The sequence below is a fragment of the Myodes glareolus genome, chromosome 1, assembly GCF_982192425.1.
Source record: "Myodes glareolus chromosome 1, mMyoGla1.1, whole genome shotgun sequence".
NCBI lineage: Eukaryota > Metazoa > Chordata > Mammalia > Rodentia > Cricetidae > Myodes > Myodes glareolus.
Window position 1 is genome coordinate 50,190,611 of NC_142026.1, and position 72,089 is coordinate 50,262,699.

Sequence of the window (72,089 nt, forward strand, 5' to 3'; positions counted from 1 at the left end):
GTGTGAATCTGTCCTATTGTGTATCTGTAATTCTTTAGTGTTCGTGAGTGCTTCCTAATATGCTAAGGACTTCTTATGAACATAGGCTGTGCCATTGGTAGAGCAAATATGGCCTTCCAGCTTGCTCCACCCACTCCAACATAGCAGGGGCATGTTTGCTTCCTCTGAGAGCCATATACATTGCCCCATTTTCAGGCATATAGAAAGTCTAAGTTGCCATTAGCAATCTGCTCACAGACCCCATACCTGGTCCTCCAGAAAGAATCAGAGTTTATGCTGGCAGCATGGTCCAGAATTCCGGCATTTCAAAATGGCGCAGCTTTTTGATTTTTGATTTTGATTATGATGTCTAACTTTAAATCAGGAAAACCTCTCTTAAAGGAGCCACAGCATGTCATCATTCAGCAAAGCCCATCTGGGGAAAGAAATGCAACTAAACTTCATTTTTCTGTCTAGAATTCCTTTCCAAGCTCTCTAAGATCTTGCCAATCCTATAGCTCTGCTATAGGCCCAAAGTAGTTCCTTTATTAACCCATGATAATCACAGCATACAGAATGGAATCCCACAATATGAGTTTCTATAGCCTCAACCCATTTCCTGTTCTTTGTGCCTACTGTTTTGTGGTTGAATCTAATCAGTCAGCTTTCTTCTTTTGCTGTCATAACTTCCCCACCATCATGAACTCTATCACTAAATCAGATAAGATTCAGTAGAATTAACTGCTATTTGGCGTTAACGTGGTTTGGTAGCATACTGTTTTCAATTTTGTTTGTTTATCTTTGAAGACTAGGTTTTTCTGAGTAGCCCTATCTGTCCTGAAAGTAGGTCTACATACCAGGCTGTCTTCAAACTCAGAGATCCTCTGACTCTGACTTTCAAGTGCTGGGATTAACGGTAGGCCAGCGTTCCTGGCTTTTTTGTTTTTATATTGCTGTATGATGTTTTTGCTCCTATCAAACATATGCTGTTGTACTGAGCTTCACCCATATCTTCAATTTTAAAATTTTACAGAGTGTATGATTATGTTTCCCAGGATGGCATGTATTCATGACATTAACACTTCCTGTGCCTTCTTAGTTATTGGATTGCAGGTGCATAACCTTCTTCCTGCCTGTTTTTCTTTGTTTTGAATTTTTATTTTAAAAGGAGTATTTTACCTGCATGCATGGATATGCACCATGTGAGTACCTGGTTATTATATTGATAAAAAGATGGTACTAGAATCTCTGAACTCGGAATATTGGATATTTATGATCCCCATTAGCCCAGCTATATGCAAGATCAGAAGGACTCTGTATTGTTGAACCAACTTTCTTCTCTTTGTTTATTATTTGTTATTAGCGTATTAATTACTATTGATTTCATTTGTCCATTTATAACTTTTTAAACACACAGTACCTTTTAGTAAAATCTTATTTATGTTGCAGTTTCAATTGGGGCACTTCAGGCATAACTCTTTGTTGAAGTTTCATCCAAAATCTATTAGTTATTTCTATCTGTTATGTTTTTTGATTAATTTTTTCATGTGATACAGGTTTTTAATAGGTATTTCAGGATTTCCTAGAAGTTATTGCATGGACTAGGCTTGTAGTCAACTCAGAGGCAGATAGAGATCTATTTGCCTCTGCCTTCTGAGTTCAAAGATTAGAGGCGTGATTCAATGTATCCAGCTTTTTGCATCTTATTTTTAATTTTTGTAGTTAGGAATTAATCATTCATACAATTTCTATTATCTGTACTCTATACTGTTTTACATATCTTTCATTGTTGGTTAGTAGGCATCTCTCTTGCGAGGTGATATCCCATTGAAAGGGTTCAGAAATGACAGAGGTGAACCTCTATTCAGTTTGCTTCTAAAGTGACTTGGTGACTAAAAAGTGATGCCTATGTCATGCAATAAGTAAAGAGGGCACCAGAATTATATGATTTTATGTCAAACAAGTATATATTTACAGTATTGTCAAACTCATGCTTTCTGTTGTTCACTTGTATGGGATATTTTAGAATGCAGTGACCTATGATGACATGCATGTCAATTTCACTTTGGAAGAATGGGCTTTGCTGGATCCTTCCCAGAAGAATCTCTACACAGATGTGATGGAAGAGACCTACAGGAACCTCACTAGTATAGGTAAGACTGAATTACCTTTCATGTTTCAAATACAGGGACAAATGTTCATTGGTTAATGATAGTCTTTTGTGATATGATTGAGAAAGAAGAATGGGGTAAATAAATCAGGCATGGCTGTAAGGTTTGCTTCGAATGGTAACTAAATTTTTTACAATTTTTAATATATAACATACATTTTTTCTGGCACTATATTTTTAGGATACAGTTGGGAAGACCATAATATTGAAGAAGATTGTCAAAGTTCTAGAAGACATGAAAGGTGATTTTCATGTATAACCTGATAAAATGTACCTCTGAAGAATTTGTAATGTATCCTATATGTTTGAAAGAAAAGCAATAGTGTCAATAATAAAGTGCATCAATGTTTATTAAATTCTCATAAAATCATATACCTTAATTTCAGATAGGTGAACTGCACTTGCAAGTCGTTCTTTTAAGAAAGAAGTCAAGGAAGCAATGTCTTAACCTATATTACCATTTGAATCATAATACAATGAAAGCTATAGTGTAAACTTCCCAATTCATTTATTTCATATTATTCATAGTATAAAAGATTTACATGTTGAAAAGGTGATAAGTATATCTCTAAAACTCTCTATTACACTAAAAGTCTATAGAAAGGGTGGTTTAACCCATATACTGTTAAGTTTAATAAGGGGACAGATAGAAGATATGTAGCAGTCCCCATGCTGAGTATACTTGTTGAAGTTGATGTACAAGTATACAAGTAATTGGTTTTCTACTCTCATTGTTAATATATCAATAAGCTCACATTTCAGAAAAGCACCATGAGGTCTAGGACTGTGTAAATACTTCGGGTTGTCCTAGTTCACTTAGCATATATAGTATCACTCACAATATAGGAAACTTTATGATTGCAAAGAGTGGGAAAGCTCTGAGTCTTTTCAGTTCTCTTCAAATACATGATAATTCTCTTAAAGAAAAAAGATTCTGTAATGTGAACCATGTAATAAAGGCTGGTATCAGTTATCTTCAAATTACAAAAGCAAGCCTTAATGAAGAGTAAAAAAAGGTTGTAAACATGGTGATAAAACCCTAACAGATAATTCCTCTTTAAAATAGGACTAAATTGTAAAGTTAATTTATACAGATAAAAAATTCAACAATGTATTGAACGTAGTAATGCTTTCACATGTACCATTATCATCCTAGGCATGAAACAAGTCACACTAGAGAGAAAACTTCTGCATATACTCAATGTGTTAAAGCCTTTGCATGTGACAGTCATCTTCAGGGGCATGAAAAAACACACACTACATTGAAACCCTCTGAAGAAGAAAATGAGTGTGGTAAAGCCTTTTCACATCACAATCATCTTCAAATGCATAAAAGAGCATACACTGGAGAGAAATCCTATGAATGTAATCAATGTTGTAAAAGCTTTCCATGTCATGACTGTCAAAGACATAAAAGAACACGTACTGGAGAGAAGCCTTATGAATGTAATTACTGTTATAAAGCCTTTGTTTGTCACAGTAGTCTCCAAAAGCATAAAAGAGTCCATACTGGAGAGAAGCCCTATGAATGTAGTCGGTGTGGTAAAGCCTTTGCACAACACAGTCATCTCCAAAGACAAAAAAGAACACATACTGGAGAGAAGCCCTATGAATGTAGTCGGTGTGGTAAAGCCTTTGCACAACACAGTAATCTCCAAAGACATAAACGGACACATACTGGAGAGAAGCCCTATGAACGTAATCAATGTTGTAAAAGCTTTCCATGTCATGACTGTCAAAGGCATAAAAGAACACGTACTGGAGAGAAGTCTTATGAATGTAATAACTGTGGTAAAACCTTTGTATTTCATAGTGGTCTCCAAAGACATAAAAGAAGCCATACTGGAGAGAAACTTTTTGAATGTAGTCAGTGTGGTAAAACCTTTAGATATCAGAGTTATCTTCAAATACATAAAAGAACACATACTGGAGAAAAACCCTATGAATGTAATCAGTGTGGTAAAGCCTTTGCTTCTTCCAGTAATTTCCAAAAACATAAAAGAGCCCATCCTCGAGAGAAACCCTATTAATGTAATCAGTGTGGTAAAGCCTTTGCACAACACAGTTATCTAAAAATTCATGGAAGAACCCATACTGGAGAGAATCTCAATGAGTGTAATCAGTGTGGTAGAGCCTTTGCACAATACAGTCATCTACAAATTCTTGAAAGTACCCACACTGGAGAAAAACTAAGCCTTTTTATGTCATAGGAGTCTCGAAAGGCATAAAAGAACCCATACTGGAAAGTATCCCTATGAATGTAATCAATGTGGTAAAACCTTTGTATGTCACAGTCATCTCTGGAAACATAAAAAACAAACACTAGAGAGAAACATTATGACTGTTATTAGTGTGGTTAATGCTTTGTTTATCAGAGTCATCTTCAAAGACATGAACTAACACATGCTGGAGAGAAACCCTATGAATGTAATGAGTGTGGTAAAGCCTTTGTTTGTCACAGTCATCTACATATTCATGAAATAAGCCATTCCCAGAGAGAAACCCTATGAATGTAATCAGTGTGGTAAGGCCTTTTCACTTCATAGACTCTTCAAATGAATGAAAGATCACACACTGGTGATAAACTCTATGAATGTAATCATAAGTGTGGTAAAGCTTTTGAATGTATGAATAATCAAAATTATGAGATAAACCGTATTGCAGAGAAACCCTCTAAATGTATTCAGTGTGATGAAGTTTTGTACTTTATATAGGAGTAAATCTTCTTGTTTGCAACAATCTGTTAAAATCTTTGCATATTACATTAGACATTGACTTCCTGAAAAAGATACTGAGGACTTCTTATTAGAAAGTATTTGGTAAGATCTTTAACCAAAACACTTATAATCAGCTACACAGTGATTTGGGATTCCCCTCTGTTTGCTGTGAATGTATTTTGTTACCATTGTTTAATAAACCAGATGCTTTGTGTCTATAACCTTGCAGAATTGAGCAAGGCAGGTATTCAAAGCAGAGACAGAGGAGAGAAGAAAGTGGAGTCAGATTCCATGTTGTGCTGAAGGAAAAAAAATGCCCTGGAACCTTACTAGAAAATCACAGGTCTTGTGGTAAAATACAAAATTATAGGAACAGGTTAATTTCTGATGTCAGACATAGTTATTAAGATTTCTGAGCTAGCTGGGCCCTAATGGCGTACAGCTTTAATCCCTGCACTTGGGTGGCACAGGAAGGTGGATGTCTGTGATTTCAAGGCCAGCCTGGTCTAGAAGAGCTAGTTCCAGGACTGGCGCCAAAACCAAAGAGAAACCCTTTCTCAAATCCAACCCCCAAAAAAGAATTCTGAACTAAAAGGCCAAGCAGTGTTTTAATTAATATAGTTTCTGATTGATCATTTCAGGTCTGGGCAGCCAGGAATGAACAAGAATCCTCTGCCTTTAAATTTGGCAGTGTTAACAATCTTTTCAAGAACTATGTTCATTTTATGTGGTTGTAGTTACAAACTCATGGTTAAAATGAATTTGTGAGTTTACAAAGCCCTCTGTATAGGGTAAATGGGCCAGCCAAATAAACATATCCTGTCTCTGAAACTAGCGCCAGTGAAATACATAATTTTGACTCTGAAACTGGGGCCACAGAAATATATCCTGACTCCAAAACCAAGACAGAGGAACACACTTTGTTCCTGAATCCAGAGACAATGAAAGAAACACCTGGCCCTGAAACCAGACTCAAAAGGTTATAAGGGGCTAGTGAAAGAACACACTTTGACTCTGAAACAAGAGCCAAGAAACACATGCTATGCTAGACCAACTGAGCACAACACCTGCTAATCCCTAAGCTCGAGATCTACCAACCCCAGAGCAGGAAATCCATCCATTCTCTGGTTTGTTCTATTTCAGAGATTAATATCTAACCAATTCCCACCCTGAGAATCTTCTCACTGAGAAAACTCTGCCCCTAAGAAATCCTATATAAGTTCTGTACCTTCTCAGGTGGCATCTGTGCATTTCTATCCTAGCAGAGGCAGCCCCTCTCCTGGATTCTTCCCTTCCAAATAAATTTCTTAAATGAGTTTAAGGTAAAGATCTTTCACTGGAGTGATAAGAAACTTTGTAGTGGATTGGAACAGAGAAGCGTTGATCACTTTTGCTGGTAAACTCTCTTAAAGGAGCAGAGCATAAGTAGCAACTCTTCACCAGAGACTGCAACATTTCAGCAGCAGTTTCCTATTACCTCCACTGAAGCAGGGAAGTAATAATTTGGGCTGAAGCTGAGAAAACAATTGACATCTCTATTAGGAAACTCCCTCGTGTGGTGGAACACAGAAGTATTGGAAACCTCTGCTAGGAAAGTCCCTTAGGGAAGTGGAGCAGAACAGCAATGAACACGTCAGCTTTGAAGCTCTCTTAGCAGAATGAAACAGGGCCCATCTGTGATGGCTTTCATGGAGAGGAGCAGAATTGCTGCATCCTGCAGGATGAACCTCTCCCACTGGACCACAGCCTCAGGTGTGGCTGGGCTTTTCAATAGTCAGTATATATCAGGGACCATCTTTAACAAGTATACCACTTACTAGGGTAGGGGCATGGGGAATAGAAAAATAAGTAAAGAGAATGAAGACACATATGAAAATAATAAAACAGAAGCATAGGATAGTACCGGGAGTGAGTTCCAGTAAATATTGAAAGTCTGCCTGCAGTTAATTTTCCATATACTTTTATACCCTGATACAACAGGAGGAAGAAGACAAAAGATGCTTTAACGTGATGCATAGGACAACTAAAACAGTTACTTGCTTCAATTCTTTGAGCCATCAAGTCTGTGATTGTTGAGAAAAACATTCTGTTGTTCAGGCAGGGAATTCACCCTAGACCAAGTATCCTAAAGGCAGTCATTCCCTAGGTGAAACCTCTTAATTCAAAAGAAGAAGTATGTTTGAATTCTCTCACTTTCCCAAGGGCGAGTACATTCACCTGTATGGGCCCTTTTAAAGTCCAAAACACAAAGCAACAACACCTTAGGTGAGGGTGTGTAACCACACCTGTTAACAACTTGGAGAAACCTCAAACTCTGACCTTCAGATGAAGTGGAAATAGACTCCTGGTTTTGGACCTCCACAAGGACAACTTTTCTCCTCATAGCTGTAGGGATCCAGTACACTTTCCCTTCACAGCTGTGGTATGGCCTGACTTCTAACAGTCAGGGAACCTTTTTCTTCAGAGCCCTAGGTATCAGCATACCTTCCCTCTACAGCTTCATTAATAGCCAAACTTCTCAACTGTCAGTTAGGGTTAGGGGTTAGGGTTAGGAGGATTAGAGGTAGGGTTAGGCAATTGAAAGGTTTGAAAGTTTTTCTATGTATGTATAGTAGTCTGGACTGGCATCTGGTCTCTCAGAGTGTTAAGCACATCTGTTCAGGGCCTTTTGAATTTTAGAGTCTTTTTTGAGAAGTCAGATATAATTCTGGTATGTCTGCTTCATATGTTACTCCGTCTTTTTTTTAACATCTTTTAATATTCTTTATTTATTGTGGTTGTTCTGTATTATTATTAGTGTCTAGGATACTTTCTTTTCTGGCACAATTTATTTGGTGTTCCATGTTTCTTGTTCCTTTATAAGCATCTCATTTAAGTTATGGACCTTTTATTTGGTAATTTTGTTAAAAATAATTTCTCAGCCTTTGAGCTGAGATTCTTATCCTTCTTCTATTCCTATTATTCATAGGTTTTATCTTTTCATGGAATCTTATTTCCTGAATTTTTTTTCAGGAAACGTTGAGATTTAATATTTTCTTTAACTTAAATATCCATTTCTTCTTTTGTGTCTTCAACACTTGAGAGTGAGATTCTCTCTTTTATCTCTTGTTTTCTGTTGGTGGAGCTTGAATCTGTATTTCTTACCTGAATTTCTAAATTTTTATTTCTAGTATATCCTTAAATTGGGGCTTCTTTATTGATCCCATTTCCCTTTTCAAGTCCTTAACAGTTTTCTACATTTCCTTTCCACTATCTCTTCACATTTTACTGGATTTCTTTAAGGAATATATTAGTTTCCTCTTTAACGACCTCTATCTTCATATGGGTGGTTTTCTGTCTTTGTCTTGTGCTTGAAGTGTATTGGAATATTCAGGGCCTGCTGCTTTAGAGGATAGATGGACTTTTGTGGAATCATATTGCCTTGAGTGTTACTGTGTATTTACACTGGCATCAAAGAATCAGCGATTAAGATGATTAGCCTTATAGATGCTGATTTATGGGTTTGACATTGTTCGCTGGGTGTTTCTTACCCTTGTTTTTGTTTTCTTTATGGATTTCTGGAATGTATAATGCCTGTATGTTGCCTGTTAGGAAATTTTCATTGGAACTGATAGCAATAGTCACTAGATATTAGGTAAAATCGTTTTCTGCATATTTGTAGCTTACTCTTCGTAATAGAGGGAGACTAGGGTCTGAAGGCATCCACAGGAGGAAGAAGAGCAGAGTCAACAATTGCTTATTTCACCTCCTGTGAATGGGGGGAGGCAGTGAAAAGAAATCAGCCCAGAAGATCTGCTTTAGCAGTGGGTATGGGACTTGAGGGTTAGATATAAGGAACAAAGGAAAGGGAAAATTTACAGACAGCCTTCTTGCTTTCTTGGCAAACATGACCTGTGGCTTATTAAGGGATGCTTACTAGTTGTAGGCTCCTATAAAGCAACAAATGGAGAGAGGCAGTTTAGGGGGGGAAGGTCTATAGGACCTACAGGTGTCAGCAGACAGAAAAGGAAGACACATTATCTGCTGCATAGATAGGGAAGACACTGGGAAACTGGGTTTGGAGGATAGGAAGGAGTCTGAAGGTCTTCAGTTAGCTTATCTGCTTCCCTTGCCTGTTCAGATAGTACTTTTGCAGGGAATGTCTGCTGGTGTTGGGGGGTGGGATGATGGTAAGTGTTGGAGGAGAAGATCATTGTGATCCACTGGAGATGGGGTCAGAGAGGAAAGAGAGACAGCAGCAGGTTCCCTGCTACAGAGCTGGAATAAGAGTTTGGGGGTTGTATCTGGAGAACAGAAGGAGAGGTGTGGACACAATATCTGCCCACTTGTTGCCCTGGCAGGAGCAGTTTTTGGATTAGTAAAGAGTGTCTGCTGGTGTTTGGATCCGGGATAAACAACAAGTTAGGGCAGAGAGGTTAGAAAGGGAAGATATGTGGGATCCACAGGAGATAGGAGCAGGGAGTACAGGAAAGGTAGCCACAGGTGGTATTCTGTAGAACTTGGATGGGACTGGGGGACTGGACCTGGGGAAACAGAGGGAGAAGAGAATAAAAATCTGTATCCTACGTGGTTTGTTGTCAAACATGGTCTGTGCTTGTACTTTTTATGTGAACTTGGGAACAGTGTGGACTTTCTGGATGCTTGTGACACATGGAAGTCAGAAGAAGGCATCAGATCCTTTGGAATTGAAGGTAGACCTGTGTATGGTCTTCCATTGGTTGCTGGCCCTGCTTGGCTGACTATGCCCAGATATTTTCCTTTCTTTCTCCCCCTTCTCTCCTAGGTATTCTCTCTACCCAGGAGGTCCACTTCTCCCTCTCCTGTCTAGCTATTGGCTATTTAGCCTTTTATTAGACAAATCAGGTGCCTTAAACATCTTTTCATAATTAAACAAATGCAGCATAAACAAGGATAAAACATCTTTGCATAGGTAAAGTAATATTTCACAACATAAACAAATGTAACACTTCTTTGCAAAGTTAAAGTAATATTCCACATCAGAATAATGATGTAGGATTTCCCACTGTATGTAGTGATTATCTTTGGTTAATTAAAAAACTGATGCATAGAGCAGAATAGAGGTAGGTGGGAAATCTAAAGTGGATGCTGGGAGAAATAAGGTGGAGTCGTGAGATGTTTGTAGCCACCTGAGGGAAAGATGAGAGCTGTCACCTGGGACCTTGCTGGTTGGCCACTAGCTTCATGGTAAAAATATAAACTAATAAAAATGGGTTAAATTAAGATGTAAGACCTAGCCAATAAGAAGTCGAGATAAAAGGCCAAGTATCGATTTAATTAATACAGTTTCTGTGTGGTTATTTTGGGGCTGAGCAGCATGTAACAAACAAGTGGCCTCCTACAACTATTTGGCACAACTTGTAACTAGCTCCCACTAAACAATCTCAAATATCCATAACCCACTTAGTGACAAAAAACTGCCCATCCAACCTCTTGGGAATGTGGGCATCATATCTTAAAATTATTTCCTTTTGTTTGGGAGTGGCGGTATCTTTAGGAACCCTGAAATATTGGGATATTGTCAAGTTCTGAGAGAAATAATTGTATCATTTGTTGTTCTGTCTCTGTATAATGGAAAGTGCAGAGCTTATCCAAAGTCCTGGTTAGAGAAGTTTCTGAGACTGGAATATCTCAGCTCAACACCTTGAAATTGTGATGAGCAGTTTACTGCCCAAAGCCAATCATTGGGTAGTATTTGTCAGCTTAGTGATATTGCCACAATCCAGGTGGAATTGTCATTGTGGGGCCCCACTTTGAGAACTTCAAAGGTCACTGATAGGCATGGTCATGGGTCACCGCAGAAAATTAAGCATTTTAAATGTGATATGGGGTAGATCTAAGAGGCTAAAGGACCATAATTTGTTACGTACATCCAGAGTACAAAATCTTAATTCCTAGCTACCTGATAGAAACTCAATCCTGAAATCATACAAAGTAAGCTAGAAGAAACCTTTTAACTAAATTACTTAGTAGTCTATATGACCATTAATATTATGACAAAAATCTTTATCCTTCATCCAACAAAAAGGGCTCATATCCTTTTCTACCCCACCTTCTGTTTCTCTCTGTTTCTCTCTCTCTCTCTCTCTCTCTCTCTCTCTCTCTCTCTCTCTCTTTCTTGTTTTTACAGACAGGGTTTCTCTGTAGTTTTGGAGCCTGTCCTGGAACTAGCTTTTGTAGACCAGGCTGGCCTTGAACTTAGAGTGATCTGTCTACCCCTGCCTTGAGTGCTCGGATTAAAGGAGTGCACCACCACCACCAGGACCTACATTGTATTGTAGGCAATGAGTTAGGGATGATGACTTTAAACTGAATACAGAGGGAAGCCTGGTATGGCAATCTACAGAACGAGACCCCAGTTTATTAGTCTGAGTATATAAAGAGAGGACTGGACAACTCCAGAGATATGGAGTACATAGTCTTGTCAAAACTTAATGACTGGGAGCCAGGAATAGGGACATCCATCTTTGACCTCTGCACTCTGGAAGCAGAGGCAAGCAGGTATCTGTGAGTTCGAGGTCAGCTTAGTCTACATAGTAGTTCCAGGAAAGTCATAGAAAAACCTTGCCTCCAAAACCAAAACAAAACAAAAGCTGAATTATTGGGGGCTAGTGGGTGACAATTTGCTACATAAATCTGACAACCTGGGTTTGTTCCTGGAACCCACAAACATGAAGAAGAAGAGAACTAATTATACAATGTCGACCTCTGACATGCACACACATATTTGGACAATAGTAAGGTCTGGGCATAATGGCAGACACCTTTAATCCCAGTATTCAAGAGGCAAAAGTAAGCCAATCTCTATGAGTTTGAGAGTACGTAGGCCTACATAGTGAGTTTTAGGCCAGCTAAGGCTTCATAGTGAGACCCTATCAAAAAAGAAAGAGAGGTAGAAAGGCACAAAGTTAGAATAAATCAAAATTTTTAAAGTTCAATGAACAAGTAAACGAGAGGTTAAGGTACCAAGGCCAGTAGTCAGGTTACTTGCATGTGTTTAGTGGGATACTGTAGACTGAGGGAAAAATAGGATTGTTTTTAAGAACTAAATTTGAAATGATAGCTGTTTTGAGATCTGGTCCTAGCACCTAATGGCAGCTCACAGTCATCCATAACTTTTCATTTCAGGGTATCCAATGCCCTTTCTCACCTCTGCAGGCAGACATACATGTGGTATACAGATATACACACAGGTAAAACACTCATACACTTAAAACAAGTCTAAAAGTAAAGCAAAATAAAATAAATTCAAGGGTATTTGAGCAACACAGTTAAGACTCTGCCCCATAAACAGTCAGTTTCCTAGACATGCTATATATTCAAATACATTAACCCAACAGCTAGATGAGGTCTACAAACCCCTCAAGAAAGAGGACCTGTTCATCATATACCAGGTAATCAGACAAGAGAGGGCTCTGTGAGCACATAAAGAAAGAGATAGGACATGGGACAGAACACTGCTGATCACTGATCTTTAAGGAATGGAAACATGGGTGACAAAGGAAAAGGGAGAGGAGAGGAGAGAACAGTAGAGGAGATGAGAGGAAAGGAGAGGAGAGAGGAAGGCAGAAGTGGCAGTGAAACAGCTGTGACTGAGAGAAGCAGTGGTTACCTCCTTATGTGCTCTGTGACCACAGGTGACATGACAGGAGATGAGTTTACTGTACTATGGGCAGTCTCAACACTGCTGACCTTGATGAGAACAGTATCTGTTGCACAGCAGGGAACACAATCTGCTCAAGTATGCTAAAGGTAGGTGGAGGTAAGTGATGGAGAATTTTGACTCTATAAGGAGTGGATCTATGGAAAGAAAGAGAGTGGTGTTCATGGAGACAGCATTATGCTAACTGAAATGACAGAGAGATTAACCTGGCCTCTGAGAAAGGATAACATGAAGATCTGTATAGCCTGGCATATAATTGATTCCACATGTGTAATCAAGAAACAGAATGCAGTACATAAATTGAGATAAGGAAATAAATCACATAATCACCTTAATATGTTCAGAAAGCCTTCACAAAGTTAAACATCCCTTGATAAAAAGCACTCAAGAACCTAGGAGTTTAAGGAATGTGTGTCCACAAGAAAAAGGTTCAATGCAGCTGATACATTACCAACATTATACTACAGGGAAACTGAGTGCCTTTCCCTGAAAATCTCTATGAAGACAGGGGTACCCAGTCTCTTCACTCATACTCGGTATAGTGCTTGAAGCCTGAGCTACAACAGTAAGACTACGGAAAGAAACAAAAGGAAATAAATGTAAGACAGGAACAGCTACACTCACCCTATTCCTAAGTGACTCCCAAGAACCTCTTAGATCTGATAAGCACTTTCAGTAAAGAACCAAGATAAAAATCAATAAGCAAAACCCAGTAACATACAGGAGCGGAAATTACATTCACAATAGTGTCAAAAAATAAATGAAAAATCGAAAAAAAAAAAAAACTAAGACTATGTCTAACCAAAGACATGAAAAACCTTCAATGAATACATCAGGAAAAAAAACTGAATTAGATAGTAGAAAAAAGAAGAGTCTCCATGCTCATGGATGAGTCGAATTAATTTAGGAAAAATGGCTGTATTGCAGGAAGCTATCTACATGTTCCATTCAATACAGTCCATCAAAATCTGAATAGTATTCTTCCTAGAACAGCAAAACAGGTCCTGAGGTTCATACAGAAGCCAGAGAGATCTTAAATAACAAAAACTATTCTAATCACATAGGCATCACATTACTTGATCTCCAAACTATGCAATGGAATCATAGAAACAAAGAGAACATTGCACTCACACAAAGACAGAAATGCAGAGCCAATAAATACAACAGAAGATCTAGTAATGAGCTGACACAGCCACCACTGCCTTGTTTCTAGCAAAGGTATCAAAACATACATTAGGTAGGGAATGGTAGTGCACACTTTTAATCTTAGCAATCAGGAGCAGAGTCAGGTGGCTTATCTGTGAGTCCAAGGTTAGCCTGTGTTGCAGGGTCCCAAAAAAAAGAGGGCTCAGTACCAAGGACACAAGCACCAGAAACAGGTTGAAACAAGTTTGGTTTATTTTAGGAAGGGGTAAGCCTTGTATATTCCACACTTTGCCCAGGACAGAGAATTTGTTGAAGTGATTTGGCTCCTGTCCATAGGCCCACATCATCTCCTGTCAGACTTAGCTGCTGTGGTCAAGACCCTCTGGCAGACCCAGGCTGACTTTCAGAAGATAGCTACCACAAATGCTCTTTACTATTGGTCTAGACCAGCTGACTCTCAGGCTTATCAGGCTTATTCATTCCACAATCCTGGTCTACACAGGAAGTTCTAGGAAAGAGTTGTACTCCATAGAGATCCTGTCTCAAAACCGTAAAAATAACAACAAGCATACATTAGGAGAGAAACCTCTCCCACAAATGGTGCTCTGGAGAGTCACACAGACAAGAAGGAAACTAGATCCATATCTCTTACATTGCACTAGAACAAATTCAAAGTGAAGCCCAGACTTTGTAAGACCTGAAGCTATGAAACTGTCAGAAAATACAAGCAAAATTCAAAATACAGCCATCTGCGGCTGGTGATTCTCATTTGACAGAGCACTTGTATGGCACCGTTAATAAAAACCCAGAGATAGATATTGGCATTAAAGCTCAAGATCAGAAAAGCAAAACAGTTAACCACCGGCTTTTACCTCTACTTTAGACCAAAATGGGAGATCCTGTCTTCACGAATCCTCAGACTGAGCTTGAGGCCTGTCTCCTCCCACCTTTAATTACTCTCTAGTCCTGGGATTAAAGGCATGTACCACCACCACCTGGCCTCTATGGCAAACTAATATGACTACTGGGATTAAAGGCATGTGCCACCACAGCCTGGCCTTTAAAACTCCAACAGAGATGTGTACATGGTTGATTCTGTCACCACTCTTTTCAATTGTGTGTTCCTTCCCATCATCTCCTCAGCCTTCACTTTCGGCATTAGCAATGGAGCCCAGACCCTTTAACAATCTAGGCAAATGCTTTAACACTGAGCTATATTCCACCTAAGGTATCTTAATGGTTTTCACAAGGGACATGTTGGAAAAATAGATGGGCTGAAAATGACGCTTAGGGCGTAGAGTCCTTACCACCTTGAAGCCCTAAATCTATTCCCAGCATCAAATATGTGTGTTTACTTACATACATCTCTGTGTCTTTCTCTCCCCCCTCTCACCCCCCCACATAGACAAACACACACACTTGCTGTAGACTTTTCTCTGTCCCACCTGGTCTTACTAAATCAATTTTCTTTCCTGTTCACCAGTCCCTGCAGCTTCTTATAAAATAATCACTCAGAGACTTAATATTAAGTATAATTGTTTTGGCTATGGTTCAAGCTTCTTACTGACTAAGTCTGCATATAAATTAACCAATTTCAAATAATCTGTGTATCGTGGCTTTGTGGCATTACCTGTTCTCTAGTACATCTTAGTGTGCCAGCAGCTTCTGGCATCTTCCGGACTACCCCTTCTTTCCTACCTATCTACATTCTGCCCTGCCATAGGCCAAAGAAGCTTCTTTATTAACAAATATAAAAAAACATATTCACAGCATACAGAGGGGCTATTCCATAGCAACATGCAAACACCACAGTTGAGTTCATGTACACACACACATACACACACACACACACACACACAAAGACACCACATATGAGTTCACCTACATAAACACACACACACACACAAAGACAGATACCACAGATTAGTTTACCTACACAAACACACACACACACACACACACACACACACACGAATAAGGTATTCCTTACACCTACCCTTGCTAAAAAAAAATAGCCACTTTGCCCCCTTTCTTTAAAGTTTTTTGTATTTATGTTTCTGTCTTTTGTATCTGTGAGAATTGTGGCATTGGGACAGTTATCTTTTAGATCAAACATCAAGAGTGACAGGTCACATAGGCTCTAAAGCAGCATTCTTTCACTGTGTCATTTACCTAATTTTCAGTTAAAACTTTGTTGTTGTAAATTTAAAAAGTGTCTCAAAAGGAGAACTTACATGATGAACATGCCAGAGGCATTTCTTTACATTATTTTATAATTTGTATGTTTCTACATGACTTTGAAGTGAGAATGTCCCGCTTTTACATTGTCATTATGTTCAGAAATGGATTTGTTAACTGAGCCTGCTTAGGAATAGACAGAACTCTACATAAATGTGTAGAGATCCCCTCAGTAAAATACACATGCTTCCTTTGTTTTGGAAAAGCATTGTCTTGGAAATAATTCCCATGCTTTCCCTACCTCCTGCACATAACAATTTTTCTCATTTCTTCTGTCTTGACAGTTGCGATGGCTAATCGTGGAATTCAAATTGACTACATCTGGAATTAACTATATCTGGTAAACCCAATGGGTATACCAATGAAGGATTTTTCTAAAGGCTTTGAAATTAAAGACCTGTCTTTACTCTGCATCATTTGAAAGAGTGGGCATGGCTTGTCTCTTAAAGAGACAGATCATTATAGTGAGGGGGTCTCTGAGGTTCAGGACCCCTGATTGACTGACATTTGTCTTGGGAGTGTCCTGGTGATGTGCTGGTAGGTGTTTCTATTTACAATGCTTGGAATGCTAGGAATTTCCTTTGAATGGGCTACTCTTGGGTAGGGATTTGGTAATCTCAGCCTGCCAGGCATTGTCTCAGGGTAATCTATGGAGACTCCAGACTCCATTTAAATTTATTGATGTCCAGAGTCCCAGGTGATAATGGGTGAAAGGAAAGAACTTCCTTAGGCTGACCTGCCCAGACTTAGCTTTCATGACTGGTCCCCACAGGGTGAGTGTCTCACAATAACAAATATCTCCTTTTGTATCTTTAAATCTCCCTTTAGCTGTTAATATTCTGGGCATTCTTCCACCTGTGGGACAGGGATATACTATATTGTAGTGTCAAGGAGAAGACTGGGAAGTGTCTGTGGAGAGCAGGAAAATAGCAGGGTCTGCTATTGGAGTCAGGGGAACATGCTATGGAAACATATCTCTGCTAATCTAGAAAAGGTCTTTGGGATGAAAGTCAGAGTTAGGAACCATCGAGCTGTGTCTTTAATTTTTCATTTCTTAAATTTTTAATTAATTAATTAATTAATTTCCTGTTTCTTGAGACAGGATTTCTCTGTAGCTTTGGAACCTTTCCTGGAACGAGCTCTTGCAGATTTCTTTTCTTTCTTTTTTCTTTCCTAATTTTTAAAATTTATTTTTAGTTTTTTGAGACAGGGTTTCACTGCACCTTTGGAGCCTGTCCTGGAACTAGCACTTGTAGATCAAGAGATCTATTTATCTCTATTGTCTTTTGAGACAGGGTTTCTCTATAGCTTTGGAGCCATTCCTGTGAGTAGCTCTTGTAGACTAGGCTGGTCTAAATATCAAAGAGATTCACCTACCTCTGCGTTTCATGTGCTGGTATTAAAGGCATCCACCACCACCATCACCACCCTGCTAAGCTATGCCTTTAAGTACAGTGTAACTCTATGGGAGGTGCTCTTGTCGCTCAGGCCTCACTAGCCAATCAGATCCTCCAGGTGACCTGCCAGTCAGAAGTTGTGCAGGATTCTTCCGGCGGTGTCAGCCATTTTCAAGCTTGACTTTGAAGAGAAGTCAGCAGCAGTGGTCTTGTGTGCTCTGCTGTGAGTGCAGGAAGCTGAGCAAGGAGCATGGGCAAGTTGGAAAACCACGATGTGGTGAGTTTGGGGCTATTCTCAGACCGGGAGAAGCGGTTAGTTGAACCATGGGAGACAGTGTGCTGCATCCTCCTCTGGCCAGGTGGGAGCTGGTGACCAGATGCAGAGTTCATTCTGTTTCTGCCTGGTCCTGCTGGTCCTGCCTGCCCCAGTAGGGTCTGCGTGAACATGCATGAATCTGCATGCTCTTTGAAATTCCCGAGCTGGCTGGCAGCGGCTGAGCAACTTGACTATGCTTACTGGGCCTGTTCAGAGATTTGGGAATGGGACTGTGCTTTGAAATACCATTGCTGGCTCCTGAGGGAGGCTCGCTTCCCGCTCCTGGGCCGTGGTTCTTGGTGCCCACCGGTAGAACCAGGTCATTGGCCGGTTCCCATGAAAACAAAAGCAATTGGCGGCACTGCTTGGGGGCAGCGAAACGCAGCGAGCCAGGGGGCCCGGGGCGGGACTCGGCGCCGGGTGGGGCAGGCGAGAGAGTACGAGCGGTGGGTCGGGGCGCCACGGGGCTGGCGGGCACGGGCTACACGGGGCTCCCCCGGCGCCGCGGTGGCGCGCCCGCCTTACCTTAGCCTCCCACGCCACCCGCCGCCTTGTGGGACGAGGAGCAGGACGCGGCCTCGGTGGGGCCCGGGCCGAATCGCTGCGGACCACCGAGCGTGGCATGGATCAGTGCTTGACGGTGGAGCGCGAGTTGGAGAAGGTGTTGCACAAGTTCTCGGGCTATGGACAGCTGTGCGAGCGTGGCCTGGATTAGCTCATCGACTACACCGGCGGCCTCAAGCACGAGATCCTGCAGAGCCACGGTCAAGATGCTGAATTATCAGGGACACTGTCACTTGTTTTGACAAAGTGCTGCAAAAAAATAAAGGACACTGTTCAAAAGTTGGCCTCTGATCACAAAGACATCCATAGCAGTGTTTCTCGAGTTGGAAAAGCCATTGATAAGAATTTTGACTCTGACATTAGCAGTGTGGGACTAGATGGCTGCTGGCAGGCAGATAGCCAGCGACTTCTCAACGAGGTGATGGTGATGGAAGCATTTCTTCCGACAAGAAATGCTGGATGTAGCTGAGGAGCTCTGCCAGGAATCTGGACGGTCTGTGGACCCAAGTCAAAAAGAACCATTTGTGGAGTTAAATCGAATATTAGAAGCATTAAAAGTCAGAGTTCTGAGACCTGCTCTCGAGTGGGCAGTATTCAACCGAGAAATGCTCATAGCCCAGAACAGCTCCTTGGAATTTAAGCTACACCGACTGTACTTTATTAGCTTGTTAATGGGTGGAACTACAAATCAGCAGGAAACCTTACAGTGTGCAAAAACTTTCCAGCCATTCGCTCAGAATCATCAAAAAGACATTCAGGTATTGATGGGAAGCCTCGTGTACCCAAGACAAGGAATTGAGAATTCACCATCTGTTCACCTACTTGATGCAAATCAGTGGGCTGACATCTGTGACTTCTTTACACGGGATGCTTGTGTCCTCCTGGGGCTCTCTGTGGAGTCTCCTCTCAGTGCCAGTTTCTCAGCAGGTTGTGTGTCACTGCCCGCACTAATTAACATTAAAGCTGTGATTGAGCAGAGAGAGTGTGCTGGAGTTTGGAACCAGAAAGACGAATTACCTATTGAAATGGACCTTGGTAAAAAGTGCTGGTATCACTCCCTGTTTGCCTGCCCCATTCTTCGTCAGCAAACAGCAGATAACAATCCACCCATGAAGTTGGTTTGTGGCCATATTATATCAAGAGATGCCCTGAATAAAATGTTTAATGGTAGCAAATTAAAATGTCCATATTGCCCAATGGAACAAAGTCCAGAAGATGCCAAACAGATATTTTTCTGAAGAAATGAGTTTGTTTGCAATTTGTAAGTGAAACTGAATTATGGGTACATTCAAGACGAGCGATCCATTGACTGCAGCTATCCAAGGACTGCTGGGTTTATGAGCTGTGCTCCAGAAGCTACTGACACGCTAGTGAGCACGAGGGCGTGCTCCAGATGGTGTTCCATAGGGCTTTTTATCACTCTTGGTCTCAGTTTCTGATCAAGTAAACACACCAGCAGTTGCCATTCAGTGCAGGTGTTGTATTTACTATATGGTGATTTTGTTACTCAAAAGCAGAAACAGAAGTTGACCTTCCTGACTTGTGTTTAATATTCCTGCTTTTACTTCTGTCATTTTTCTTGATAATTGTAAGCTTGAGCGTGTTTGTGGAAGAACTTTTTTTCTTGTTATATATACATAATTAAATGAAACTTCTTCATAGGAGTTTGACAAATTGAATTGTGGTTATACAACGAATTTGCTTTTTTGTTTTGTCTTTCTTTATGGCTTATGGAAGAAAGCTGTGATGAATTCCAGATTTGTGTTGCTTTTTGATGTTTTTCTCTGCTCCGGCTCTTGCTTCAAAGTCAGCACGCTTGCATTTGAGTTCTGTCTGTAGCCCAGCAGGCTTCCTGTTTAAAATCCCATCATGAATTTAGCCGGCAGATGTGAGAATGAAAGGGATATTACTGGTTCTTTGCTTTTATTACCAAGAGGTGCTTTTTAAAAAGTATATTTAATGAATGGAATTCTGAAGTGCGCACATAGGACCCTGTGCCTTGGAGGAACAACAGAAAGTGCTCTGGGAGAATGGAGGATTTTACTAAACTACAAATTTCCTAGATTAGTGTCTTGTCTCAGCATAGTGTGGAAGGACACACCTGGAGGGTTTTTGCTCTTAGAGACATTTGATCTCTGTTCACCCAGTATGGTAACTGCTAGTGTCTTGAAGCCCAGCTGGGTGGTTCAAGCTAACGAAGGACTCTACGTGGCAATCAGGAGTATCAGTCAGAGGTAGCTTATAGGTTCTTTCCAGGATTCTCTTGTTCTGCTGAAGGGAGCTGTAAGGAGGACCACAAAGCCATGCCATGGTGAATGTAGGGGCCACTGTCCCCAGACCAGGAAGAACAGGTTGGCTGAGCTTTCAGAGCTGCTTGGAAAGGAATGGACCATGAGCCAGACAGGGTCTGTTAATTTCTGTGGTGACCTGGGTAGTGGCCATTGGTCTCTGAGATTTGTTGAGTGTTGACTCCTTGGGTGAGGGGGAGGCTCTGCAATACTTGTGTGGGAGACTTTGAGCTTATAATCCTGTTGCCTCATGCTATGTAACTAGAAATTGCCTTTTTTTCTTCATTAAGAATTTCCACCTCTTCCCCCACCTTCCTTTTCCCTCTGCTTCCCCACCTCCCCCTTCCTCTTTAGTCCTAAGAGCAGTCAGGGTTCCCTTCCCTGCGGGAAGTTCAAGGTCCACCCCCCCTCCATCCAGGTCTATAAAGGTGAGCATCCAAACAAATCAGGCTTTCACAAAGTCTGTCCATGCAGTAGAATCAAAACCCAGTGCCATTGTCCTTGGCTTCTCAGTCAGCCTTTATTGCCAGCCACATTCAGAGTGACCAGTTTGATCACATGCTCCATCAGTCCCAGTCCAGTTGGCCTTGGTGAGCTCCCAGTAGATCAGTCCCACTGTCTCAGTGGGTGGACGCACCCCTCATTGTCCTGACTTCCTTGCTCATGTACTCCCTCCTTCTGCCCCTCATTAGGACCTTGGGAGCTCAGTCCAGTGCTCCAATATAGGTCTCTATCTCCATCCATCGCCAGATGAAGGTTCTATGGTGATATGCAAGATATTCATCAGTGTGGCTATGGGACAAAGCCTTCCCACTAAAATCGGGAACAAAACAAGGCTGTCCACTTTCTCCATACCTCTTCAATATACTGCTTGAAGTTCTAGCAATAGCAATAAGACAGCATAAAGAGATCAAAGGAATTCAAATTGGAAAGGAAGAAGTCAAACTTTCATTATTTGCAGATAATATGATAGTCTACATAAGCGACCCCAAAAACTCTACCAAAGAACTCCTACAGCTGATCACCACCTTTAGTACTGTGGCAGGGTACAAGATCAACTCCAAAAAATCAGTTGTCCTCCTATACACAAAGGATAAAGAAGCAGAGAGGGAAATCAGAGAAACATCACCTTTCACGATAGCCACAAATAGCATAAAGTATCTTGAGGTAACTCTAATCAAGGAAGTGAATGATCTATTTGACAAGAACTTTAAGGTTCTGAAACTTGCTTTAAACACCTAATCCTGCCTCTGCTGCACAGTGCTGGATAGACAGACCTGCAACTCCTTCAGGACCGGGCCTGGTCTGTGGGAAGGAAAAATAGACCAACTAATGAGTGACCTCCAGTATCTCTGTCTTTTAGTGCTTGCTTATAAATGAAGAGGGATCTGTGCAAGAAATGAGTACATAGGTCAAGATTGAAGCTGGTAGATTCACAGTGCAGAATGGGAGAGACAGGACAGTGGATGAGAACTTTCCTACTTCATCGGTAGTTGAGATAATCAATGTTTTTAGCTATGTACTAATTACCTAATTAGAAATTAGGTAATCAACTAAGATGCCCCATAAATGTCCTGGTGGCCACAGGCCAGGGCTATCAAAAATCTGGATAAAGAACTGACTTTCGCATGAAACCAAATTGCTGCAGTTGCAGTAGTTCAACCAAAATAGATCTGAGTAATATATGGCCCTGCCTAACAGGGCTTGTTTTAAATATAAAAAACCTGAGATAAAAGGTTTTAGAAATCTTTGATGTGTTCTAATATAAACCCCTAGTTTCTGAAGCATGTAGCCATAAATCCTGTTTCAACTTTTCAAAATAATTTTTTGAGATTATAACTATATCTATCCACATTTTCTTTCCTGTCCCCAAGCCTTACCATGACCCCTTATTATCTTCTAAGTCATGGCCCATTTTTCTTTAACAACAGTTGTGAATGTGACCTGTGTTTGGCTGTAGGATTTCCCAGGTATGAGGCCATGGGTTGGCTGCACTGCACATTGAGTGTGTAATGGAATGTGCTTTGGATGAGGAACAGGGTATGCTCTAGGAAAATGGATGAATGTCTACTAAAACACAAACTTTCTGGACTAGGACCCTGCCTACTGGGCTGGAAGGGCAGAACACGATGTGCTGTGCTGTCTGAGTCATTTGATCGCTAATCACCCATTTGGGGAGCTGATAATATTCTGAGGCCCAGCAGGGTGGCCTTAGCCAATGAGGGACTCTGGGAAGTCTTAGCAATCAGAAAGAATAGTGGTAGGTAGCTTGCAGGTTCTCTACAGGATTCTTGTCTACTTTTGTTGTGATGAGTTGTAAGGAAGACCACACAGACACTATGCCATAGTGAGTGTAGGGTGTTCAGGAGAGGTCTGTTGAGCTGTCATTTCTGCTGTGATTTGGATGGATCATGAGCCAGGCTCTGGTTCTGTTGCTCTATGTAATGACCTGGGCAGTGCTCCTTGTCCTCTGAGCCTCCCTGTGTATGGATTTCCTGGGGAGAGGAAGACTCTGTAGCACTGGAATGGTAGGTGATAGTGCTTGTAAGACCATTGTCCAGTGTACACACAGGGACATGCTTTTGGTGTGCAGTGGGAAGACAGATTTGAAAACTGATACTCTGGTTTCTAGAAGTTCTGAATATTGCAGTTTACATTCAAGTTTGTCTTGTAAATGTTTCAAATAGTTTAAAAGATGGTAGAACTATGGTGATGTTGATGGTCTTTTAGCAATACATGATTAAAATGCTTCTAATTTTTTGCTACTACCATCTGCAATGGTGTGATTCAGTGATATTTAGTTACAGGTAACAAAGGGAGTTTCTGAGCTGCAGAGGTTTCTTAGGTGTGTATGGTGTTTGGCAGGTAGATAGAGCAGGATCTATACCTTGTGCTATAATCCATTTGACAGGAAGCAGAAGTACTCTACATTATTTGGGGACTGAGCATCAGTGGGGCTGGGTTTACCTGAAAACACAAGGAGGTCTAAGGGGCTTTAGAACCTTAGCAGGAGATCATCTCTATTTGCAGAGAGGGCTCTAGAGCATGGGGCCTCTCTGGAAGAAATACCAGTAGCTGGAGGTTCAAAAACAACAGTTTAACAGTCACTTTGAAGTATTTGGGGAAAATTTTGAAGTCTTTATTTATTTAATTTATGCACATAGAATCATAGGTAGCTGGGTAACATTGGTCAAGATCACACATTTCGTGACTTAGTTTCCTTTAATCTTTTGATTACTAGCTGACTATATTTTCCTGCCTTTGTTCTTGGCTTTTTCTTTCCACCCTCTTTATTCTCTCCCAAATACCATGCACATTCTTGATTTTCAGCTTTGTGGTAATTTTTTCCCCCGAGATAGGGTTTCTCTGTAGCTTTGGAACCTGTCCTGGAACTTGCTCTGTAGACCAGGCTGGCTTCAAACTCACAGAGATCCTCCTGTCTCTGCCTCCTGAGTGCTGGAATTAAAGGTATGTACCACCACCACTCAGAAAGAAGTCATATTATGTCAATATGTGTACAATTTTTTCATAATCCCATTGATTACTATGAGTGCTTCCAACATGAATGTAGCTTTGTAATCGGCTTTCCTGTTAAATATTGGTGGGAAATGCCATTGTACTGTATTTATTTATGGTGCAAATTTACCAAACACAGCATCTTAATTTTGGTGCCTCATGTTTCCAAGGATCATTTATTTACTTCTTTATTTGTTTAGGTTTTGATGCTTTTGTTGTTAATCTGTGAGAGACTTTAGGTTTATTGGATAAAAGGTATTATGAATGTTGGCAGGTGACTCAGCACATATTCATTTTGGAGGTGACCTGAATTCAGATACCTACACTCAAGCTGCAAGGCTAAAAACTCTACCGTTTGAGATCCAGGGCATCTGAACCCCTCTTTTTTGTGCTACTGGTATACATATGGAAGACATTCCCACTCATGCACACACATTTGCAAAAGATAGCAATAAACTTGTTTTCAAAAGTGCTTGTGATTTATAAAGAAATTAGACTAAAACAAGTTGCTTTAAGTGTCCACTGATTCTTTAAAAATCTGTTATCTTGCATTTTGTTTTAAAATGTTTTCATTTCCTCACTCTGATTGCAGACGTACAGACAGTCATCAATCAGGGGGAGCAAAATGGTGTCTAAGTGATCCTAATAGACATCCTTTTCTTTACTATAAGACAAGGAGATTTTATTAGTAGTCAAAACTATTTTCTACAAAGTTAAGATATGAGAAGGTTTTAAGTGAATCTCTCCAATTTTGGTGAAACAGCCCTCCTCACCCAAGCCATTTTCTATTATAGGTAAAGGATAAAGAACTGAAGTTTGTCAGATGAGTGCTGGTCAGTGATTTCTTAAGAGATTGATTTTGGTTAGAATCTTGTAGTTTTTATTTAAAGGAGCATAATATGTCTTTGTGACTTTGATTGTTAGTGCTACCCATTTATGTTGTTAATTTTATTCATTGTTATCTAAGTATATTGATTACTTTCTGGAAAAAAGGGTCTCACCAATTTTGTATTCAGATTTCTCATGTTATTAGCTCCTTGGGTTTTTGTTGGTTTTGGACGTTTCTATGGAGAGACAGTTTTAGTTTTCTCTTCCTTCTCTTAGATGTTTGCCTCTTTCCATTTACTGGCATATCTATGTTCATGTTTGTGTTTTTGCTGCTTAAGTGATTGATATGAATCTGGCTTTTTTGCATATTTGTAATTATTTTCTGACCAGAAGCACTTTTTTAAAAATGCTGAACAGGCATGACTAGGACCAACTCCACAGCCCTGCCTGCTTGCTCTAACTAATCCAACATGGCAGAGGTATATTTATGCCAGTTCTCTAAACTATTCTCTCTGCCCCAGCTCCAGAGACATGGCATGCCTGTGTCTCCATTAAGCAATTTGTAACATGCTGCATGCAGACCCTATTTAAGTGCAGTACCTCCCAAAAGAGTCAGAGCTATTTGTGCCAGCACAAGCCAGGAGCTGTGGCACACTTCCTTGCTGCTAGCTAACAAATCCCATCTGGAAAAATAGGTGACTACCAAGAAGTCTTGCATAACTCTGTTCTTTTGTGTCTAATTATTTTTTAACTCTCTCTGGGTTTATGTTGATGTAGTTGCATCATTTTTGGCACCATTTGGTTGATGGAGGCTTGTTTGTTTGTTTCCTGGATGCCCAGAAATAATTACACAGAAACTATTGATTACAACACTGCTTGGCCAATAGCTTTGGTTTCTTATTAAGTAACACATCTTAAATGAACTCATTTCAATAAATCTGTGTATTGCCATATGGCTGTGGCCTACTGGTAATATTCCATCCGGCGTCTTTCTCCTTTGGCAGCTACACGGTGTCCCCCTGACTCTCCTTTCTTTTCACCTCGTTCTTTGCTCAGAATTCCCACCTTGCCCTATTATGTGCTGCCATAAGTCTAAAGAGGATTTTTGTATTAACCAACGGGAATAAAATATATTCACAGCTTAGAGAGGGGAATCCCACATCATCCTGGAAGCTATAACTGTAGTGATTCTAGAAATTGCCATTATCTTCTGTTTTTGATAAATAAAAAGTCTGATTTTCCTCAATAAAACAGTCACAGCCTTCTCTTGCTGTAGCCTTTCCAGCCCAAGTCTGGCTTTTTTCCTTGCGGCCCCATCGGGTGATCTTAGCTTGATACATAAGCACAGGTGCTTAGAAGACTTCATGAAAAATTTATCTCGACATCATTTGTGTGATATTTTTGTCCTAATCTTTCTTAGTCTCTCCATGTCTTGAGAAAGTATGTAGGTAGAATTACAAAGGAATAAACTGATTTCCTGTACAAAATATTGCTTCTATTGGATGGTTATTACTGATGACTTATTCAGGTCTACAGTGAAAAAGATGAAGAAGAAAGAGATGATAAGTGTAGCTTCAAATTCCTCTACCATCTGCCAGCTCCGAAATCACCATTCAGAGAGGCTTATATTAATTATAAATATTTGGCCAATGATTCATGCTATTATTGGCTAGCTCTTACATTTAAATTAAACAATAACCCATAGTTTGTATATATCTGCTTTTCTACATGATTCATGACTTGTTACTTCACATCTTTATCCTCCTGAGACTGATGGAGTTTCCTTGTATTCTCCTTCTTTCTCTCTGTGTCTGTTTGGGTTCTCCAGCCAGCTATATTGTGCCCTGTCACATATTCACAGCATACAGAAGGACATCCTACATCAGAAAAGTCTGTTTTGTGAAGAAAAACAATACTAGGTAGTTTCAGATGGCAGTCTAGTGGTGAAAAACAGTGCAGAGATTATCAAAGATTTTAGCACCATTAAAGGAAAGAGCTTGGCTGTGCATTTGAAGCCTAGGAACATGCTCCAAGTGTAAGACTGCATCTAGCTAAGCCCTTAATTCTTGGAAGAAGTACACAAAGTAATTCCTTGTCCCAGGAGCAACATCATATAGAATCATGAATACATGCCATCCTGGGAAATATAATGATACACTCTGTAAAATTTTAAAATTCAAGATATGGGTGTAGCTCAGTACAACAGCATATGCTTGATAGGAATAAAACCATCATTTCATTTTTGTTTGTTTATCTTTGAAGACTAGGTTTGTCTGTGTAGCCCTAGCTATCCTGAAAGTAGCTCTACATACCCGGCTGTCTTCAAACTCAGAGATCCTCTGATTCTGACTTTCAAGTGCTGGGATTAAGAGTAGCCCAGCATTCCTGGCTTTTTTGTTTTTATATTGTTGTATGTAGGATGGCATGTATTCATGACATTAATACTGCCTGTGCCTTCATAGTCATTGGATTGTAGGTGCATAACCTTCTTCCTGCCTGTTTTTTTTGTTTTGAATTTTTATTTTTAAAAGAGTATTTTACCTGTTTGCATGGATATGCACCATGTGAGTTCCTGGTTCTTATATTGATCAAAAGTTGGTACTAGAAACCCTGAACTTGGAATAATGGATAGTTATGATCCCCCATGAGCCCACCTATATGCAAGACCAGAAGGACTCTGTACTGTTGAACCATCTTTCCTGCTCTGTGTTGATTATTTGTAATCAGCTTATTAATTGCTATTGTTTTCATTTGTCCATTTGTAACTTTTTGAACACACAATACCTTTTAGTAAAATCTTATTTATGTTGCAGTTTATATTGGGGCACTTCAGGTTTCTGAATAAAGAGTTGAAGTAAATGCATAGCTCTTTGTTGAAGCTGCATTAAAAATCATGAGTTATTTCTATCTTTTATGTTTGTGTGATTAATTTTTTTCATGTGAAACAGATATTTAATATGTTGTTGTAGCCCATGTGGCTCCAACATAAATATCTATTTTTCCTAACTGGACTGATACAGAGGCACAAGGAATAACTAGACATACCTTATATCATTATTACAGAAAAGGGCATCTCAGGCATCTTTTTCCTGAAGATCTCTCCTGAAGATCCCCTGAAAATCTCCCTGAGTTTATTTTTTCAAATATCTTTTATACTAATACATAAAATGGATGGGAAAATACATCATCATTCTGTTGCCTAGGCAACCAGGTGAATGGCCTTTCCTCACATTGGCATTTACCTGTCTCTTGAGTGTGTTAGCAGTCACATAGGCTTAAATTAGCATCTCTATATAAGGCATCCTCTAAATTACAAAGAAAGGGAGCAGCCAACATCCTGTCCTTTGTCAGGCAGAGATGGGCTGTCTGTAGGGCTATGTGATCAGTTTGGATCAGCCCAATGGCTTTAGAGCCTGGCTGCCACACTATAAAGGAAAATGGGCCTACAATCCATTCTCTCTTATTAATTTTAATAATTTCTGTGCTTTTGCAACAGGACAGATGGATTATGCCTGACTTGGGCAAAGTCCTCTTTATCCAATTTTTTTTGTCTTTGGAACAGGCATTTATATATGCTAGTCCCTGTCTTAGGCATTTGGAGAGAAGAAGCTTTAAATCTGTCATTGACTGTTGATCTCTGAAAAGAAAAGAGATTAGTGGAGAGAAATATACTTTTTAGGCCCTGTATATCAGCCATATCTTTTGTTAGAATATATCATAATGCTTTATGAATAATTATGTTCCCAAAGGCTATATTTTTTCATTTTAAAGGAGAGTATAATTGTCTGAGTTGAAAATGGTTTTTTCGCTGGTATAGAACATCACTTAGCTCTCAGCATTTGTATCAACTTTTAACATTTACTATCATAACCTCTTTTTTTAGTAATTTTTAGTTGTAACCTTTTACAACCATGATTTTTTTATATTATTGGTCAATATCGATCTTTAATATTTTAATTTATAATTTTATATTTAGCCGGTCAGTACCAGCTCTCCTATTTTTATAATTTCATATTTAGCCGGTCAGTATCAGCTCTAAATCATCATAATTTTATATTTAGTCGGTCAGTACCAACTCTTGAATTATTTATTATTTTATATTTAGTTGGTTATTACCAACTTTTTCATATTTTTTGTTTACCATAATTTTATATTCTTTTTGGTCATTACTGATGTATTTAGCATTACTGGTCATTAGCAGATTTTTTTCATCATCTTATATGTAGTTGTAAATATCAGGTCATTACCGCTAAGAGTATAATACCGTTTTCAGTCACTGTGTAGCTATTAAACCCTTAGTCTATCCCCTTGTTAAGTGAAGAGGGGTTTTTGTTAATTTTTATTGAGTATTTCTTTTCCTGAGGGGAAGGCTTAGGTCTTAGTTCTTAGGTTTAATATTTTATTTAAAATGAGTTCTGTGTCCCATAAACCGAGAACATTCAAATGTTTAGTTTGTATCTGTATTCTAAAGCAACAGGTTTCACAGCATAGCCAGCTGCAGATGTTGCAGTCAACTCATCTCAGCAGGATTTCTTTGTCTGAAGTCTCCCTGCAGAGATGCAGGTTGGAGGCTGCAGGTCCGGATCAGGCTCCTCTCCTTGGGCTGGGTTACTGGTTCCTCCTGGAGCTTTTCTCATTCTGTTTCTTTTGGTGGGCAGTTGTCAGCTAAGCTGTCCTCAGGTCTGTTGTCCTTCTTTTGAGTGCACTGAATTAGTCACTCTGGAAGCCATCTGGCTTGATTTTCATCCTATGAGAAAACACAGACATGCCCTCGACCCTAGATTAGGATGGGATCAGGTTCTTTCCATATTTCAGTGCAAGGGTCCTTCCACCTTGCTTTAGCAAATGTGGTTTTTGTACTATTATGCCACAATCTGTCCGCAGCTGATTGCTCATGGACATCTGTATTTAGAAAGTTTAGTGTAAACAATGCATGATTAAGGCATCGTGTGATGTCTGAGGATACAACTCCCCCGTCTTTATTTTTTTAGAGTTGTGTTTTTAAGGAGTTGTGTGTATGTTTTATAATTTTTTGTCCTTGAGGATTATATGGAATACCAGTCTTATGAATAATATTTTATTGACTATATAATCTTTGAAAAGCTTTGTTAACATATTTAGACCCATTGTTTGTCTTTATTATCTTTGGGGTTTTTATGTATGAAAAGCATTTTAAGTAATGAGTTATTATATGCTTGGCATCTTTTTTAGTTTGTTTTGTGGCCATCATAAATCTTGAATATGTATCAATTGTTATATGTATATATCTCAATTTTTTAAACTCAGTAATACGAGTTGTATCCATCTGCCATATATGGTTAGGAATCAGTCCTTGGGGATTTACCCCCAAATGAGGCATAGGTAGATATTGTGGGCATTTTTTATTATGTTTAAAAATTTGATGAGTAGCTTTTTTGGCTAACTAAAATTGTTTCTTTAAACTTAAGCGGTTTTGATGGTGTAAAGCATGTGACTGTTGTTTAAGTTTAACTTGAGATGTAGTAATTATTTTTGTAAGTTTGTCAGCTAGAGCATTACCTTAGCTAATGAACCAGGAAGACTTGAATGTGTTTTTATATGTTTCCTAAAACATGGTAACTTTTTATATTGTATGGTTTTTTGAATCTGTTGAAACAATATCTTAATTTTTTATTGTTAGTTTTTATATAAAATACGTGTCTGTCATGTGTGGTTATAATCGATATAGCACATCTGTTGTTTTTGTAGAGCCTGTTTTATCTATGAGAGAGTCTGTTTGGCAGCTTTTGAAAGCTGCCTGTTAGAATTTGGATCGTTGTGTCCTTTAAGTATTTTATTTAAAGGCTCGAGGTCTCCTGTAGGAAACCTTAAATAAGGCCTTACCCATTGTATATTTTTTAACAACTTCTGAAAGTTATTAAGAGTTTTTAAGTTACCAATCCATTTTAAAAACATAAGGACTCCAGAAATTAGTCATCAAAAGAACAATTAATCCAATAAGAGTATATATAACAGACCTAAACTGAAAACTCTTAATAGATGACCCCAAAATGACTGAAAGACATTTAAAAATTGTTTAAATATAACATTTTTAACCTTTGGAGAAAGGTAAATCAAAACAACTCTGAGATTTTACCTTACCCTGTAAAAATGACGAAAATCAAAAACATTGTTTACAGCTTCTGTTTAAGAGAAACTTCTCCATTGTTGGTGGAAATGTAAACTGGCACAGCTGGCCTGTATCCTAGTATGTCGAATTTTTAGAAAATTAGGCAACAAATCATCTCAAAACTTAGCTATATATTTTTGGGGCCTATATATAAAAGATGTTTAACCTTGTCATAAGGACATGTGTTTAACTAAGTTTATAGCAGGATTATTTTATCATACATAGAATCTGAAAACAACCCAAATGTATCTCTTTTACATACCTGATAAATGAGATAGCCATAACTATCATAAAATATTTTTGAGTGACTCTAATCATACAAATTGAAAAACCTGTATAGCAAGAACTTTAAATCTTTGAAGAAATTTAAGCCATCAGACAATGGAAAGAGCTCCTATTTTCTTATAAAGACAGTGTCAATATCGCAAAATTGACAATATTATTGAAAGCAATCTACAAATTTAAAGCAAATGTCCATTAAACTTGTAACAGAATTTTTTGACTTTGAAAAAAAAGTCCTCCATCTTATGAAAAAAGACAAAAACTCAGGATAGACTAAATAATCTTAAAACCCTGTACAATTAAGCAACTTTTGAATACATTATAAACTCTGACTTTAAACTTTATTACAGAGCTATAGTACTGAAATCAATCCATCTTGGATATGAATTTACCTGCCTACAAACAGCAGACTTTTGACGAAGAAGCAAAATTATGAAATGGAAATGAAGCATTTTAACCTGCTTATCCTAGAGGCTACCTTAATTTAAACCTGTCTTTTTTTTTCAGTTGAAGCTGCGCTGTATGACGGGGGTAGGACATAGGCTCGCTTTGTTAGACTGTCTTTTCGAGCTCTGGTGGCTGGATTTTTAATTATTTTTTTTATTTTAACTTGTAAATCATAAAATTAGGAAAATTTTTTGAATCCTTTTTTTGTTTTATAGACTCTGTGAGGTTAAATTTGTTTTTTACATTTACTCTTGCTCCTGTTGGTCTTTTATCTGCAGGTGAGTTAAATTAGCTGACTACTGTGACCATGTGGATACTTAATCTCAGCAGTAACTTGGTGATTTTTGGGTCAAAGGTCATTTTTTCTTTACCTTTTTTACCCATTTAGCAAGCAATAAAAGTTGCAATTTTGTATCTATCATATAGATTCTTAATAACTGTTACTGTTTTTGTTCTGCTCTCATTCCCTTTAGTTTAGAACATGAATACTTTTTTATCCCATAGTTTTATATTTACAATTTTTATTTTTGATTTTATTGTCCCATTTTGTTATCTAAGCACATATTACTCATGTATTTACCGATTTTTTTTCGCGGGTTTTTCGCATCTGGTCCCTTCTTCCTTGCTTTTTGGGGTATGTGGATCAGCCTCGCATTCTCCTCCATCCTTTGTCTGGTCTCCCTTGGGAGTTCAGTAATCATCATTCATGGTCTCTTGTCTGGTCCTTTTTTTGGCTTTTTATGGATTTTAGTGGTCAGTACAATGTTGTCTTTTGTATTTTTTGTTTTTTTTTTCAGCATTTGTCTCGGGGGTCCAGCGGTCAGCCCCACGTTGGGCACCATTATGTTGTAGCCCATGTGGCTCAAAAAACAAATATTGATTTTTCCTAACTGGACTGATACAGAGGCACAAGGAATAACCAGACACAACTTACACCATTATTACGGAAAAGGGTATCTCAGGCATCTTCCTTGTGATGATCTCTCCTGAAGAGCTCCTGAAGATCTCCCCGAGTTTATTTTTTCAAACATCTTTTATACCAATACATAAACTGGATGAGAAAATACATAATCATTCTGTCACCTAGGCAACCAGGTGAATGGCCTTTTGTCACATCCCAACCTACCTGTCTGCTGAGTATAATATCAGTCAAGTAGGCTTAAATTAGAATCTCTATAAGGCATCCTCTAAATTACAAAGAAAGGGATCACACAACATCCTGACCTTTGTCAGGCAGAGATGGGTTGTCTGCAGGGCTACATGATCACTTTGGATCAGCCCAATGGCTTCAGAGCCTGGCTGCTACACCATAAAGAAATATGGGCCTACAATATGTATTCCTGGATTTCCTAGAAGTGATTGCATGGCCTAGGCATGTATTCAACTCAGAGGCAGATAGAGATATACTTGCCTCTGCATTCTGAGTTCAGGGATTAGAGGTGTGATTCAATGCATCCAGCTTTTTTCATCTTATTTTTTTTTGTAGTTAGGAATTAATCATTCATACAGTTTCTATTATCTGTACTCTGTACTCTTGATCTATTTACATATCATTTATTGGTGGTTAGTAGGCATTTCTCTTGCAAGGTGATATCCGATTCTAAGGGTTCAGAAATGACAAAAATGAACCTCCTATTCAGTTTGCTTCTAAAGTGACTCAGTAATTGAATTATGATGTCTATGTCATGGAATAAGTATGGAAGGCACCAGAATTATATGATTATACTGTCAAAGAAGTATATATTCACAGTGTTATCAAACTCATGCTTTCTGTTGATTACATGTATGGGATATTTTAGAATGCAGTGACCTATGATGACGTGCATGTCAACTTCACTTTGGAAGAATGGGCTTTGCTGGATCCTTCCCAGAAGAAACTCTACAAAGATGTGATGGCGGAGACCTACAGGAACCTTACTAGTATAGGTAAGACTGAATTATCTTTCATGTTTCAAATACGGGGACAACTATTCATTGGTTACTGATGTTCTTTTGTAATATGATTGAGAAAGAAGAATAGGGTAAATAAATCAGCCATGGTTGTAAGGTTTGTTTCAAATGGTAACTAAATTTTTTACAATTTTTAATATATAACATATATGTTTTCTGGCACTATATTTTTAGGATACAGTTGGGAAGACCATAATATTGAAGAAGATTGTCAAAGTTCTAGAAGACATGAAAGGTAATTTTCATGTATAACCTGATACAAATGTACCTCTGAAGAATTTGTAATGTATCCTATATGTTTTAAAGAAAAGCAACAGTGTAAATAATAAAGTACATCGATGTTTATTAAATTCTCACTAAATCATATACCTTAATTTCATATAGGAGAACTGCATTTGCAAGTCATTCTTTTAAGAAAGAAGTCAAGGAAACAATGTCTTGACCTATATTACCATTTGAATCATAATACAATGAGAGCTAAACTGTGAAACTGCCAATCCATTTATTTCATATTATTCATATTATAAAAGATATAGATGTTGAAAATGTGATAAGTATTTCTCTAAAACTCTCTATTACACTAATAATCTAGGACTGTGTAATTCTTTGTCCTAGTTCACTTAGCAAATATAATATCACTCACCATGTAGGAAACTTTATGAATGCAATGAGTGTGAAAGCTCTGAGATTTTTCAGTTCTCTTCAAATGCATGATAATTCTCATAGAGAAAAAAAGATTCTGTAAATGTGAACCATGTAATAAAGGCTGGTATCAGTTATCTTCAAAGATGAAAAGCAAGCCTTAATGAAGGGGAAAAGTTAGGTTGTAAACATGTTGATAAAACCTCAACATATAATTCCTCTTTAAAATAGGACTAAATTGTAAAATTAATTTATACAGATAAAAAAATCAACAATGTATTAAATGTAGTAATGTCTTCACATGTACCATTATCATTGTAGGCATGAAACACGTCAAACTAGAGAGAAAATTTCTGCATGCACTCAATGTGTTAAAGCCTTTGCATGTGACAGTCATCTTCACAGGCATGAAAAAACACATACTAGTTTGAAACCCTATGAAGAAAATGAGTGTGGTGAAGCCTTTTCACAACACAATCATCTTCAAATGCATAAAAGAGCATACACTAGAGAGAAATCCTATGAATGTAATCAATGTTGTAAAACGTTTCCATGCCACGACTGTCAAAGGCATAAAAGAACACATACTGGAGAGAAGCGTTTTGAAAGTAATCAGTGTGGTAAAGCAATTGTATTTCACAGTAGTCTCCAAAGACATAAAAGAAGCCCTACTGGGGAGAAACTTTATGAATGTAGTCAGTGTGGTAAAGCCTTTACATATGACAGTAATCTCCAAAGACATAAAAGAACACATACTGGAGAGAAACCCTATGAATGTAATCAGTGTGGTAAAGCCTTTGCACAACTCAGTAATCTACAAATTCATAAAAGAACCCATTCTGGAGAGAAACCCTATGAATGTAATCAGTGTGGTAAAGCCTTTGCACAATACTGTAATCTACAAATTCATGAAAGAACCCATTCTGGAGAGAAACCCTATGAATGTAATCAATGTGGTAAAGCCTTTGCACAACACAGTAATCTACAAATTCATGAAAGAACCCATACTGGAGAGAAGCCCTATGAATGTAATCACTGTGATAAAGCCTTTGCATGCCACAGTAGTCTCCAAATACATAAAAGAAGCCATACTGGAGAGAAACCCTATGAATGTAATCAGTGTGGTAGAGATTTTGCACAATACAGTAATCTACAAAGACATAAAAGAACCCATACTGGAGAGAAACCCTATGAATGTAATCACTGTGATAAAGCCTTTGCACAACACAGCCATCTAAAAACTCATGAAAGAAGCCATGCTGGAGACAAGCCCTATGAATGTAATCACTGTGATAAAGCCTTTGCACAACACAGTCATCTACAAATTCATGAAAGAAGCCATACTGGAGTGAAACCCTATGAATGTAATCAATGTGGTAAAGCCTTTCCATGTCACAGTCATCTTAAAATTCATGAAAGAACCCATACTGGAGAGAAACCCTATGAATGTAATCAGTGTGGTAAAGCCTTTGCACAATACAGTCATCTACAAATTCATGAAAGAACCCATACTGGAAAGAAACCCTATGAATGTAATCAGTGTGGTAGAGGCTTTGCACAATACAGTCATCTACAAATTCACGAAGGGAGCCATACTGGCTAGAAACAAAGCCTTTATATTTCATAGTAGTCTCCAAAGGCATAAAAGAACCCATACTGTAGAGAAACCTTATGAGTGTAATCAATGTGGTAAAGCCTTTGTATGTCATACTCGTCTCTAAAACAAATACTTGAGGGAAACATTATGACTGCTATTGGTGTGGTAAAGGCTTTGTTTATCATAGTCATCTTCAAAGACATGAACTAACATGCTGGAGAGAAACCTATGAATGTCATGAGTGTGGTAAAGCCTTTGCATGTTACAGTCATCTACATATTCATGAAAGAAGCCATTCTGGAGTGAATCCCTATGAATGTAATCAGTGTGGTAATGCTTTTTCACTTCACAGTAGTCTTGAAATGCATGAAAGATCACACTGGAGATAAACTCTGTGAATGTAATCGTAAGAGTGGTAAAGCTTTGAATGTATGAATAATCAAAATTATGAGAAAAATCATACTGCAGAGGAACCCTATAAATGTATTCATTGTGATAATGTTTTGTACTTTATATAGTAATAAAACTTTTTACATGCAACAATCTGTTAAAATCTTTGCATATTACTTTAGACATTGACTACCTGAAAAAGATACTGAGGACTTCTTATTATAAAGTATTTGGTAAGATCTTTAACCAAACACTTATAATCAGCTACACAGTGATTTGGGATTCCCCTCTGTTTGCTGTGAATGTGTTTTGTTACCATTGTTTAATAAAGAAGCTGCTTTGGGTCTATAACCTTGCAGATTAGAGCAAGGCAGGAATTCCAAGCAGAGATAGAGGAGAAAAGAAAGTGGAGTCGGATTTCATGTATTTGCTGAAGAAGACAGATGTCGTGGAAGCTTACTGGAAAATCACAAGTCTTGTGGTAGAATACAAAATAATAGGAATGGGTTAATTTCGGATGTCAGAGTTAATAAGATTTCTGAGCTAGCTGGGTTGTGGTGGCATACAACTTTAATCCCTGTACTAGGGAGGCAGAGGCAGGTGGATATCTGTGAGTCTGAGGCCAGTCTGGTCTACAAGAGCTAGTACCAGGACAGACTCCAAAGCCACAGAGAAATCCTGTCTTAATACCTCCCCAAAAAAAAGAATTCTGAGGTAAAAAGCCAAGTAGTGTTTTAATTAATATTGTTTTCATGTAATCATTTCAGGTCTGGGCAGCCAGGCATGAACAATTATCCTCCACCTATAAATTTGGCAGTGTTAACAATCTTTTCAAGCATTATGTTCTTTTTATATGGTTTGTATTTACAATCTTATGGTAAAAATGAATTTGTGAGTTTATGAAGCCCTTTGTATTAGGTAAATGGGCCAGCCAAATAGGCACATTCTTACTCTGAAACCAGACCTAGTGATGTACACAATTTTGACTCTGAAACTGGCGCCAAAGATATATATCCTGACTCCAAAATCAAGACAAAGAAACACACATTGTTCCTGAATCCAGAGACAATGAAAGAAACACCTGACCCTGAAACCAGACTCAAAAGGTAATAAGGGGCTAGTGAAAGAGTACACTTTGACTCTGAAACAAGAGCCAAAGAAACACATGCTATGCTAGACCAGCTGAGCACAACACCTGCTAATCCGTAAGCTCGAGATCTACCAACCCCAGAGAAGGAAATCCATCCAATCTCTGCTTTGTTCTAGATCAGAGACTAATATCTAACCAATTCCCACCCTGAGAATCTTCTCCCTGAGAAAACTCTGCCCCTAAGAAATCCTATATAAGTTCTGTACCATTTCTGTTCACATCTGCCCTTTTCTGTCCTAGCAGAGGCAGCCCCTCTCCTGGATTCTTCCCTTCCAAATAAATTTCTAAAATAAGTTTTGGGTAAAGATCTTTCTCCGGAGTGATAAGAAACTTTGTAGTGGATTGGAACAGAGAAGCTTTGATCACCACTGCTGCCAAACTCTCTTAAAGGAGCAGAGCATAAGTAGCAACTCTTCACCAGAGACTGCAATATTTCAGCAGCAGTTTCCCATTAACTCAACTGAAGCAGAGAAGTAACTATTTTGGCTGAAGCTGAGAAAATAATTGACATTTCTATTAGGAAAATCCCTAGTGTGGTGGAACATAGAAGTATTGGAAACCTCTGCTAGGAAAGTCCCGTAGGGAAGTGGAGCAGAACAGCAATGAACACGTCTGCTTTGAAACTCTCTTAGCAGAATGAAACAGTGTAGAAAGGAGTTGCGGGCAGCCATGCTTTTCATCCTGCCCAGCTCCCGCCCGGCTAGCTCAGTCGGTAGAGCATGAGACTCTTAATCTCAGGGTCGTGGGTTCGAGCCCCACGTTGGGCGCCATCTGTAGAAAGGAGTTGCTGGCAGGCATGCTTTTCATCCTGCCCAGCTCCCGCACGGCTAGCTTAGCCCCAGAAATAATAACACATAAGTTGTATTCATTTAAATACTGCCTGGCCCATTATCTCTACAGAGTTAGTTACTGGCTAACTCTCACATCTTGATTTCTAATAATCTATATCACACCACAAGGTGTGGCTTACCGGGAAAGATTCAGCATGTCTGACCTGGTGGCTGGCTCCATGGCGTCTGGCTCATAGCCCTCTTCCCAGCATTTTGTTCTGTTTACTCCGCCTACCTAATTTTCTGTCCTATCAAGGGGCCAAGGCAGTCTCTTTATTGACCAATGAAAATAACACAATAGACAGATAACCCTCCTCCATCAAAACAGGACCAATCTGTGATGGCTTGAAGAGGAGCAAAATTGCTACATCCTGCAAAATGAACCTCTCCCACTGGACCACAACCTCAGGTATGGCCGGACTTTTCAATAGTCAGTATATATCAGGGACCTTCTTTGACAAGTATACCACTTACCAGGGTAGGGGCATGGGGAATAGAAAAATAAGTAAAGATAATGAAGACATATGAAAATAATAAAACAGAAGCATAGGATAGTACCGGAAGGGAGTTCCAGTGAATATTGTAAGTCTGCCTGCATTTAATTTTCCATAGACTTTTATACCCTGATACAACAGGGGAAAGAAGACAAAAAACTGCTTTATGATGCATAGGACAACTAAAACAGTTACTTGCTTCAATCCTTTGAGCCATCAAGCCCCTAATTGTTGAGAAAAACATTCTGTTATTCAGGCAGTGAATTCACCCTAGACCAAGTGTCCTATAGGCAGTCATTCCCAAAGTCAAACCTCTTAATTCAAAAGGAGAAGTATGTTTGAATTCTCTCACTTTCTCAAGGGTGAGTAGATTCACCTGTATGGGCCCTTTTAAAGTACACAACACAAAACAACAACACCTTAGGTGAGGCTGTGTAACCACACCTGTTAACAACTTGGAGCAACTTCAAACTCTGACCTTCAGATAAAGTGGAAATAGACTCCTGGTTTTGGACCTCCACAAGGACAACTTCTCCTCATAGCTGTAGGGATCCAGTACACTTTCCCTTCACAGCTGTGGGTATGGACTGACTTCTAACTGTCAGGGTACCTTTTTCGTCAGAGCCCTAGGTATCAGCATACTTTCCCTTTACAGCTTCATTTATAGCCAAACTTCTCAACAGTCAATTAGGGTTAGGAGGGTTAGAGGTAGGGTTAGGCAATTGAAAGGTTTGAAAGTTTTTCTATGTATGTATAGTAGTCTGGACTGGCATCTGGTCTCTCAGAGTGTTAAGCACATCTGTTCAGGGCCTTTGGAATTTTAGAGGCTTCCTTGAGAAGTCAGATATAATTCTAGTATGGCTGCTTCATATGTTACTCCATCTTTTTTCTTTGCATCTTTTAATATTCTTTTTTATTGTTGTTCTGTATTATTATTAGTGTCTAGGATACTTTCTTTTCTGCCACAATCTATTTGGTGTTCCGTATGTTTCTTGTTCCTTTATAGGCATCTCATTTAAGTTATGGACATTTTCTTTTGTAATTTTGTGAAAAATAATGTCTCAGCCTTTGAGCTGAGATTCTTATCCTTCTTCTATTCCTATTATTCATAGGTTTTATCTTTTCATGGAGTCTTATTTCCTGATTTTTTTCAGGAAACTTTGAGATTTAATATTTTCTTTAACTTAAATATCCATTTCTTCTTTTGTGTCTTCAACACTTGAGAGTGAGATTCTCTCTTTTATCTCTTGTTTTCTGTTGGTGGAGCTTGAATCTGTATTTCTTACCTGAATTTCTAAATTTTTATTTCTAGTATATCCTTAATTTGGGGCTTCTTTATTGATCCCATTTCCCTTTTCAAGTCTTTAACAGATTTCTACATTTCCTTTCCACTATCTCTTTACATTTTACTGGATTTCTTTAAGGAATATATTAGTTTCCTCTTTAAGGACCTCTATCTTCATATGGGTGGTTTTCTGTCTTTGTCTTGTGCTTGAAGTATATTGGAATATTCAGGGCCTTCTGCTTTGGAGGATAGATGGACATTTGTGGAATCATATTGCCCTGAGTGTTATTGATTTTGTTTTTACACTGGCATCAAAGAATCAGCGATTAGGATGATTAGAGATATAGATGCAGATTTATGGGTTTGACATTGTTTGCTGGGTGTTTCTTACCCTTGTTTTTGTTTTCTTTATGGATTTTTGGAATGTATAATGCCTGTATGTTGCCTGTTAGGAAATTTTCATTGGAACTGATAGCAATAGTCACTAGGGATTTTAGGTAAAATGGTTTTCTGGGTATTTGTAGCTTACTCTTTGTAATAGAGGTAGACTAGGGTCTGAAGGCATTCACAGGAGGAAGAAGAGCAGAGCCAACAATTGCTTATTTCACCTCCTTTGAATGGGGGGAGGCAATGAAAAGAGGTCAGCCCAGACATTCTGCTATAGCAGTGGGTATGGGACTTGAGGGTTAGATCTAAGGAACAAAGGAAAGGGAAAATTTACAGACAGCCTTCTTGCTTTCTTGGCAGGCATGACTGGTGGCTTATTAAGGGATGCTTCCTAGTTGTAGGCTCCTATAAAGCAACAAATGGAGAGAGGCAGTTTAGGGGGGAAGGTCTATAGGACCTACAGATGTCAGCAGATAGAGAAGGAAGACACATTATCTGCTGCATAGATAGGGATGACACTGGGAAACTGGGTGTGGAGTATAGGAGGGAGTCTGAAGGTCTTCAGTTAGCTTATCTGCTTCCCTTGCCTGTTCAGCTAGTACTTTTGCAGGGAATGTCTGCTGGTGTTCGGGGTGGGATGATGGTATGTGTTGGAGGAGAAGATCTTTGTGATCCACTGGAGATGGGGTCAGAGAGGAAAGAGAGACAGCAGCAGGTTCCCTGCTACAGAGCTGGAATAAGAGTTTGGGGGTTGTATCTGGAAAACAGAAGGAGAGGAGTGGACACAATATCTGCCCACTTGTTGCCCTGGCAGGAGCAGTTCTTGGATTAGCAAAGAGTATCTGCTGGTGTTTGGGTCTGGGCAAAACAACAAGTTAGGGGAGAAAGGTTAGAAAGGGAAGATATGTGGGATCTACAGGAGATAGGAGCAGGGAGTACAGGAAAGGTGGTTTTCTGTAGAACTTGGATGGGACTGAGGGACTCGACCTGGGGAAACAGAGGGAGAAGAGAACAAAGATCTGTAGCCTACCTGGTTTGCTGTCAAGCATGCTCTGTGCTTGAACATTTTATGTTAACTTAGGAACAGTGTGGACTTTCTGGGTGCTTGTTACACATGGAAGTCAGAACAAGGCATCAGATCCTCTGGAACTGAAGGTAGATCTGTGTGTGGTCTTCCATTGGTTGCTGGCCCTGCCTGGCTGACTGTGCCCAGATATCTTCCTTTCTTTCTCCCCCTTCTCTCCTAGGTATTCTCTCTACCGAGGAGGTCCACTTATCCCTCTACTGTCTAGCTATTGGCTCTTCAGCCTTTTATTAGACAAATCAGGTGCCTTAAACATCTTTACATAATTAAACAAATGCAGCATAAACAAGTATAGCATATCTTTGCATAGGTAAAGTAATATTTCACAACATAAACAAATGTAACACTTCTTTGCAAAGTTAAAGTAATATTCCACATCAGAATAATGATGTAGGATTTCCCACTGTATGTAGTGATTATCTTTGGTTAATTAAAAAACTGATGCACAGAGCAGAATATAGGTAGGTGGGGAAATCTAAAGTGGATGCTGGAAGAAATAAGGTGGAGTCGTGAGATGTTTGTAGCCACCTGAGGGAAAGATAAGAGCTGTCACCTGGGACCTTGCTGGTTGGCCACTAGCTTCATGGTAAAAATATAAACTATTAAAAATGGGTTATATTAACATGTAAGACCTAGCCAATAAGAAGTCGAGGTAATAGGCCAAGTATCGATTTAATTAAGAGTTTCTGTGTGGTTATTTTGGGGCTGAGAAGCTGGGAACAAACAAGTTGCCTTCTACAACTAATTGGCACAATTTGTAACTAGCTCCCACTAAACAATCTCAAATATCCATAACCCACTTAATGACGAAAAACTGCCCATCCAACCTCTTGGGAATGTGCGCATCATATCTAAAATTATTTCCTTTTGTTTGGGAATGGCAGCATCTTTAGGAGCCCTGAAATATTGGGATATTGTCAGGTTCTGAGAGAAATAATTGTATCCTTTGTGGTTCTGTCTCTGTAAAATGGAAAGTGCAGAGCTTATCCAAAGTCCTGGTTAGAGAAGTCTGTGAGGCTGGAATATATCAGCTCAACACCTTGAAAGTGTGCTGAGCAGTTTACTGCCCAAAGCGAATCTTTGGATAGTGTTTGTCATCTTAGTGATATTGCCACAATCCAGGTGGAATTGTCATTGTGGGGCCCCACTTTAAGAACTTCAGCGGTTACTGATAGGCATGGTCATGGGTCACTGCAGAAAACTTAAGCATTTTAAATGTGATATGGGGCAGATCTAGAAGAAGTTAAAGGACCATAATTTGTTATGTACATCCAGAGTACAAAAACTTAATTTCTAGCTACCTGATAGAGACTCAATCCTGAAATCATAGAAAGTAAGCTAAAAGAAAGCTTTTAATAAAATTGACAAAAATCTTTATCCTTCATCCAACTCAAAGGGCTCATATCTTCTTTCTACCCCACCTTCTCTCTCTCTCTCTCTCTCTCTCTCTCTCTCTCTCTCTCTCTCTCTCTCTCTCGTTTTTAGAGACAGGGTTTCTCTGTAGCTTTTGATCCTGTCCTGGGACTAGCTCTTGTAGACCAGGCTAGCTTTGAACTTACAGTGATCTGTCTTCCTCTGCCTTGAGTGCTAGGATTAAAGAAGTGCACCACATCCACCAGGCCCCACCTTATCTCTTTTTCTATCTGTCTGTATACTCCTCCAGTCCTCTATGGTTACCTAGTGGCTAGCTCCAGTCTCTGACTCCAAGCAAGCTTTCTACTTCAGAAAAGAATCACAAAGAATCACACACAATTAAGCTTTATTTTTCCTCTCTTGCGACCAACTCTGCATTTTTTCTTAACTATTTAATCAGAAGCATGTCTGAAGGAGCAATCCTTTAGTGGCATCACAAGTATATTAAAGATGTGAGCATTGGTTATGCAACAGAGAGTTGGTCTAGGCTATAGAATTCCACAGGAAATATGAAGTTGCTTCTTATAAGATGCTTACAGTGCACTCATCCACTTTCTCATCCCAGAGGAAATGGCAAATGCTAGACAGGAGGACAGTGCTGGCTGCTTCCACAGGACCACAGAAGTGATACATAAAGCAACACCTGACAAGCAGCTGAAATACAGTTGAGAAAGGAACAAGTCAGAGTGTTCTAGACACACAGACACCCAAGGGCTCAGACACGGTACAGAGCAGGGATGTTTAGGGAAAAGTCATTTAGATAAGGCTACAACCCTAAGAAGGGAGTAAGGTGGGGAAGGAGTTTGCAAAGAGAAGACTGGAGAGCAAGATTTTCAAGGTTGGGACATAATAAAACCTTTGGCAGTCAAGCTGACTGGATGGAAATGTATCCTGGGGGAACAAAGAACCACTAAAAGGCTGTAATAACAAACCTTGCCATCAGAATTGTGTGTCATGAGACTGCCTGTATTATAGACAATGAGTTAGGGATGATGACATTAAACTGAATGCAGAGGCAAGCCTGGTATGGCAATCTATAGAAAGAGACCCCAGTTTGTTAGTCTGAGTATATAAAGAGAGGATTGGATGAGTCCAGAGATATGGAGTACATAGTCTTGTCAAAACTTAATGATTGGGAGCCAGGAATAGGGACATCCATCTTTGACCTTTGCACTTTGGAAGGAGAGGCAAGAAGGTATCTGTGAGTTCAAGGTCAGCCTAGTCTATACAGTAGTTCCAGGATGATCATAGAAAAACCTTGCTTCACAAAACAAAGCAAAAACTGAATTATTGGGGCTAGTGGGTGACAATTTGCTACATAAACCTGACAACCTGGGTTTGATCCTGGAACCCACAAGCATGTAGAAGAAGACAAGTAATTATAAAAGTTGACCTGTAGCATGCACACACATATTTGGACAATAGTAATGTCTGGGCATAATGGCAGACACCTTTAATCCCAGTATTCCGGAAGCAAAAGTAAGCCAATCTATGAGTTTGAGAATGACTTGGTCTACATAGTGAGTTTTAGGCCAGCTAAGGCTTCATAGTGAGACCCTATCAAAAAAGAAAGAGAGATAGAAAGGCACAAAGTTAGAAAAATTCAAAAATTTTAAAGTTCAATGACCAAGTATACTAGAGGTTAAGAAAGGTACCAAGACCAGTAGCCAGGTTGCTCGCATGTGTTTTATGGGATACTGTAGACTGAGGGAAAAATAGCATTGTTTTCAGTTACCAATTTGAAATAATAACTGTTTTGATATCAGGCAACACGGAGGCTGGAGCAGGAAAATCAAGCATTTGAGACTTGGGAATAGAGATACTGCTTAGTGGTTGAGAATATTTGTTGCTCTTAGAGAGGACCCAGATTTGGTCCTAGCACCATATGGCAGCTCACAGTCATCCATAACTTTCCATTTCAGGGTATCCAATGCCCTTTCTCAGCTCTGCAGGCAGGCATACATGTGGTATACAGATATGCACACAGGGAAAACACTCATACACTTAAAACAAGTCTAAAAGTAAAGCAAAATAAAAATAAATTCAAGGGTGATTTGAGCAACACAGTTAAGACTCTGCCCCATAAACAGTCAGTTTCCTAGACATGCTATATATTCAAACACATTAACCCAACAGTCAGATGAGGTCTACATACCCTACAAGAAAAAGGACTTGTTCATCATATGTCAGTTAAATCAGACAACAGAGGGCTCTGTGAGCACATGAAGAAAGAGATAGGACACGGGACAGAACACTGCTGATCACTGATCTTTAAGGAATAGAAAAATGGGTGACAAATGAAAAGGGAGAGGAGAGGAGAGGAAAGGAAAGGAAAGGAAAGGAGAAGAGAGAGTGTGACGCGCTTCCCGACCAGCAGGAAAGGACGATCACAGAATCAAGAATCCTTCTCAATCACAATTTATTAGAGCTCCTTGCTTGAAAGGGGGAATGGGGAACAGGGATGACGAGAGAGAGAGCGAAAAATCCAAAGACAGCCGCTTTTCTAGGGTGAGAGGCTCGAATGCTGATTGGTTGATGCCATTCTACTAGGACCCAAGGCCACGGGACAGGTCAGGAGACCGAGTCTCTTGAGATGCAAAACAAGGCTCGAGCACACCCGCCCAAGGCGGCAACATCAAAGGATATGTATACCTCCAGGCTGAAGGGCTGCTGGCACTATCTGGCCAAGGCGACACCCAGGCGGCTCCCTACAAGAGAGGAAGTCAGAAGTAGCTGGGAAACAGCTCTCACTGAGAGAAGCAGTGGTTACCTTCTTATGTGCTCTGTGACCACAGGTGACATGACAGGAGATGAGTTTACTGTACTATGGGCAGTCTCAACACTGCTGACCTTGACTAGAACAGTTTCTGTTGCACAACAGGGAACACAATCTACTCAAGTATGCTACAGGGAGGTGGAGGTAAGTGATGGAGAATTTTGACTGTGTAAGGAGTGGATCTATGGAAAGGAAGAGAGTGGTGTTCGTGGAGACAGCATTATGCTAACTGAAATGACAGAGAGAATAACCTGGCCTCTGAGAAAGGATAACATGAAGATCTGTAAAGCCTGGCATATAATTGATTCCACATGTGTAAATCAAGAAACAAAATACAGTACATAAATTGAGATAAAGAAATAAATCACATAATCACCTTAATATGTTCAGAAAGCCTTCACAAAGTTCAGCATCCCTTGATAAAAAGCACTCAAGAAGCTAGGAGTTTAAGAAATGTGTGTCCACATGACAAACGCTCAATGCAGATAATACACTGAGAACATCATACTACAGGGAAATTGAGGGCCTTTCCCTGAAAATCTCTATAAAGACATGGGTACCCAGTCTCTTCACTCATACTCAGTATAGTGTTTGAAGCCTGAGCTACAACAGTAAGACAAGGGAAAGAAACAAAAGGAAATAAATGTAAGAAAGGAAGAGCTACACTCACCTTATTCCTATGTGACTCCCAAAAACCTCTTAGATCTGATAAGCACTTTCAGTAAAGAATCAAGATAAAATCAACAAGCAAAACCCTGTAACCTACAGGAACAGAATGACATTCATAATACTGTCACAAAATAAATGAAAAATAGAAACAAAAAACTAATACTATGCCTAACCAAAGACATGAAAGACCCCTCAATGAAAACATAAGGAAAAAAACTGAATTAGACAGTAGAAAACAGAACAGTCTCCATGATCATGGATGAGTAAAATTAATTTAGGAAAAATGGCTGTATTGCAAAAAGTTATCTATGTGTTCCATTAAACACATTCAATACATTCCATCAAAATCTGAATAGTATTCTTCCTAGAACAACAAAACAGGTCCTGAGGTTCATACAGAAGCCTGAGAGATCTTAAATAACCAAAACTATTCTAATCACATAGGCATCACATTACTTGATCTCCAAACTATGAACAGAATCATAGAAACAAAGAAAATATGGCACTCACACAAAGGCAGATATGCAGAGCCAATAGATACAACAGGAGATCTAGAAACGAGCTGACACAGCTATCACTTCCTCATGTCTAACAAACCTATCAAAAAACATACATTATGTAGGGAGTGGTGGTGCACACTTTTAATCTTAGCACTCAGGAGCAGAGGCAGGTCACTTATCTGTGTGTCCAAGGTTAGCCTGTGGTGCAGGGTCCCAGCCAAAAGTAGGCTCAGTACCAATGACACGAGCACCAGGAACAGGTTGAAACAAGTTTGGTTTATTTTAGGAAGGGGTAAGCCTTGTATATTCCCCACTTTGCCAAGGACAAGAAATCTGCTGAAGTGATGTGGTCACTGTCCATAGGCCCACATCATCTCTGTCAGACTTAGCTGCTGTGGTCAACACCCTCTGGCAGACCCAGGCTGACGTTCAGAAGATAGCTACCACAAATGCTCTTTACTATCGGTCTAGACCAGCTGACTCTCAGGCCCATGAGGCTTATTCATTCCACAATCCTGGTCTACACAGGAAGTTATACTATGGGGTTATACTATGGGGTTGGGGAGTGAATCCATCTATTTTACATGCATCTTACTGTTCTCCTTGTTACCTACCTTCTCTGGGATTGAAAATTTGCAGAATGGATTAACTAGAAATTCATCTTATGTTGGATAATATAAATCTAGAAAGACAAACATGGAACATACTCACTTAAATGTGGATATTAACTGTTCAGTAAATGATAATCTAGCTACAATCTGGAGATCCAGATAGGTTGGGAAAACGGGAGAGACCTAGTGGACACATGGATTGCTGGTGGGTAGTGACTGAAGTGGAGGGCATATGGGGACAGGGGAAATGGTTGGTAGGACAGAGGACAGGAAGAGTTGACTTGACATAGGGAGAGAGGCATTTCCCAGTTCATGTGTAAAATTAGTACTGTGGAATCTTTCCAGAAACCATGAAGGTAATTCAAAAAAAGAACTCCTAAAAATGACAAATATGGAGCCTCGACAAATCAACTTTCCTCACCAGTCAAGGTATCCAGGAGCAGAATTTAATTGTCTTTACTTCAGTTATTGTCCTAGAGAGAGCTATCAAAATCCTCAAATATGTCAGACTATTGCTAAAATACATGGATGCTCTCTGCAAAGTAACAGAGAGGGCACCATTTACAGGAAAAAAACCAACACACTCACTGAACTTGGAGATATCAACATATTACCTACATACAACTTAACTCATACAATCAAGTTTCTTTGGTATGGAAAGGTATTCTACAGGCTGAGGAAAGAGAAATGTGGAAACCATCACAGCCAAAAACCCTTTGGCCTACAATCTGTCTTGCCTGTAAATTTGATAGGGCACTGGTGACACAGAGCATGAGTGAGAGCCAAATAATGTCTGATTAGACATAAGGCACACTCCAAAAGATGGCACCAATAACCAACACTGCCTGTGTAACCAAGAGCCAGAAACTAGATAGTCCAGAGTCCTAAGGAGAAAAGCAAACCCTACTAGTTTAAAAATAAATTCCAAAAATGACAACTAATGATATACTGTTTTATTCATATGTCAGTACCTTACCCATTCATCATCATAGGGGCCGCCTCTGACAGAAGATGGAAACATACACAAAGAACCTCAGCCAAACACTACATGGGAAGTCTCCATCAAATCTCTCCCTCAAAGTTAAGGGAGTCACGTGTGAAAGAAGGAAGAAAGGCTTTAAGAGCCAGCAGACCAGAGGCCAACAAAAGCAAAAATCCCTATGCATCAACAAAACCCAGCTATCTAATCTCACAGAGTCTGAAGCGGTGACGTACATAGGTCTACCCCAGAGTCACTGTGCATACATTATAGCTATTACCTTAGAACGTCATGGTACTCTGAAATCTGGGAGTAAGTGTCTGTGACTCCTCTGCCAGCAGTTAGGACCCTTACCTGGCGATTGGTAGCCATGTTCAATATGGTTATAATAATTATTTCATCATTTCATTATATTTCATTTTTTGATATTTCGTTGCTATATCTTGAAAGCCTTTTTTCTAAAGTGAGAGAGAAAAGGAGTAGATGCTGAGAGGTATAGACTTAAGAATGAATTGGAAAGAGGAAAGGCAGAGAAAACTAAAATCAGTTTAGGTCATTAAAGAGTGAGTTTTTTTGAATAAGAGGGAATTACGAAACTAAAGTTTAAAAATTTAAAAGACACAGAAATGAAAGGGAATAAAATCAGAACATATTTCTATCTATATGTCCATCTATCTACCTATCTATCATCATTCTTTCCATCTGTCTATTCATCTCTCAATGTCTGTCTACACAGACTCCTCAGTAACACAGTCCCACTGATATTCTACTCACTAGGGTCTACACTGCTGCAGGACAATACTTCTCTGAACGGTCTAAACACAGGAGTCCTAATGAAGTTTTGCTCCTTCATTACTTGCCACCGGGAGTGTGTCACACTATCTGACAAGTGTGGTGTCATGAGGAATCTGAAGAGAACAGGAGAGGTAGTTTGGTCTATGATATAAAGGGACATTTCTGAAGAAATATGTCCAGAAATACAAAACACCAAACTATCTGCATGGATGAATTATTCTACGGAGAAGGGCATGTACCTCGTGCTAGTGCACTAGCTCGGGGTAAAGGAGGTCCTGTGTGAAAGCTCTGGAACCACTGTGAATGCAGGAGCACAGCAAAACAGGCTCCAGGATCATTTTCAATATGAACTGATAGACATTGTCATATTAGTTACTGCTTTGTGAGGATGTTAGAATAAGGGATGGATTTAAGTGCACATTGGAAACATTCTATGTTACAATCTATGAACTTACTAGTGAATGACAAAAATTGATGATACAATAGAAACCAATCCGAAAAACTACACTGGATTTCTGCATATTTCAACAAAACATCAAACACTTCCCTGTCTGGGAAGACACATAGAAATAGGAAATGGGTTGTTCCTCTTTTCACATATCCCTACTTCGTTTTTTTCATGTAATCCAGCACCAAACATAAACAACATCTTTCTCCAGGAGTTCTACTCTCTCTATATCTGGGTCTCAGACTCAAGCACGAAATAGAATGCTAGAGACACAGGATTCTACAGATGCTGTTGCAAAGTGGTAGACACTTCAGTAACTGATATTCATTATATACAGGAATGAAGAGAGAAGGCAGCCATAGTCACTGGCTCACAACTTTGATAGCAACAGCAAGGAGGTAAGAAAAAAAGAATGCCCATATTCAGAAGCCAGACTGAGATACACAGTGAGTTGCAGAACAACAGGGACTTACAGAGACAAAACTATCTCAGGAAAACAAGACGAGAAGGATATCAACAATCCAGGGGTAGCCTAGTCTGGGCAGCACAACAGCAACAAGAGTTTAAAGGAAGAAACAGGTACATCTGGGCTCACAATAAGCCACTAAGTTGCTTGCTTCTACCACCAGCATCCAATTAAAAACAACTTCACAAGGCACAGAGGACCACTGATCTGGAAGTTCACAGTGAGACTGACCACAAATATAACAATGAAAAATCAGGCTGTCCCAAGAATGAAACCCTACAAAGAAGGAAATGTACACAAAAGATATGAGTCCAGCATGGGTCAGCACAGACTAAGGAAGGACTGTAGGAGAAGAAATTCAAAAAGAAGAATCTTAGAGGTCAACACCAGGGTGTTCTCAGGGCGCCAATCCCAGCCCTTTAACACCTCCCATGGGAGCCCTTTGATTTTCTCCTTAGGTCATGGAAAGATGCTGACAACTCAAAAATCACATCAACTGGAATGGTTTGTCACCTGAGTTCCTTCAATGTAGGTGTTTCCCCTCCTTCCTGTCCGAGACTACTCACTGTATGTAAGTGTAGGCTGATGGGACACTCTCTGTTGGAAGGTGAAACTTCATATGTACGTTCTACACCACTTCATCAATGGACCTTATAAGAGCACTGCCATGAAAGCCTAGGCTAAATGCCATGGGAAGTTGGCAGTTCCATGATTGCCTCTATCAGTAGCTCACAGTTCAGTCACCACGGCTACTCTTGGTCTCCTGGCATCTTCTTCAACAAATCCTATTTTTTAGTTAGGAATCAGACCTTCCCATTGGCTGTTGCCTCATTTATGACATCATTCTCCTTCCAACTCAACCAGCACCTGGAAGAATATTGGTGTTTCCATGGTGATGACTGTAAACAAATTTGGATCATCACAGGGCACAGGTGACAAGTGACAAGTAAATGTTGTCTGATACTGGACACACTTCCCACTGATGTCAGAAGTTCAGACAAGGCCGACCAATTACCTTACTCCAGTGAACTCTGGATTGCTGGTTCTCTCCCCCTGACCAAGTGAGGTAAGGAAAGAGACTTTAAAACATGTCTTTAGATCATTTCTCCCCTGATTTTTGTATTATACTTTTAAATATTTGTTGAATGTGGATACTATTGATGTTGATATAGATATCTAGATTTGAATGTCACATTTAGCTTTGATTCTTACTAAGTAGGTGAATTTAGAGAGACAGTTTACTCTCAAGTGTTTTCCATCCACCTCAAGGAGAAAACAGTGTCACTGTGCTCTGGGTTCTGAACTGTCAGCTCTTAAGAAGGAATTGAAGAAGGAATTAAATCAGGCCCTTCTTGATGGCACTAAAATCCAGCGACACAGGAACATGAAGGAGTGCAGAGATGGAGCTCTCCACACTGATGGGACAATCTCTCTCAACTACTTCCTCCACAGCTTCCCCTTATGACATCAAATTCAGGGCTGCTCTAAAAGTCATATTCACACCAGGGATGGTGGCACACACCTGCAATCACAGAGGAGAGAGAACTTGATGGGGAAGAACGTCAGTTCAAGTCTAGCATGTTCTGTACTGGCCTGCCTCCACACTCACCAAATAAATATTAAATATGGACAAAGAGAATGATTGCCGTGTTTTGGAGTTGACTGGACTTCTCTAGATTAAAAAAAGAAAGAGGAAGAGAAAAGAGGCTGTGGAATCTGAGAAGGCAGTTGGTGTAGTGGAAGAAATATCGAAGCTATTACATGAAAGACAGACCCACAGGAAATGGAGGAAGAAAGTAAACACAATAGGGGTTAGAAAGTAAATAAACACAAGAAGTGAGGTTGCAGAGAACACCCTGGAGGCTGACAAAGGTAGTTTGGAATAGAATGTTGCAGACAACCACACATTATAATCAAATGGCACAAGGCATATTCATTTCACAAGCATGTTTAGAAGATTTAATCGTAACGCTGTGAAGATTAGTGTATGCAAAGGTTCCCTGTCACATACAGAAAAGAATATTCTGACCTGGTCCCTGGCGATTGCACTCCATCCAGCCCATCTACCACACAACTCACCATGTCTTCTGTGCATTGCTGCTTTTGGATATTATCAACTGGGGCTGGGAACTTGGAGACAGTTGTTGTCTGCACAATGACATCTGATATGCTGTTGTGTGGGTAATTCTCACAAGGACTCCTCACTTACAAGAGTTATAAGAAATTACAGTTCCTGAGGGGCTGCTTTTAAAAAACCAATCTAATCCACAGATGTAAAACTGAGAAACAATACTACTCAGAGACGAACCCCAGAATACATTAGCAATCTCAAGAGGTCATAATGAACAGGTGCAAACAGGAAGAAATTTTGTCACCAAGTTGTATTCTTGAAATTATATTTGCATATGTGCTTAAAAGTTATCGAAGAAGTTCGCCCTTTTGTCTGTGGGGCCCTTCGACCTACAAGAGTCCTTTCCCTGTGCTGAGAACAACCTTTCAGACTCGTGAGTGGGTGCCATTCCGGGCGGGGTAGAACAACCAGGAATGGAGCACTGGGCCTCTTCAGCTCCTGCTGCAGGGGCTTCTCTGTTCCACACATCCATGCTCCCTCCCCATCCCCGCAAGCTGGACCTATTGTCTGGAAAGACCTTGGCCCAGCAACAGTTCCTGTTCCTGCACTGAGGCTACCCACCCAGAGAGGTGAGGGTGCACCCGGCCGACTGAAGGGTACTACAGGGCTCCTCCAGCCCCTGCTGCAGGGGTTTCTTGGCTCCGCACAACCCTTCCCTCCCCACCAAGTTTGCCCGTTTGTCAGTGGTGTCCTTCGACCTCCAAAAGGCCTGTCCCTCGTTTCACTAAGCCTGCAAGCAGCAAGCTAGGCCTTTTGTCTGCGAGGTCCCTGGCCAGCAAGGGGCCCTGATCTTGTATGAGAAGATCCATCGGAGAGCATTTGAAGGAAGACATGGGCAGGTGCCAATGCAAGAATTCCTCCAACAATATGAAAAACAACATGATAACACCAGAACCCAGCGAACATACTGCAGGAAGACTTGAACACCCTAATCCAAAAAGAAGAAAAAATAGACATTATGAAAGTGACAGAGTCCCTTAACAGGATGTGAAAAACACCCTTAAAGAAATGGATGAGAAGAATAACAAAAAATTTGAAGAAATGAATAAATCCTAAAAGATACCCTAGGAAACCAAGAAAAAAAATCAAACGGATAATGGAAACAGTTCAAGACTTGAAAACTAAAATGTAGGCAATGAAGAAAACACAAACCTGTTTTCATATCGGCTGGATATGAAAAATCTAGGTAAATGAACAGAGACTATAGAGACAAGCATAAACAACAGAATACAGAGGTAGAAGAATGAATCTCAGATGCTGAAGACACTATACAGAAAATAAATGCACTGATCAAAGAAAACAACAAATCCAAAAAATTCTCATCACAAAAAATCCAGTAAATCTGGGACAAAATAAAAAGACCAAACCTAGGAATAATAGGGATAGAAGAAGAAGAATAACAGCTCAAAGGCCCAGAAAATATATTCACCAAAATTGTAGAAGAAAACTTTCCCAATCTAATGAAGGACATTCCTATGAAGGTTCAAGAAGCATACAGAACACCGAATATATTGGATCAAAAAAAAAATCCCCTCGCCATATAATAATCAAAACACAAAACATACAGAATAAAGAAAGAAAATTAAGAGCAGCAAAAAAAAATGGACAAGTAACTTATAGAGGGAAACAGATCAGACTTACATCTGACTTCTCTTTGGAAACCATGAAAGCCAGAAGGTTTTGGATGGATGTACTGCAGAAACTAAGAGACCTTGGACGCAAGCGCAAACTGCTATACCCAGCCAAGCTTTCATTCATCATCAATGGAGAAAATAAAATATTCCAAAATAAAAACAAACTGAAAGAGTACGTAGCCACAAATCCAGCCTTGCAGAAAGTAATAGAAGAAAAATCACAAACCAAGGAATCCAACAATGACTACAATAACTCAGACATCTAGTGACCCTTCACCAGCACAACTCAAAGGAGGGAAACATACAAACTCTACCAAAATAAAAAAGAAGAAAAAATAACCAGAGTTAACAACCAATGGTCATTAATATCACTAAATATCAATGGACTCAATTCACCTATAAAAAGGCACAGGCTAAGAGATTGGATACGAAAACAGGATCCAACATTCTGCTATTTACAGGAAACACAACTCAACCACAAAGACAGACATCTATTCAGAGTAAAGGGTTGGGAAAAGGTTTTCCAAGCAAACGGACTTAAGAAACAAGCAGGTGTGGCCATTCTAATTTCTAACAAAATTGACTTCAAACTAAAATCAATCAGAAGAGATGGAGATGGACATTTTTTACTCATAACAGAAACAATTCATCAGGAGGAAGTCTCAATCCCGAATACCTATGCCCCTAATATAAAAGCACCCACTTATGTAAAAGAAACACTTCTAGAACTCAAGGCAGTCATCAAACCACCCACACTAATAGTAAGAGACTTCAACACTCCTCTCTAACCAATGGACAGGTCAATCAGACAGAAACCTAACAGAGAAATAACAGAATTAATGGAGGTAATGAATCAAATGGACTTAACAGACATCTATAGAACATTCTACCCAAATGGGAAAGAATATACCTTCTTCTCAGCATCTCATGGAACCTCCTCGAAAATTGACCATATACTCGGTAACAAAGCAAACTTCCACAGATACAAAAAAATATTAGTAACCACCTGTGTCTTATCAGATCACCATGGAATAAAGTTAGAATTTAAAAATAATTCTACCCCCAGAAAGCCTACAAAGTCATGGAAGCTGAACAGTCAACTACTAAACCACCCCTGAGTCAGGGAAAAAATAAAGAAAGAAATTAAAGTCTTCCTTGAATTCAAAGAAAATAAAGACACGACATACCCAAACCTATGGGAACCTATGAAAGCAGTGCTAAGAGGAAAGTTCATAGCATTAAGTGCCCATATTAAAAAAAAAAACAGAGAAAGCTCACATTGGAGACTTAACAGCACAGCTGAAAGCTCTACAAAAAAAGAAGACACCCAGGAGGAGTATAAGACTAGAAATAATCAAACTGAGGGCTAAAATCAACGAAATAGAAACACAGAAAACAATCCAAGGAATCAATGAAACAAAGAGCTGTTTCTTTGCGAAAGTCAACAAGATGGACAAACCTTTACCCAACTAATCAAAAGGTAGAGAGAGAGAATATGCAAATAAACAATATGAGAAATGAAAAGGGGGACATAACAACAGACACTGAGGAAATTCAGAGAATCATTAGGTCTTACTACAAAAGCTTATATGCCACAAAGTTGGAAAATGTAAAAGAAATGGACTTGTTTTTAGATAAGTACCATTTACCAAAATTAAATCAAGACCGGGTGAACAATAGAAATAAACCTATAAGTCGTGAGGAAATAGAAGCTGTCATAAAAAAACTTCCAACAACAACAACAACAACAAAAAGCCCAGGACCTGATGGTTTTAATGAAGAATTTTATCAAACTTCCAAGAAGAGCTGATACCTATGCTCCTTAATGTTTTTCACATAATAGAATCAGAAGAGTCATTGCCAAACTCTTTTTTGAAGCTACAGACACTAGATCCCAAAACCACACAAAGACCCAACCAAGAAAGAAAATTACAAACCAATCTCACTCATGAACATTGATGCAAAAATTCTCAATTAAATACTGGCAAACAGAATCCAAGAACACATTTAAAAAAATAACCATTATGATCAAGTAGGCTTCATCCCACAGATGCAGGGCTGGTTCAACATATGCAAATCTAATGTAATCCATTAGTGAAATGTAATTAATGTAATCTATCATATAAATAAACTGAAAGAAAAAATCATATGATCATTTCATTAGATGTGGAAAAAGCATTTGACAAAATTCAACACCCCTTTATGATAAAGGTTTTGGAGAAGTTAGGGATACAAGGATCATACCTAAATATAATAAAAGCAATATATAGCAAGCCAACAGCTAACATCAAATTAAATAGAGAGAAACTCAAAGCCATTCCACTAAAATCAGGAACAAGACAAGGCTGTCCACTCTCACCATATCTCTTCAACACAGTTCTTGAAGTTCTAGCAATAGCAATAAGACAACATAAGGAGATAAAGGAGATTCGAATCGGAAAGGAAGAAGTCAAACTTTCATTATTTGCAGATGATATGACAGTGTACATTAGTGACCCCAAAAAACCCTACCAAAGAACTCCTACAGCTGATAAACACCTTCAGTGATGTGGCAGGATACAAGATCAAATCAAAAAAATCAGTTACCCTCCAATACAGAAAGGATAAAGAAGCACAAATGGAAATCAGAGAAGCATCACCTTTCACGATAGACACAAATAGAATAAATTTTCTTGGGGTAACTCTAACCAAGGATGTGAAAGATCTATTTTACAAGAACTTTAAGTCGTTGAAGAAAGAAATTGAGGAGGATACCAGAAAATGGAAGGATCTCCCTTGCTCTTGGATTGGGAGGATCAACATAGTAAAAATGCCAATTCTACCAAAAGCAATCTATAAATTCAATGCAATCCCCATCAAAATCCCATAAAAATTCTTTACAGACCTTGAGAGAACAATAATCAACTTTATATGGAAAAACAAAAAACCCAGGATAGCCAAAACAATCTTATACAATAAAGGAACTTCTGGAGGCATTACCATCCCTGACTTCAAACTCTATTACAGAGCTACAGTATTGAAAACAGCCTGGTATTGGCATAAAAACAGAGATGTTGACCAATGGATTCAAACAGAAAACCCAGATATTAACCCACAAACCTATGAACAACTGATTTTCGACAAAGAAGCTAAAATTATACAATGGAAGAAAGAAAGCATCTTTAACAAATGGTGCTGGCATAACTGGATTTCAACATGTAGAAAAATGAAAATAGATTCATATCTATCACCATGCACAAAACTCAAGTCCAGATGGATTAAAGACCTCAATATAAATCTGACCATGCTGAACCTGATAAAAGAGAAAGTGGGAAGTAGTCTACAAGACATGGGCACAGAAGACCAATTCCTATGTATAACCCCAGTAGCACAGACAATAAGAGAAACAATGAATAAATGGGACCTTCTGAAACTGAGAAGCTTCTGTAAAGCAAAGGACACTGTCATTAAGACAAAAAGACAACCTAGTGAATGGGAGAAGATATTCACCAACCCCTCATGAGACAAAGGTCTGATCTCCAAAATATACAAAGAACTCAAGAAACTAGACATTAAAACTATAATTAACCCAACTAAAAAAAAATGGGGTACTGAACAGAGAATTCTCAAAAGAAGTTAAAATGGTCAAAAGACATTCAGCGGTAAAAAACAATGATATCTTCAAATCTGCATGCAAATGGATCGAAATAGAAAATGCTTTACTGAATGAGATAACCCAGACCCAAAAAGATGAATATGGTATGTACTTACTTATAAGCAGATTCTAGCCATAAACAAAGGACATTGAGCCTATAGTTCGTGATCCTAGAAAAGCTAAATAAGAAGGTGAACCCAAAGGAAAACATATATTTATCCTCCTGGATATTGGAAGTTGACAAGATCATCAGGCAAAAGTTGGGAGCAGGGGAGATGGGGTGGATTGGGGGGAAGGGGAGATGGGGAGAGAGAAGGGAAAAGTGAAGGACTGGGGAGAACTTGGGGGAATGGGATAATTGAGATGGAGGAAGAGTAGATATGGGAGCAGAAAAGAAGGTATCCTAACCGAGGGAGCCATTTTAGGGTTGGCTAGAGTCTTGGCTCTAGAGGGGTTCCCAGGTGGCCAAGGAGATTTCCCCAACTAGTTCCATGGAAAGCAGAGGAGAAGGTGCCTGTACTAACCTTATCCTACACCCACACTGATGAATATCTTGCATATCACCATAAAACCTTCATTCGGCGATGGAAGGAGATAGAGATAGAGACTCACATTGGAGCACTTGACTGAGCTCCCAAGGTTTAAATGAAGAGCAGAAGGAGGGAGAACATGAGCAAGGAAGTTAGGACTGTGAGGGGTGAATCCACCCACGGAGACAATGGGACTGATCTAATGGGAGCTCACCAAGGCCAGCTGGACTGGGACTGATGGAGCATGTGATCAAACTGAACTCTCTGAATGTGGCTGACAATGAGGGCTGACTGAGAAGCCAAGGACAATGGCACTGAATTTTGATTCTACTGGATGCTCACCTTCCTAGACCTGGATGGAGGAGGGAGGACCTTGGACTTCACACAGGGCAGGAAACCCTTAGGACTAGAGAGGGAGTGGGAGGGAAATGGGAGGAGGGGAGGAGGTGAAAATTTTTAATAAATAAATTTTTTAAAGTTATCAAATAATAATACAAGGGGAATAAAAGATAGAATAGGAAGAGATAATTAGCTAAATACTGTACTTATCCATGAAATTCGTGATTCATTTCATTAAGAAAGTTAAGCATAGAGAAAAGCCTGGCGGACATGGCAAATACTCCAACACCAGCACTCTAGAGGCAGAACAGGCCTATCTGTTCTGTGTGATTTCAAGGTCAGCCTGATCTAGGTAGAGACCTTACCCCTCTACATAGTGTAAAATGTCCCAGAAGAGGACAAAGGCTCAGGCATGAGAACATGGCTAAGATTCTCCTGTCATTAAAATCTTCTGTTCTAGAGCATGTTTGTCAGGCAGTGACCCAATGGGATAGAGGAATACAAAGCAGGACAAGTGGGGTGGTCTAGATACGAGTGAGGGTAAAAGCAGATCAACTAAGATTTCCACGCCCACACAGAAAGAACAGGCAGCTCATCAAATAAGTGTCATTCTATCTAGTACCAAGAATCATTCTAAACCCTTTCCTTTGTGGTCTGTGTCAGAACATAGGAGTTAGACTCATCCAGACAGTACAACCTGAAGATAATACAGTTCCTCACAGGAAGCTAGAAAGCTTCCATATTAACATTTTCCTACTGTACTACAGAAAATGTCTGAATTGCACCTTTCATTCTTGGGACAGAATGTGTTCTGCAGTCCTCTGTACCCCTGCAGAGGAATGCCACACCTTCAGCAGGAAGTGTTTGCACCTTATCCAGGGTCGCCATGCCAGCTGTGGGTTTAGCATGACCCCACCATCAGACCCCAGCACTATTGCCAGCAGCTCATGGGCAGCGCCTACCTTTACCAATGAGCTAGTATGACCATGTTGATTGTGCTGAGTGACCAGAGCCAGAATTCTACTTGAGCACTCCCCTGTCCAGGTGTTCTCCTTTGGTTTCTCACAGGAAGCACAGACAGGAGGGAAGCTCCAATCCTGGACTTCCCTCTAACTATAATTGACCAGAATATCACACATTCCTCCCTGTCTGTGACTGGCCAGTATGTTAATATTTTATATCCCGATGCCTTAGTTCAATTCTCTCCAACACAGTCACCAAACAATGTCCAGGAAACACCAGCACACATATCAATTAAAGGATGCATCCTGGCACCTTGCTACCAAGAAGGAAGCCTCATCTGTTCCTACAACCACAACAGCCTGGGTCCCTGATGGCTGGACATTTTTTGCTCATAACAGGAAAAATCCATCAGGAGGAAGTCTCAATCCCGAATATCTATGCCCCTAATATAAAAGCACCCACTTGTGTAAAAGAAACACTTCTAGAACTCAAGGCAGTCATCAAACCACACACACTAATAGTAGGAGACTTCAACACTCCTCTCTCACCAATGGACAGGTCAATCAGACAGAAACCTAACAGAGAAATAACAGAATTAATGGAGGTAATGAATCAAATGGACTTAACAGACATCTATAGAACATTCTACCCAAATGGGAAAGAATATACCTTCTTCTTCTCTGCAGCTCAAGGAACTTTCTCGAAAATTGACCATATACTCGGTAACAAAGCAAACTTCCACAGATACAAAAAAAAATATATTAGTAACCACCTGTATCTTGTCAGATCACCATGGACTAAAATTAGAATTAAAAAAACAATTCTACCCCCAGAAAGTCTACAAAGTCATGGAAGCTGAACAGTCAACTACTGAATCACCCCTGGGTCAAGGAAGAAATAAAGAAAGAAATTAAAGTCTTCCTTGAATTTAATGAAAATAAAGACACAACATACTCAAACCTATAGGACATTATGAAAGCAGTGCTAAGAGGAAAGTTCATGGCACTAAGTGCCCAATTAAAGAAAATGAAGAAAGCACACATTGGAGACTTAACAGCACAGCTGAAAGCTCTACACAAAAAGAAGCAGATTCACACAGGAGGAGTAGAAGGCTGGAAATAATCAAACTGAGGGCTGAAATCAACAAAATAGAAGCACAGAAAACAATCCAAAGAATCAATGAAACAAAAAGCTGGTTCTTGAAGACAATCAACAAGATTGACAAACCCCTATCCAAACTAATCAAATGACAAAGAAAGAACATGCAAATTAATAGATCAAAAATGAAAAGGGGGACATCACCACAGACACAGAGGAAATTCAGAGAATCATTAGATCTTACCACAAAAGCCTGTATGCCACAAAATTGGAAAATGTAAAAGAAATGGACATTTTTTTAGATAAGTACCATATACCAAAGTTGAACCAAGAACAGGTGAACAATCTAAATAGACCTGTTAGTCGCGAAGAAATAGAAGCTGTTATCAAAAATTTCCCTACAAAAAAAGCCCAGGACCAAATGGTTTCAAAGCAGAATTCTACCAGAAATTTTAAGAAGAACTAATACCCATACTCCTTAATGTATTTCACGATAAAGAAACAGAAGAGTCATTGCCAAACTCTTTTTATGTAGCTACAGTTACTCTGATAACAAAACCACACAAAGAGAAATTTGTGAGAAAGAAAAACACAACCTAGAAAGAGAATTACAGGCCAGTCTCACTCATGAACATCGATGCAAAAATTCTCAATTAAATACTGGCAAACAGAATCCAAGAACACATTAGAAAATTTATCCATTATGATCAAGCAGGCTTCATCCCACAGATGCAGGGCTGGTTCAACATATGCAAATCTATCAATGTAATCCATCATATAAATAAACTGAAGGAAAACAGCCAGTTGATCATTTCATTACTTTTCATGCTGAAAAGCATTTGACAAAATTCAACACCCCTTTATGATAAAAGTGTTGGAGAGAATAGGGATACAAGGATCATACCTAAATATAATAAAAGCAATATATAGCAAGCCAACAGCTAACATCAAATTAAATGGAGAGAAACTCAAAGCCATTCCACTAAAATCAGGAACAAGACAAGGCTGTCCACTCTCACCATTTCTCTTCAATATAGTGCTTGAAGTTCTAGTAATAGCAATAAGACAACATTAGGGGATCAAGGGGATTTGAATTGAAAAGGAAGAAGTCAAACTTTCATTATTTGCAGATGATATGATAGTGTCCATAAGCGAACCCAAAAACTCTACCAAAGAACTCCTACAGCTGATAAACAACTTTAGTAAAGTGGCAGGATACAAGATCAACTCAAAAAAAATCAGTTGTCCTCCTATACACAAAGGATAAAGAAGCAGAGATGGAAATCAGAGAAGCATCACCTTTCACGATAGACACAAATAGAATAAAATATCTTGGGGTAGCTCTAACCAAGGAAGTGAAAGACCTAATTGACAAGAACTTTAAGTCTTTGAAGAAAGAAATTGAGGAGGATACCAGAAAATGGAAGGATCTCCCTTGCTCTTGGATTGGGAGGATCAACATAGTAAAAATGCCAATTCTACCAAAAGTAATCTATAGATTCAATGCAATCCCCATCAAAATCCCATAAAAATTCTTCACAGACCTTGAGAGAACAATAATCAACTTTATATGGAAAAACAAAAAAACCCAGGATAGCCAAAACAATCTTATACAATAAAGGAACTTCTGGAGGCATTACCATCCCTGACTTCAAACTCTATTACAGAGCTACAGTATTGAAAACAGCCTGGTATTGGCATAAAAACAGAGATGTTGACCAATGGATTCAAACAGAAAACCCAGATATTAACCCACAAACCTATGAACAACTGATTTTCGACAAAGAAGCTAAAATTATACAATGGAAGAAAGAAAGCATCTTTAACAAATGGTGCTGGCATAACTGGATTTCAACATGTAGAAAAATGAAAATAGATTCATATCTATCACCATGCACAAAACTCAAGTCCAGATGGATTAAAGACCTCAATATAAATCTGACCATGCTGAACCTGATAAAAGAGAAAGTGGGAAGTAGTCTACAAGACATGGGCACAGAAGACCACTTCCTAGGTAGAACCCTAGTAGCACAGACAATAAGAGAAACAATGAATAAATGGGACCTTCTGAAACTGAGAAGCTTCTGTAAAGCAAAGGACACTGTCACTAAGACAAAAAGGCTGCCTTCTAACTGGGAGAAGATATTCACCAACCCCTCATGAGACAAAGGTCTAATCTCCAAAATATACAAAGAACTCAAGAAACTAGACATTAAAACTCTAATTAGCCCAACTAAAAAATGGGGTACTGAACTGAACAGAGAATTCTCAACAGAAGAACTTCGAATGGCCAAAAGACACTTAAGGTCATGTTCAACCTCCTTAGCAATCAGGGAAATGCAAATCAAAACAACTTTGAGATACCATCTTACACCTCTCAGAATAGCTAAAATCAAAAACACCAATGATAACCTATGCTGGAGAGGATGTGGAGTAAGGGGAACACTCATCCATTGTTGGTGGGAATGCATACTTGTGCAGCCACTTTGGAAATCAGTGTGGTGGTTTCTCAGGAAACTGGGAGTCAACCTACCTCAGGACCCAGCAATATACCCAAGAGATGCCCTATCATACTACAAAAGCATTTGTTCAACTATGTTCATAGCAGCACTATTTGTAATAGCCAGAACCTGGAAACAACCTAGGTGCCCCTCAATAGAAGAATGGTTAAAGAAGGTGTGGAACATATACACATTAGAGTTTTACTCAGCGGTAAAAAAACAATGACATCTTAAATTTTGCATGCAAATGGATGGAAATAGAAAACGCTTTACTGAGTGAGGTAACCCAGACACAAAAAGAGAAATATGGTATGTACTCACTCATAAGTGGATTCTAGCCATAATTAAAGGTCTTTGAGCCTATAATTTGTGATCCTAGTAAAGCTAAAGAAGGAGGTGAACCTGAAGAAAATCATATAGTTATCCTCCTGGATATTGGAAGTAGACAAGATTGCCAGGCAACCTTGGGTGCACGGGGGCTGGGGGGATGGAAGTAAGGGGAGATGGTTAGAGAGAAGGGAGTAGGGGAGGATTGGGGAAAGCTTGGAAGAATGGGATGGGTGGAGGGAGGAAGGATGGATATGGGAGCAGGGAAGTATATATCTCAACTAAGGGAGCCATTTTAAGGTTTGCAAGAGACTTGATTCTAGAGGGGTTCCCAGGTCCAAGGAGAGATCCCCAGATTGTATCCTGGACAACAGAGAAGAGGGTGCCTTAACTGTCCTTGGTCCATAACCATACTGACGAATAATTTGCATATCACCATAGAACCTTCATGTGGCGATGAATGGAGATTGAGACAGAGACCCACAATGGAGCACTGGACTGAGTCCCCAAGGTCCAAATGAGGAGCAGAAGGAAGGAGAACATGAACAAGGAAGTCAGGACCGCCGAGGGGTGCGTTCACCCACTGATATAACGGGACTGATCTAATGAGAGTTCACCAAGGCCAGTTGGACTGGGACTGAACGAGCATGTGAACAAACCTTTGGATTCTCTGAATGTGACTGACACGGGGACTGTCTGAGAAGCCATTGATAATGACACTAGGACTTGTTTCCTCTGCATGTACGGGCTTTTTGGAATCCTAGTCTGTTTGGATGCTCAGCTTCCTAGACCTGGAGGGAGGAGGGCGGAACTTGAATTTTCCACAGGGCAGGAAACCCTGACTGCTCTTAGGACTGGAGAGGGAGGAGGAGAGGGAGTGGGGGGAGTGGGAGGGTATTGGGAGGAGGGGCGGAAGTGGAAATTTTTATAAATTAATAAAAAATATATAAATAAACATAATAATAATAATAAAAGAAAATCTAACATGACTATAAGCTTGACTATTATAGATTGATTATCTATCAACCTGTATTATCTATTTATCTGTATTTCTGAATTATACATTAAAGTTTCAAGTGAGCTATACAAACACAACACCTTAATCATGAACAGAAATATTAATATACACAGTATAAGAAAATTGACCTTAAATTTGTGTCAATAAACCAAGATCCATACCAATGAAAATCTCTATAGCATATCCTCCTTTAAAAGTAATGGCACATTTATAAACAATATTTGGGAATATGGGTGTAGTTCTGTCTAAACTACTTCCTGCTTTTTGTTGGGCAAAGCAATTTTGGGGGTGTTCACGGTGACCTTTCAGGGGTATTAGTAAATCAAACCACATTAGCCTGGAATGAATCCACAGGTTCTCATCCTCTGTAGAAACAAAAGAAGAATCTCTTTTCCAAAGCAACATATACTTAGATCCATATTTTAAAATCAAGATACCTTTATAATATACTTGCTGGTTTAGCTTAGCAGTCCATACAATGAAATCTCTCTCTTAATTAGCTCCTTCACAGTCAAAATATTAAAGAAAACACAATAATATACATAATCCAGACTCTCTGTGATTTTTCCATCTTTACATGGCTTATTTGTTTTTACTCTATTACTTTTTAATATTTATTTTATTATTTTACTCCTTTAATCTATGTCTGTCTTTACTCTGTCTCTTTAAAGACATTACTTTTTTTCCCCAGTGGTTATACCTGTCAGGGACTAAGAAACACTTCCACAACCAACCCACATCAACCACACACTTCTAAGACCAAGAGAGGGCAATATAAACAAAGGAATGGAGGATATACTCAGAAAAGACAAGGCCAGAGATCAACACCTGGAATTGCAATCATCCACAAACCAGATATTCAGAAGTCAGTATTAAAACACAATCAATAACAGCCAGAACAGTATGTCTCCACTAGAGTCTGGAAAACCCTGATTTAGTAGAACCTGAGAAATGTAATATAGACCTCAAAATACCTGTAATGATTAAAAGCATACAGAGGGGAAATCACACATAACAATGTCTTGATAACAATTTTTGAGCAGTCTTCACAGATTAATAATAACCATAGTATCTTGATATTGGAAAAAACCTCTGTCCTACAAAAAGTGAATGAACAGGTTGAAAAGCATCCATACAATTGTTGATAATAGTTTGTTATTGAAACATCCCATCCTGTGAGAAACCCCTTAAACAGAAAGTTACACAACCCCAAATAGCTTGAGGAAGTCCCTGAAACTGACCAGATTCACTAGGCCTCTCCCTGCAGTGTAAGCAGTACAAGCTGAGAGTCTCTTTGAGCTGAGGTGCAAAGATAACTTTCACACAAGCAAAGGGGCAAAAAAGACTCTGAGACCAGACCAGCCAATTCTACTGTTTCATTGTACTTTCATAAATTCCTTTAATGGTTTTATTCATATCATTTTAAGGTGTATATTCTAGTCTAAACTACCTTCTATGGTCTCTTGGAGTTTGGAGAACATTCTTCCATGCCCTCTGGCAGTTAGAGTTTTCATTGAAATGTCAAGGGTATTCTTATAGGTCTTCCTTTATGTTACTTGGACTTTTTACCTTGCAGCTTTTAATATTCTTTCTTTGTTTTGTACATTTAAAATTTGATTATTAAGTGTTGAAATGAATATACTTTAGGGTTTCATTTCTATCCGTGGACATTACCCTTTTTAAAGCATTTACTTTCTTTTTATAACTCTCTATACTCCTTTTCTTCTCTGTCCCAAGCTTACATACATTTATTCAACATTGTGACCCATTTAGAGGTCTATATCTGCCTGAATCTGTCTTTATTGTGTATCTGTAATTATTTTCTGATCAGGACTGATTCTTAAAATGCTAAGTGCTTCTTTAAAACTTAAGCTGTGTCATTACTAGGATATATATAGAACTTCTTGCTTGCTTTACATAGTCCAACATGGTGGAAGTCTATACATTGCCTGAGACTACTGGGTTGGAGCTGTCCTCACTAGCTCAACTCTGACAACCAGCTGGCCCATGCTGCCACCAAATAATTTGCAGCACACTGCCCACAAACTGTAGTTAAACACTTGGCCTCCTGAAAGAGCCAGAGGTCACGCTGACAGCACAGCCCAAAAATCTGGCACTTCAAACCTGCATGGGTTTTTTTTTTCATTGAGTCAGGAAAACCTCTCTTAAAGGAGCTGTGGCATGCCACAAGCAAACAGCAAGAAGCTGTGTTAAATTCTGTATTTTTGTATCTAGAATTACTTTTCAAGCTCTCTTAGGTTCTTAAGTAGATTTTAGTTGGCCATGTGGGTGCCAATTTGTAGTAGGGAGGCAGCTTGTTAGTTCCCAGCCACTTAGCCCCAAATAATCACACAGAAATTGTATTAATTAAATCACTGCTTGGCCCATTAGCTCTAGCTTCTTATTGGCTAACTCTTACATATTAATTTAACCCATCTCCATTATCCAGACATTCTCTGTACTTTCCATCTTTATATGGCTTTTTTTTAAACTGTATTTCTTTTTTATCTTGAGTTCTTTGTTTTTTTTTGCGGCAGGATTTCTCTACGTATATTTGGCTGTCCTGAAACTCACTCTTAGACCAGACAGGCCTCAAACTCACAGAGATTTGCCTGTCTCTCCCTCCCTAGTGCTGGAATTAAAGGTGTTTGCCACCACACTCAACTACTCTATTTTTTAAGAACTTTTTCTGTCATTTTGCTTTTCTCTCCTAAGCCTAAGTATATTTTTAAACACACTATAAAATGTTCAGAGGATTTTTTTCCTCTGAATTTGTCTGTGCTATATATCTCTATCTTTTTATGACCACATAAACCTTTAATAGACTAAGTGATAAGGCTAGGATTAGTGGTGGAGTTCAGGGACTGACTGCACCACATCCCTAGCATTGCTAAGAGTCTAACATCATGGTGGAGATACTGGTGGGAACCACGTCTATTGCAGCAACTCTGTGGAGTTTCTAGGTTTATTCCAATACCAAGAAGCATGCTGCTTGCTGCTCATAAACACTGTTTAATTGTTTTGTAGCAGGACCTCTTAAAAGAGCCCTGCAGTGTTTGCTATTGAGACTGAGTCAGGAAGCCTCTCTTAGTTGAGCCATGCCTCTGATTGCCTCTACCAAATATAACACACCTGAGGAAAGGTACCAAGACATGTGGCTAAAGATAGAAAAGAGTTATGGGTTAATTTAAGATGTAAGAGCTCATTAGTAATAAGCCTGAGCAATAGACCAAATAGTTTATACTTAATATAAGCCCCTGTGTATTGATTTGTAACTGAACAACTGCAGAACCAGGCAGGACAGAAACATCTGTCTATAAATTGTGCACAAACATTTGGCAAGAATTTCCACATAAAGCCTGAGAAAGCTTTAAAAAGTGTTCTAGACAGATAAGGTGGGAAGAGAAAAGGCAAATGCATAATCATTATCCAGATGCAGAGGAAGCAAAATGAGAAAAGGCACAAAGCCATGTGGTTAAACATATACAAGAATTACAGGTAAATTTAAGTGGTAAGAGTGAGTTATTAATAAATCTGAGCAATAGACTAAACAGTTTACAATTCATATAACCTTCAGTTTTTAAGCCCAAGTGAGTCAAAAATTATTTTGATGATTATGTCCCAGAAAAAAAGCTTTTCCCTTTATAGTGTCAGTAAAAGGAGAAGTAAAAAATTATATACACTGTAATTTTAAATACATTTTGGACTGTCTTTAATAGTGTGCAGACTGCTGGCACATTTTGGTAGAGATCAAACAGTACTGGGAAAGAGGGAAAAGGGTTCAATTTTCATATCAGAGTGCATGCAACAAGCAGCTAAACAGAAAACCTACTCCAGCTAGCTTGGACTCAGCTGTGCTTTCTTTCTGCAGAAGATACATTTAATGAGCTTTAAAGATTTGGAATATTTGAGCTTAATGAAGGATTTGAACTTCCAGCTGAGAACTCTCATTTACTGAATTCCTGTTACCTTTCAAAATACCAGTACACTTCCAAAAATTGTGAACCTAATTGACTTTCTGAAATGTCACTAGCTTCTGATGATGCCTTGTTCCAACTCACCCACCAGACCTGAGAATTATGATTGTCAAACTGAGCCACAATATTGGTTTTAAATTATGTGGAACCATCAGAAGAAGTAAGTTCTTTCCTCACAGGATATGGAAAGATCTTCCAAAATTCAGAGCAAAGGCAATATCATGAACAGGATCTGTGATGGTCATGAGAGTTATCATTTTTGCATATTTCCTGGTGTTTCATTGTATTAAAAAACATGAACCTTCGACATAACATTTGGATTTATGCCATCACTTCTCACTGTGATTATGGAGGAGTGAGCACAAGAGCTGTAGCTCTTCCAGAAGACTCAGGTTCAATTCCAAGCACCCACATAGTGAATCACAACAGTCTGTAACTCCAGTTCCAGGAATCCAACACTCTTCACATCTGGAAGAATTCCAAAAAATACAACTACAGTTCAGCTTACATGAGATCTTGTGCTGTAGAAACCCCTGGCTGATAGTCATAACATCTGAAGCTTCATATATTTTTTGTTATTGTTTTTTGAGACAGGGTTTCTCTGTAGCTTTGGAACTAGCTCTTGTAGACCAGGCTGGCCTAGGAATGACAGAGATCTGCCAGCCTCTGCCTCGTGAGTGCTGGGATTAAAGGTGTGCACCATCACCACCCGACAAGGCTTCATATATTCTTAATATACCACCTGCTGAAAGGTTGTTAACATCAGATCCATATGTTTGGAAGTAAATTTCACACCAGTTGTAAATGTTCTACTATCCACTAGAGTTGTCCTCTTTACCTAGTGACTCAGTCCTCAGTTTATCATTTGATTCTCCTACCCTTTTCACCTCTACCAAGGCCATGCAATCACAAATTAAGCAGACTAAGTAAGATTCCTTCCTCCCATTTTATGTTCCCTCTTGTGCTAGGATTAAAGCTATGTGACTCCCTAAGATTGGAATTAAAGATTTTGAGACTACACCAACTGGATTTGTTTCTGCATAGCTCTTGTATAGCCCAGGCTGTCCTTAAACCCATGGAGAGATCAATCTGACTCTGTCTCCCAAATCCTGGTATTATTAAAGGTATTAGAGGTCACCATTACCTGACCTCTAGTGACTTTAGCTTTGCCTCTGAAGTTCAGGCAAGATTTATGTATCGAAATACAAATGATACACCACTACAACTGAGCTTCATGGTGACATGGAAGATGAGGGCCCAGGGGCTGGTGCTGGCCAGACCTGAGATGTGTGAGCTGTGACTGGTGTGAGCTTCCTGCTTGACTGAGGTCTCAGGGTGCTGTCTGAGCACTGGGTATAGGTGCCATTTCAAACATAGGCTGGGAGGTAATAGACTTCCCTAGCTGGGTAGTCAACTTGAAAACCATCTGGTGCCTGGTTCCACTCATGTTAGCAGCATAGGCATCTGCACCAGGGAAGGACACAGCACACCAGCTGCAGTGAATTCTCTGGGCTCCCCTCAGACCTCCACTGGATTGTGTGCCTGTCATCTGAGCCATCTGCTTCTTGTGCTTCTTTCCTTCCAGGTACTCCGAAAAGGTTTCTGGCCCTGCACAACAGACCTCACAGTATTGCATGGAGGGTGGTCTGGGGCCTGCCTTGGGCTTTGGCAGCCTGTCCAGAAAAAGCATCCCATTGTTAGTAAAGCTTGGTTCCCAGGATCCAAAGCCTGTGTCATCCCAGGGATCCAAGCACACTTGAGCCATACAGGAAGCTTTCCTCTTCTGCAGGACTACTGGGACTTTGGTGGGTGGTCCAAGCAGTGGAAGCTTGGGTTTCACTAGCAGAGAGAGGCTTCAGCTGGCTGCTCAGGTGTCTCTTCACAGCTCCTGGTCCCCTATGACTCTAGGGAGCTGGGAAGATGCAGAAGTGGCCACAGCTTTGTGCTGCTCTTCCACAAAAGAGAGCGTGTATCAGCAAACCCTTAGAGTCAATGGTGTTAAGATTTATACTGAAATATAGACTAAAGACAAACTACTCTGGACATTCAGACTAGTTTTGTAGGAAACTGAGATATTGATTTGGAGAATAATATTTTTATAAAGCTGGCATAAAGAGTATTCAGATTTATGGGACAACGTGGGTGATCATGAAGCCACATGCCTTTAGCTGGAGCATTGTTGGTCTTCTTATTAGGAAATCACTTTTAGAGATTAACTGGATTGGACTGACTAATCTCCTGGACATACCTGGACTGAATGGTTTATCAAAGACTATTATTTGGATATAATAGAAAACTAATTGATAATCACTTGCCAAAAAAAAAAAAACAAGATCTTAGCACGGCTTCCTACACTTCCAATAAAGGTACAGCCACATGCAGTCCTGTCCTCCAATCCCATCCCTCATGTCACACTGGTCTTTTCAGATTCCAATAAAAGTTTAGAGGACTGAGCCCTGGCATATTACACATATTAGATTTCACTACCTAAACAACTATATCTCTTTACTTCTTGGAAAAGTTATAGTCCCGACTCAATTAAAAATCAAAGCTGGCTTTGAATTTAAAGCATGGCTTTCTCTTTCTCTAATATCAAGCATGTTGTTAGAAGAAAAATTCAGAGTTTCTGTCTCATATCAGAAGATCTATCTGATATGGGACAGAAGAGAACCAAAAATCTAGGGACTATTGTTGACAAAACTCTGTCATCTTCCCAAAGTTCTATTTCTCTTTAATGATTCTGTACTAAGCAACTAAATATATATTAACAGTCTGATATATAAAAAGATATGTAAGTAGGTAGGTAGATAGAAAGTGAAAGGGATAATAGATAGGGAGATACATAGACAGAGTGATTGATAGAAAGATGATAGACAGGCAGACAGATATATATGTAGATATATGGATAAGTAGATACATAGAAATACAGACAGATATGACATATATTCAGTAGAATATTAATACATTTTTAATATGTCTAAGTGTCTACATGTGTGCCTCTCAAAAATTCAGTGACTTCTGGGATCCTGGATGATTTCCCATGCCACTGACATCCCCTACAATCCACAGGGCCAAACCATTATGGAGAGGACCAACAGAGTTATTAAGGAGCTGTTAGCCAGGAATATCTCGCCAGAGGCTAGGCAAGATCCTCACCTGGCAGGAACAGAGGTCCTTTTCCATATGAACATTTTCATTTTTGATGACAAGAGGCTCAGCCCAGTTTACAAGCACTGGGAATCTCGGGCAAAAAACATACTCTTGTCCCTGGTGAGATGGAGAGAACCTATCTCCCTCCAATGGCAGCTGAGAGGCCCCCTGCTAAGTCATGGGAGAGGGTATGCTTCTGTTTCCCTCAGACTACCACAACACAAATATGAGTCCAAGTAAGAGATGTATACCCAGCCATGGATCAGTCTGCTTCCACCAAGAAATAAACATGGATGGGTAAAGTATATACCCCCCTTTCTTGCTCTCATTACCCCAAAACAAGTTGATTTATTAAAGGAAGAGGTTATGGCCTTTGACCCCTCATTTTTTGAAAGAGTTTGACATAATAGAATCATGCTATTGAATCACACCTGGATACTCATATATGCATTAATTGGAAGGGTGGTATTATTAATCTTTGCCTTTTAATGACTGTACTGCTTTCTTTCTTATGATTTACATACTTAATGCTAAATAATCTAGATAATAATCTCTAACTGAGGTATCAACAGCAAAGAATCCATGTGGTTCTCTAGGACATCCC

At 39.3% G+C, this 72,089-nt stretch overlaps 1 protein-coding gene, 1 long non-coding RNA gene, 1 other non-coding gene and 2 pseudogenes across 4 annotated transcripts; 4 read left to right on the forward strand and 1 right to left on the reverse strand.

Moving 5' to 3' along the window:
* Positions 1 to 1,846: 1,846 nt before the first annotated feature.
* On the forward strand, positions 1,847 to 2,505 carry LOC148123330 (uncharacterized). The gene is made up of 2 exons (XR_015737733.1): positions 1,847 to 2,132; positions 2,331 to 2,505. It is a non-coding gene; the product is annotated as an uncharacterized LOC148123330 (long non-coding RNA).
* A 14,962-nt stretch (positions 2,506 to 17,467) lies between these two features.
* On the forward strand, positions 17,468 to 36,433 carry LOC148123331 (zinc finger protein 431-like). 2 transcript variants are annotated; one of them, XM_087906184.1, is made up of 4 exons: positions 17,468 to 17,605; positions 33,517 to 33,643; positions 33,842 to 33,902; positions 34,631 to 36,433. In XM_087906184.1, exons 1-4 carry the CDS (start codon positions 17,579 to 17,581, stop codon positions 35,910 to 35,912), a joined length of 1,497 nt encoding a protein of 498 aa, XP_087762310.1. In that variant the 5' UTR covers positions 17,468 to 17,578; the 3' UTR covers positions 35,913 to 36,433. The 2 variants fall into 2 exon arrangements, with proteins under 2 accessions (XP_087762310.1, XP_087762311.1); XM_087906185.1 differs by having other exon boundaries at positions 34,052 to 34,773.
* Positions 18,245 to 19,609, forward strand: LOC148123332 (E3 ubiquitin-protein ligase RMND5A pseudogene; annotated as a pseudogene).
* A 1,707-nt stretch (positions 36,434 to 38,140) lies between the features above and the next one.
* Trnak-cuu (transfer RNA lysine (anticodon CUU)) lies at positions 38,141 to 38,213 on the forward strand. The gene has a single exon. It is a non-coding gene; the product is annotated as a tRNA-Lys (tRNA).
* Positions 38,214 to 68,206: 29,993 nt separating this feature from the next.
* On the reverse strand, positions 68,207 to 69,237 carry LOC125409689 (nucleoporin SEH1 pseudogene; annotated as a pseudogene).
* Between the last annotated feature and the right edge of the window lie 2,852 nt (positions 69,238 to 72,089).

Coding starts and splice junctions, on each gene's coding strand:
- LOC148123331 (XM_087906184.1), top strand. CDS start 17,579: ATGGGCAAGTTGGAAAACCACGATGTG. Junction 33,644..33,841: donor CAGGAACCTTACTAGTATAG/GTAAGACTGAAT, acceptor CTATATTTTTAG/GATACAGTTGGGAAGACCAT. Junction 33,903..34,630: donor AGTTCTAGAAGACATGAAAG/GTAATTTTCATG, acceptor TTATCATTGTAG/GCATGAAACACGTCAAACTA.